Genomic DNA, 72,089 nt, shown 5'->3' with positions numbered 1-72,089 from the left:
GCCTAGTGTCATAACAATTTTGTCTCATTCTTTATGACTTCAGAGTTCTTGTCAATCACACTGAAACACACTACAATAGTGTCAGCTTTTATTTTTAGAACCTTCATTTTCTGAAGTACTGTATGCTCCAAATGTTGTATGCAATTCCCTAGCAATGCTTTTCTGAGAATCTAGAATACGGATGAATCTTGGATCCATCTGGAGGTGACATGGAGGTTTTGGCAGTGAAATGTGTTTCTACTTAAATCTGAGCATTTGCTTATCTGTCTGTTTGTTCTTTCACATAAGTAAATATGGAAAAATGCATTTTAGGAGGCATAGAAAGCATTTTTTAATATAGACTGAATTTGACTAAAATAGGTTTAGTTAAAATAAAAATATTAAAAAAATCAGTACACCTTTGCTAAAGGAAATGTTCCAGAAACGCTGAGACAGTGTGACACCCAACTGAAACTTTTGAATTTGAATTAGTATTTTCCTCATAGTAGAAATAATTAATTTAATAAGAGAAAAAGGGGAAAAGGGGAAAGTTTTTATGGCTTCCAGTATGAAACAAAAATTTCAGTTCAGCAGTGATATATTACATCAAGATAGTATGTGTAAACATACTTTGTAAAGATTTTTTTTTCTGTTTGTTTCTTCAAGCTCTTGGAAGTACACTTGGTTTGACCAGAACTATTTTCTGTGATTTGGCCATTACCCTAATAAATCCAATGTTTACTCAGCTTTACAACCAGTAGCTTTATGCACAATGAAAGAAAACTTTTTCTCAACAGGTATCATTAACAGACCACATTTGGAAACATTGTATTTATTGTTTCCTTTCTTAAAATTAGCCTATGGTTGAATCAAGTCATAGAAAAAAGGATTCCAGAAAAAGAGATTGACTTATTTTCTCTGTGCAAGAACATCCTTGATGCCATAAAAGTAGCAGTAACACCACTTTTCTTTCTTCCTCCTCCCCACACTGCAAACTATGGCTGTCATCCTTTCTTTGCTTCAAGAAGAGGACTGGCTTCCCTACAGAGCACAACAGAGTCACAGGCTATTGGTGGTACGGTTGTCAAGATTCCCTGTTAAAAGTTGTCACAGTTCCTGCATATCAACTCTTCTAGGAGCACTGAGAAAGAATGACCAAGAAATGTATTTGATGCTTGAAATTATCTGATGTTACCTACATACCTGTCTCTCTCCCTTTTTTTTAAAACCTTAAGAGACATCCCAAAGTTCTGGAAGTTTGAATTTTCAGGGAACTCTATTAGCAATTCCTGTTATATATTAGGAATAGCTAAAACTGCAGATCAACTTAGCTGAATGTTATGATATAAATTCTGAACAAAAGTAAGTTTTGAGTCAAAGCTATTAGCTTGCTATCTCATGGGTTTATATAGAAGGCTCTTGAAACTCATTGATTTTACACAGCTGATGCCAGATTGGGGAAGAAAGAAAAGCCAAAGAAATTTGGTACACTTTCCAAAGAAAGCCAAACCAAAGAAAAAAAAAAGAAAAAAAAAAGAAAAAAAAAAAGAAAAAAAAAAAGAAAAAAAAAGAACAAAACCAAACCCTGGAACATTTCTTTCTACATATTTTAGTATGGAGATCGCTGAGCTATTGTTTCTATTGTTTCTATTGTTTCTATCATTTTTTCATACTATTTTTCAAGTGAAATTTTAATTGAAACAAATATATTTAAGACCTATATTCAAGCTCAAACATCTTTGTGAAGTAAAGCACATGCTATGAGTAGTATTAAATGCCTTTAAAGTGAATGCAAAAGGACCTAGGAATTATCATTTTCATTGACTGGTATGATTCTATGACATTATTTTGTCAGAACTTGTAACTAAAACAGCATACTATGGAGGAAATCAAAACAGTGTCTCTGGATACTTTTGCAAATTCCTATTTTCAATGGCACCTTTCAAATATGAGTATTTATTTTGTTTATTTTTCTCTTATTCTTTTAGATGTTGACTAGTTTTATCTCTGATTCTTCTGTTTCATTTTGAAGTGTCGTGGTTTAACCCCAGCCAGCAACTAAGCACTACACAGCTGCTCACTCAGTCCACCCAGTGGGATGGGGGAGAGAAACGGAAGAGTAAAAGTAAGAAAACTCATGCGTTGAGATAAAGACAGTTTAGTAGGCAAAGCAAAAGCCCGCATGCAAGCAAAGCAAAGCAAGGAATTAATTCACTACTTCCGATCGGCAGGCAGGTGTTCAGCCATCTCCAGGAAAGCAGGGCTCCATCACGCCTAACGGTTACTTGGGAAGACAAAGGCCATCACTCCGAACGTCCCCCCCTTCCTTCTTCTTTCCCCAGCTTATATACTGAGCATGATGTCACATGGTGTGGAATAGCCCTGTGGCCAGTCTGGGTCAGCTGTCCTGGCTGTGTCCCCTCCCAGCTTCTTGTGCACCTGGCAGAGAATGGGAAGCTGAAAAATCCTTGACTAAAGTAAACACTACTCAGCAACAGCCAAAACGTCAGTGCGTTATCAACATTATTCTCATCCTAAATCCAAAATGCAGCACTATACCAGCTACTAGGAAGAAAATTAACTCTATCCCAGCTGAAACCAGGACATGATGGCTAGATATCTGAATGACATTTCTATCTAACTAGAGCCTTGTCATTTTTATTGTAAATATAATCTAATTAAATTCTTACTGTTGAAGTTTACATGGTGTTTTTTTCTCCCCCAAGCGAACAGTTGAAAGAACTCATTCTTATTTTTTAATATTTTCTGTGTATTTTTAATTTATCCTCAGTTGCTCATTCTCATGTCAGTTTTCTTCCTTTCTTCTTCCTCCTACATTGTGAACAAATTTAGTATAAAAGCTGAAATGGAACACTCTTATAAAATAATGTTACCATAGCAGCAAAAAGTAATTTCATTTTATCACCTACAGTAAAAATAAAAGGTGAGTTATGCAGGTTTCTTATCAACTACAGAGAAGGTAATCAGACAAAATCAATCTGCATCAGTAATGAAAGAAATACTCACACAAAGACAAATCTATAGTGGTGAAGAAACCATCCTATTATTTCCTGGGAAACTAGAAGCTGCCCGAAATAGTAATGAAGGTATTGTAGAGCTTACAGATGAAACATTCTTATTTGTAATATATGATATTTTGAAAAAAAAAGTTTGTTGATGCTTTCTTGTATTCATCATTTGTATAATAAACAAGAGCTTTCTTGATGTCACATCTTAAGAGGAGTACCATATTTGTTATATGGTAATTTGTGTGTCAAGATATTGAAAGGTTATTTTTTGTCGGTTCTTGCTAGTTAACATGTATAGCATCAGTGACTGAAGACATATTTAGAACAAAGCATCATATCAATTTTTGGTTTTAATATATTCTAAGAAATTTCTATTCTGCTCACAAAGTTAATTTCTAAAATTCAGGTATTAAATTCCAGCCTAGAGTTATCATCCAAACAAGGATAAGTAATGCACATTATTGGGCAAGTGGAGGTACATTTTGAGTGCCAGGTGAATTAATATAGGCTTATAAATGAACGACAAACTTTCTGTGAAAAATAACATGTATTTCATCCATCCCTTCTTGAAGTTTCTACTGGGATAGTGATATAGAAACTGTAATATGTATTTAGTGGTCAAGGAGACCCCATATAGAGGGGATACTTTAAATGGATGTTAATTTTGCAAGAAATCACTGGATTTTATCCATTTTTGCCAATTACAGAAATTTGAGGGTACATGAATTACTGTGTCAGATTCCCTGTGTATAGTTTTTCAGTCTTTGATGATCTGTGGTGAGTGAATCAGGCCCCAGTTTTGTCATTAGGAAGTTTTAAAACAGATGTGTGCTGATTGAATATATGTTACTCAGAGCTGCATACATATGTATTTTCTATATAAAGCAGAAACAAAACCATACATGGGGTTTTGTTCATAGTTCAGAAATGTTCAATCAAAGTAAGACTTAATTATTCAGTACCGAGTTCTTTGTAGAGGTCAAAGGTTGGGTAATTATCCTCTTTGGGACTGTTAGCAGAAAAATGACTATTTGAGTCATCATTAATTTGCTTTCCAAACACCACATATTTTCATTTGGAACTTTCAGCTGCTACTAAATTATTACTTTTCCCTGTGACTTGACACTGAGGAAAGTCTGCTGCTAAATAAGGATTGCCAGAATTTAAGGACAGCTCTTACAGGAAGATATAATGAAAATATTCAATTTCTATTACTTCCATTCTACTGGGTTGGGGTTTTTTTTGGTGTTTTGTCTTGTTTTTTTTTTTTTTCCCCAACTTCTCTTTGGTCATAATAGGTTATCTCAAATATAGGATCATAGCAAATAGTGGTTAAAAAAAAAACAACTCTGGGATCAAATAGTTTGGCTAATTTCCAATAACCTTATCATATAATCTTACCCACGTTTTCATCAACCTCCATCTTAGAATAAGATAAGCTCTTAGGCCCTGCTTCTTCTCCCTTCTGCCCTTCATATTTATTTTACAGTCTTGCTCTTTCCCTCAAAAAATGAGAAAAAAAGAAATCAGAGAAACAGATTTCTATCAGCAATGTTAATTTTGCTTTATAAGCAAAGTTAGTAGAGACATGTAATTTCAATTACATAAAAATAAATCCACAACAACATTATTACAGGAAGGAGAGTTGAGATATCTGTCTTAAAGATTCTTTCCTCATGGGAGCATGTTTCTGTGATTTTGTAAAAACGTACAAGTGAAAAAAAAATCAAATACAGAAATGTAACGTAATGAAAACAGCAAATTCTCTCTTCTTTTCAACTCTTCGGAATCCTTTAAATTAAAAAAAAATTACTCTTCTGACCTTGTTTCTTTTGAAGACTTATCTCAGATTGTTGGCTTGTTTGTTTTTCCTGGTGCAAGCATGCTCTCAATTTCTAAATATGAGTTTAAAACAAAAACAAACCCCAAAATACACTGCCCATCCATTACCTTCTCTGCCGTTTTTACATCCTTTCTCCCTTTCATCTTCGGATCCACTGACTAAATCTTTGCCCTGACTTTCTCCCTACTGAAACTCTCTTTCATGTCTTCTCTCACCTGACATCTACTCTCTTGGGCTATCATCCATCTCAGCCTGTCTGACATTTCTTTCTGGATGGTTCACTGTCAACTCAATGTGAATATGCTAGAGACAGAAATGCCCATTACTTTTCCCATCCTTTTTTATATTTATTTCATGCCTGGAAATTATAGAATCTTCTTCTATTCTAGATTCCCTGCATTAGTTAAAACCTAACAACTATTACTTAATTATTACATATAAGTATGAAAAAAAAAATCTCCTTAAGACAAAAATAAAACCAAAATATTTTTGTATATGCTGACATTTTCTAATACTCAGTATACTGCTCTAGACAGCCCTTCAGGCATTCCAAAATGAAGATGACTAAATTTTCCTTGGTATCTTACCCACATTTCCTGGAATCTCTGACTTGTCTCTCATATCTGTAGGTAGCTTCTCATTCTTACCTTTGAAGCCCTTCATAGTTTCATTGTGTTTTCATATTAGATTTGTCCTTTACCATTTTACCGTTTTCTATGCATACAAAACATATGTTCTAATTTTTTGGCCTGTTTTCCCAAACTGACCAAATGCGTTTCCAGAGTATTATCCTAGGCTTTCCCATTGTTATGTAATAGCTGAAAAGTGGATGTCTGGTCTTCCAACATACTTTCAAGAATTAGACTTTAAACTCGTTGATATTTACGATTTCAAATTAAACCTGGTTATCCGATATTATTTTAGTCCTTTTTTTCTACTTAAACTATCTTGGATTAAATATTACAACATGCTGTTAATCTACATTTCAAAAAAGTAAGAGCTTTGTTTTTATTAATCTTTTAGTATTTTATTACAATCACTAATTTATAACTACCACAGATCCCTGGTAGTGCATTGTAGTAATACATGACAAGACTTCTAAGAAGTTGCTGTTTCAGAAAAGTCCTTTACTTCAAAGGAAAATCCAAATAGTGTATTTGCTGGTTTTTTTTTATATTTAACTAACAGGAAAAATGCCGTAGCAGATGTACTTCATCAACGTAAGGTATTAAATGTTACAGCAAAGGAATTTATCTTTCACCATTTTTCCACCTGATTTCTTGCAAAACACTTTCTATTTCTGGAATCTTATAAACATCTTTTGTACTGAACTGATATCACAATAACATGATTCAACACTACTAAGGTATGACATAGTTATTGGAAGTTTTAAATTTTAACATCATACTACACATGTGCAGAGTTGTTTTTTTTCTTGTACCTCAGGTAACTTATCCATTCTGCTGGACTAAGGTAGGCTTCCAAATTATTTCAACATTTATTTGGGGGATTAAATTTGTGCATAGTTTCAATTTTTTTTTTTTTTTGTCAACAACTGAATATGCAGATGTATTTTTTTCAGAAATCATGGGATACCTGGTAATAAGAAGTAGTGGCTGATTATTGTTACCCAGATAATCTTTGCATGAAATGGAAATAGTCTCTTTAAAAATCTCATTATTTTAAAATATTTTTAACAGATATTTACATTATGATAGTACATCAAGTTTTCAAGTTTCATGTGCATCCTGATTACAGATACCCTGACCATTTATAGAATGCACAGACTGTTAGCTGAAATACCTCACTAGTAAGCTTTAAAGGACCCAATCTGAAAAAACTCCTCTCATCCCATGGAATATAAGCATATAATGAAATATAGACTCTTTCTGAAGTGTGGGACGCTTGTTTCTTCCCTGATGAGCGTAGCCAACAGTGGTGAAGTCTCAAAGGTGTTATGAGGTGATACTACCAGAATAAGTACATCCAGCCTACACTACAGTTAACCTTGAATTCTGCAACAAACTGCTGTAGCTCTGAAAGGTCATTTGAAAATCAAAGATGCATGCTGAAGTTTTAGTGCAAGGACAGCTAAGTTCTTCTACTTATCCTCAGAATTCATATGCTGTGTAAACATATGCAGTGCCTTCAAGACCCGAATCTATCCTTCTCTAAAGCACATTTACAATACTGTTTCTATTGACTTTTTTAGAACTACTAGTTCCCGATATTGTAAGAATATATTAATCTTTAAAATTTAAAAATTGCTTTGAGATCCTTGCATGACACCTATGGAAACCCTGTGCTTGCACAATTACTATTCTTCTGATAAAACATGGGGCAAATGAGCCCATCTCCCAAGTATTGTCATGTATACATGACAGTTTGAGTTTCAGGCTATTTTCATATCACTTTATACCTGAGAAACAAGATACAGAGAGACAGTGTAAGGGCAATTTTAATGCTGTTTTTTTTTGACTGGGAAACAGAAGCCAGGCTCTGAGAAAGTCTTTTAATGATAACTGATCCTTTTGAATGGTGCTATTTTTATTACATAGTTATAAAAGCAAATTAATGACAAGAAACTTTTCATATATTTACTGGGAATACACTTCCCATTCTGGAGCCACTGGTTCACTCATGCTTCTTACTTCACATTTGAATTCCCAGTAAAGGTTATACTCATCCTTTTTATTTAAAGTAGTAGCATGATCAATCATATGTAACATTGGATAGTAGGAATTACCTTATCCTGCCTGCTTTGGTCACTGATATCTCCATTATCACTTATATTCTCTACATCCTCATGTGTTTCCTTGGTAGAGAATGGAAATAAATCCTTTCTAAAATCTGACTCATCTGACCTACTTTCAGCTTTCAAATGATGAGAAGTATCTAGCCTGTAAAAAAAAAAATTGCCTTCATTATGACAGGTGTTTAATAGTTAAGTTTTGATGTGGATATCTATATTATATTTACTATAAATACTGGCTTCTTGACACTTCAGCTTATTTTTTTTATTGTTTTGTGAAATCTTGATTTCTGTCTTTGTAAACATGTCAAAATTTTGCAACTTTATGGCACTGATATTGGTTTTGCTAAATAATGACATAACATCTGGGTTATAGTTGTAGATTCCTTACTACTACTTGCATAAACATAACAATATCATTTAATTTGTGCCTGCTTCTTTTTCTATGCTTTATTTTCCAACAGTATTTAGACTTGAACAATACTGTAGGAAGGTTTACTTTCTGAGGTTAAAATACCTAATACACATATTTGCAACATACATTTAAACTAGTACTGAATATAAATAGCAGTGGTAACTAAAATAATCACTGCAGAGGTGCAGAAATGTTATTCACCTACAATTTAAACATTATGATAATCACTTAAAACCCTTTAGAAAAGCATGTAAAACAACACTAAAATTTGAAGTATTTTCTAACACAACATTGTAGCTAATTTCTCCATGCAATTAGCTTCATATCCAGAAGTCAGCAGAGACATATGTGAAATTATAGTTATGATTTTTGTATTTTACCATTAATATTTTTTCTATTACAATTACTATTGTTGCTACCATTATTATTGTTATTATTATTTCTTGATACTCAGGTATGGATAACCAGAATTTGACAAAACACCACAACTTTTCTTTTAATGAGTAAAAAGAGAATGTTATACTTAGAAACAATTTCAACTTAAATACTTAGAGGTTTTACCGTTGACAAGAATGACCATGAAATTCAGAATTTAGATCCTTAAGTGAACTCTTCTTCTGATTGCAAATCTTAGTGTCAAAGAGAAAAGATATAGAATTATAAAATCAGTCACAGAATGGTTTGGACTGGAAGGGACCTACAGAGATGATCTAGTCCAACCCCTCATTATGGGCAGAGACATCTGTTACTAGATCAGGTTGCTCGAAGACCTGTCCAGTCTGACTTTGAACACTTCCAGGGATGGGGCATCCACAACTTCTTGGGGCAACTTGTTCAAGTGTCTCACTGCCCTCATCATAAACAATTTTTTCCTTATGTCCAATCTAAACCTACTCCCTTTCAGTTTAAAATATTGCCCTTTGTCCTGTCTCTACAGGCCTTGGTAAAAAGTCTCTCTCTGTATTTCTTATAAACCTTAAGTATTGAGTGGCCGCAACAAGGTCTTCCTGGAGCCTTCTGTTCTCTAGACTGAACGCCACCACCAGGAGTGGCTGGAGATCAGCCATGCAGGAAGGGATCAGGCGGTGCTGGTCAACACAGCAGGCTCAATACAAGTCAGCAGTGCGCCCTGGCAGCCAAGAGGGCAAACTGCATCCTGGGGTGCATCAAACACAGCATAACCAGCTGGTCAAAAGAGGGCGATTTATCCCACTGTATTCAGCATTGGTATGGTCTCACTTTGAGTGGTGTGTGCAGTTCTGGGCCCCACAATTTAAGAAGGATGTGAAGGTCCTTGAACATGTTCAGAGGAAGACAACAGAGCTGGTGAAAGGGCTGGAAGGCATGTCTTATCAGAAGCGGCTGAGGACTCTGGGTTTGTCTGGTTTGGAGAAAAGGAGGCTGAGGGGTGACCTCATGGCGTGCTACGGCTTCCTGAGGAGGGGAAGTGGAGAGAGAGGTGCTGATCTTTTCTCCCTGGTATCCAGTGACAGGATGCGTGGCAATGGTTCACAGCTGCGCCAGGGGAGGTTTAGACTGGACATTAGGAAGCATTTCTTTACTGAGAGGGTGGCCAAACACTGGAACAGGCTTCCTAGAGAGGCAGTTGATGCCCCAAGCCTGTCAATGTTTAAGAGGCATTTGGACAATGCCCTTAATAACATGCTTTAACTTTTGGTCAACCTGAAGTGGTCAGGCTATTAGACTAGATGACCATTGTAGTTCCCTTCCAAGTGAACTATTCTGTTCCGTTCCATTCCATTCCATTCCGTTCCGTTCCGTTCCGTTCCGTTCCGTTCCGTTCTATTCTATTCTATTCTATTCTATTCTATTCTATTCTATTCTATTCTATTCTATTCTATTCAACTCTCTCAGACTTTCTTCAGAGGAGAGGTGTTTTGGGCTTCTGATAATTTTCATGGCCCCCCTCTAACAGGTCCATGTCTTTCTTGTACTGGGGACCCCAGAGCTGGATGCAATACTTCAGGTGAGGTCTCAAGACAGCAGAGCAGAGGGGGAGAATCACCTCCCTCAAGCTGCTGGCCATGCTTTTTTTGATGCAGCCTAGGATACAATTGGCCTTCTGGGCTGCGAGAGCACATTGCTGTCTCATGTCCAATTTTTCATCCACCAGTATCTCCAACTACTTTTCTGCAGGGCTGCTCTGTACAAGGTACTACAGACAACTCTGATGTACAGAGCCTGTGAAAGCTTATATGACCTGTTTTCCTAATTCTCAAGAAGTAATCTTTTGAATATATTTTGGAAATAGGTCTATCCTTGGTTTCTCAATTTTCTCACATAAAATAAAACAAAACATAGTGGTTGTATAGTCAGGCTGTTTCCCAAGAATCTGCTCAGTCACTCATTCTCACTCTCTACCCCATATATATATGTGTATATATACACATGCATATATAGATATTAAGGTACATATATTTGAAAAAGTGATGCATGAAAAGCCAGAAACAAGAGATCTGCAAATCATATTAACAGACATAGAAAGAATTGTACTGAGATTTTTATTCCAATATTTATACATCTAAAATCTTGTATAACAAAAGATATCTGGATAAATGCTGTGATATTAGAAAAAGGATATCTCCTTTATCCAAATTCTAACTGAACAACTCTTACCTTTTCCTGCACTGCCAGGCATTTATGCTTGACCCTTGTTATCCCTTTTACCAGGAAAGGACTTTTTTCAGCATCTAAACATGTTCTGGGTTGACAAAAATCAGATATAACGTATAAAAATGTTAGCTGCTGAGCAAAATGAGTGATTGTTTTTTACACTTTTTTTTAGTATTTCATGTAAACTTTTTTTGTGTGTGTTCCTCTGAACAATATATACTTTTGACTATTTTAAATATGTCAATTTAATGTGACCATTACTACATTTACAAGCCTGCAGTACTTTTAGTCTATAAAAGAAAATTTGAAAGCAATTTTAATAAATCATTAATTTTTATTAAGAAATTGTTAGTCCTTGTGAGTAGCTTCTCACATATTTGGCTGATTTATCATGTTTGGATAATGTGTCATTACAACAAAAATGTTGATAATTATAAGTAAATAATTTGCTCAAATTGATATCCTTGATTATCCAAGATGAAGTTCCATGCTGAAATTGATTTGAACTAATATCTTTATACAAGTCTTTATTGCTGTAAGTAGATGTAATTGCAATCCTTACCTTTGCTACCTTTTAAGGTACAGTGATTTTTTTGGATATATTAGATTCTCACTGTTGACCACTACTGAAAATAAAATCAGTTTTATTTAATGGCAGAAACTTAGGAATCTAATCTTCATTAGTACCTGGTTGACCCTTTGTGCAGCAAAGTATTTTCAGTTCTCCTATACGTTTACAACTACTTCTTCTTGACCTTCAACCACACAATCAGATTCCAGGAGTCTGAAGATTGCAGCTGACCAGAACTACTGCAAATTTAGGAAATCAGTGAAACACATAGGTAATTCTGTTGGACATTCAGAGTTGTTTGCTTGCCTAAATATAGTTATATTTGCACACACACATTCACATATGTGCATATATATATATATGTAAGTGTTGGTAAATTATGTTCTTGATACTATGCTATTTTAGCAAATGACTGGCCAGTCAAAAACACAACCTAATTTACCAAAAAGTGGCCTTCTCTGAATAAAAGCACCATCCCCTCTGCCATTATTCCACACATCTCTACTCCTAAATAAAGCTGAATAAAATTTATTTCGTTATTGACTTGACAAAGATAAGGAAATGCACTTTTAGATGGACCAAATGGATGTGAGTCAAATTTTAAAAATAACCTTGTTCAAAAGTTCAGAAAAGTTAAAATAGTTTTACAGAAAAAAATTAGATTATACTTTATATAAAGTTACATTTTCCAGACAAGAATGATAGAAAAGATGAAGAATTAGCAATAGGCACAATAATTCCAACCTTCTTTGGGAAAACACATTTTCACTGAAACTGTTGGTGTAGCTGCTGTCTAATCCAAGTCTTCAGAAGCTAACTAATCTAATTTCTTAAATTACTGCCTCAATTTATAAACTGTAGATTATTCTTAATTTGCCCCCCACTCCCTGTGGTCTCCAGTGGATCTATTCTTCTTAATATTGCACTTTTTATAAGAAATTGAAAGAGGTATGACCTTTCCTAGCTGAGTCTCTGACCCATCAAAATATGGACTCATTTTCTGTTTGATTGACTGAATGCTATAAATGTGGGTAAAATACCATAAATTTAAACAGAAGTCTTTTACTTGTGTCAAGCAGACAGTTTCATTTAATTAAAAACTTTTTCTTCTCAGCAAAACAGCAAATACAGTAATTTACAAAGCTTTATATATGCTTTACTTTCCCGTAGATCCCTCCACATTAAAAAAAAAAAAATAAAAGTTTTTGGTTATTAATCTTTTTGTATGTGTGAAGGGTCAATCAAGGATTTATTTATGCAACATTTTGGAACAGATCACGTGCTGTCTGTGCTGTACCTGGAGACATTGATATGTTTTTAGGAAAAACAAAACTGCCTCTCTTTTGTTTCTGCTTTCTACTTCAGGGAAAGAAAGTTCATATGTGGCATCCATTTTGAGAAGGACCTCAAAAAGCTAATGTCTTAAAAATTGATCCAAATATGAAGGTAAATGAGGGATATACAGGATCAATTTTAAGCATCAGGCCAATTTTATTAACAATTATCAAGAATGGCATGTTCTCATTCATTCTGTCATTCTGGACATTTAATTAGTTTCAGTGTACAGGAATGCACTTCCACCACATAATCAATACATTATGGCACATCTTCTTTGGTTTCATTTCCTTAGGGGTCAATTAATTTTTTAATATTACGTTTTCCACCCTGGAGAGTCCAAAAATTCAGTTCTTCTCCCTCCTTCTGTTTTCATGTGCTTCTGAAATGGGACTATTTAACCCTTTTCTGTTCCAGTAATTGAGCAAAATGAATTAATATTTTTCATTCATTCACCATCCTTTGTTTTTAAAACAAAAATGTGATTCCACAGTACTTCAATGAATGATGGTGGGGTTGGACTTGTGGGTGGTGAATGTCATGAATGGGTGAGGGGTGATTTATAATGATTAAGGAATCACTGACAGAGGTATTAGCAAAAGTGGTTTTAATATGATATTGTGAAAGTGCGACTTAAACAAACTTCGATGGCAAGGTTCACTCTGTTAATTACTGCATGGAAAAATTATACAAAGGGAAATTGAATTACACTCAAGTTAGAATGATTTAGAGTGATTGAAGATGTAGAGAGTAAGGATGACCCTCTCGTTGAGTCATGAGGTTCAGAAAGGACCCCCTTGCTTTCTAAACTCCTTCCTCAGAGAGGAGTCTAGGTGCGGCTGGATCCAATCCTAGTCTCAGACTTGGTCAACGGTTTATGTCTAAGGCAAGAAATACAGGCAGCAAGGAATATCTTCCCGTTGAGTCACGAGATTCAGAAAGGACCCCCTTGTTTTCTAAACTCCTTCCTCAGAGAGGAGTCTAGGTGCAACTGGATCCAATCCTAGTCTCAGACTTGGTCAATGGTTTATATTGAAATGATTATATATGCAAAGCTTATAAATTTCATTATCATCAATTCAGCATGCAATCAAAGTTACCAAGAAAAGAAGTTATGCGTGGTATCGGTCACTTACCAAAGATCTGTCATTGGAAAAAAGCCTCTTTGCCTTGACAAACAGCCTTCAGAGGCGTGCTGGGGCAGAAAAGATCACCACCATGCTGCCTCACTGCCTAGCAGGCAGAGCTCCAAAAAAATGCTCACTTAGGCTGTCATATATGTAGGGTAAAGTGGTTGACTTGTAGTCAAAATACAAGAGAGAGAAAAGGTATGCAGGAGATTCCTTGTACCCACAACTTCCTTTGTTTCCTTGATAAAGGAGTCATTCCGTTCCTTTGTGGGTTTGCAGAAAACAGGTTAAAAATAGAGGAATTTAAGGCCCATCTACAGCTCAGGTCTTTATTTCTTCTGAAACCTGCACCAACCCACTGCCAGTCTGTTGAAGGGGTCGAGCACACCCGTCACAGTGAACTCAATGCCAACTTCTAGATCAACATTTGCTTGAAAAAATGAAGAAAAAAATCTTTCAGAATGTCAGAATAAGAGGTCTGCCAGACCACTGAATCCTGAGAAAATCCAGGCTTAATTTGTCTGTACTATGGAGATGATAAAGTAGCAAAGTAGCATACAATCATCAGTCAAGGTAGAAGGTTTTATGTCTCCCATGGTTAAATAAATATAAATGCAAAAATATATAATTGCTTTGTGCTGTGCTTCTAAGGAATGAAATGATATCTCCAGTAATTATGATTACCAGCAGTATAAAGTATCTGATCTCTTCATAATAATGTAGATAAGTTTTGCTAACTCCTTTTACAGAAGATGTAAAGAAACTAAAGGTAATCTTTTGTCACATGTATCAGAGATTCTTTATATGTTCATGAATTAGTAGAATAAAACCTGAGACAATAAAACATATTGCAGCAAATCTACATTAGTCAACATTTTCTGTTTTTTTTGGTTGGGTTTTGTTGGCAGTTTTTTGAATATAAACCTGCAGTTCAGCTATTTCTAGTGTGTAACTATATGGACATATGTACGTTTGTCTCTGTACGTAGGTATTTTTTAGTGATTTTCTAGAAAGTTAATTCTTCAGAGATTTTCACTGTTTATAAGTTTATACTCATTCTGGTTTTGCTGTTTCACCTTCCTGTGGTTGTTTACATTATTATAAAATGCTTAGTGCTGAAAATTAGACTTCTCCAATCTGTCTGAATTTCTGCAAACAAATTCAGGAGAAAAAAAATCATATTTCAAAATATAGGCAAGTAGTAACAAGCAATTACAATTCAATCATATTATTTGTATGTTTTCTTGCTATCTGCTTTATTTGAAATTAGATGACTTCTTTCCTCAATTTCAGTTCCACCTAAGCAATTAGTCTAGCTTTTAAAATGCAATTATCTTCAATGATAAACCAGCTTATTATTGTGTTTCAATTCTATTTATTGATAATAGTTATAATACAAATTGTATGCAATACTTGGATGATGCAAAGAAACATGAACTAAATGTTGCAGAACCAAGCAAGTATTTTCTTATTTTCAGGCAAATAGAAATTGGTTTCAAATTTTACCTGGGTGTATTGGCAACACAAAGGTAAACAGAAGTTTTCTGACAGATTCATATTACTGAAACACTGAGCAACTACTGGACAGCAGAACAGTTTCTGCTGTGAGGAAAATAATACAGATTTTCTATTTTTCTTGTCTTCTTTCCTTCTTGTTAAAAAAAAAGAAAAAAAGAAAAGAAAAAGCGTAGAGGCAGATGAATGGATAATAGATGGTTAGAGATCTGCTTCTCTTCAGATAAATGGACTTCTGGTGAAGATTGTGAAAATGTTGCTATCAGAATTAAATATACAATAACCTACATCACAGCTGCTGAAACAACCCATACAATAGTTTTTAGTTAACTATGTGCAGCGGTTTAATTCTAGCATATTGCACCAGTTTGGAGCTCTGAAAGATCTTTGAAGGTTGTACATCTACGTGAAGAGAATAATTTACAGGCATACTTTTGGCAGCCTTTGGAAGTTAAAGAAGTTAGCAACATGGCTGCAAGTACTTGGCCTGGACATTGTGAACAAAGTAGATAAAGGTAATTATATATAATTATGTCCCCAAGAATAAAAAGCAGAATAACTATAGCAATCCAACCAACTCCTGATAGATTTCTGTTTTAAGATCTAATTTGTGGGCACCAGACACCTGAATGAAGAACACATTAAGTCTCATACAATATCACTGTATGCCTTGTTCTGTCAAACTGATGTTTCACATTGAAACTGAATTCATTGAAAATTATCCTCTTTCTTCAATGAGTTCTTGCTTCATATGTTACTGATATATTTTGCTGTTTGAAAGTATATTAAATAATATAATCAAGGAACCATAAAATAATTTAGCTATGACAAGAAAAATTGTGGTAAGTGGATTGAAATAAGCCATATATTTATATCATGCTGTTCTCGTCTTACTTGCCATCAACTCAGCCACATGAAAATAAAACATGCACAGTATTGACAAATTTGGCATATTTTCAGTGTTACTCTAAAAAGTTAGTAGTTACAGTTATATATTACCTGTGTGGCAGTTATACATTTTTGAAAATTACTTCTTGACAAGTTAAGCACCAGTTTCATTTTACAGTGAGTTACATTACTTTGTGTGACAACTTAAAAGCTTTCAAGTGCTAAGGCATGATATAACAGTTTTACATGTTGCTAACTTTGCTTTTGTAAGTAATGTCTTTTTATCTTACTCTTCAACATCGAAGGAAATAAAGAATTCCAAGTTCCCCCTAAAGAAGAGTAAGGATTTCCAATGTTAGTTACACTTCCCAAAAAGCAACATCTTCCCAGCTACAGCTTTTAGCAAAACATAACCACATTATAAAAACTACTTACACATAATTAATTCTCAGGAGTTAATTTTAAAACTTGAAATAATTCTGAAGAAGATATTGTTATGTTATTAATGGGGCTGGTGGTTTTTTTGTAATAAGCCTAATCTGATAGGCTTCTAGAGATTCAGTGCCCAAGCATATTTTACGAAACGATATTAAAAAAACACAAGCCGGAAGAAAACTAATTTCTCGCAATGAAAAAAAAAAAAAGCCTAGGTTTTGTAAGAGGAACATCTACAACTATAGTATTCCAGTGCTGAAACTTTCTTTGAAGCCTTGTTTGCACATCTTTCTGTATGCTTCTTATGAAACCAGGGACTCTTTCCATAATCCACCGCACAACATAAAGCATAGTCAGAGAACAAGGAAAAGTTCAATATGCTTTTTGTTGTGGTGGTTTAACTTCAATATGTAATGTCATACATTTTTTTCTCAATGTGTAGAATCTGAAATGAGATCTATATTATTATTATTATTATTATTATTATTATTATTATTATTATTATTATTATTCAATGTTTATTAATGAATTGATATTTCTTAATATTAGTAATTATACATAATTGAAAGTTATTAATATTATTAAATCATCATCATCATTATCATCTTTTACTTTAAGATTGAAACTTAACAAAAGCTATACCATCTTTTTTTTTTTCTTAGAAAAACCGAATGCATCAAGGGCCTGTAAGCTTTTAAGTACATGCTTCTGTGCCCTAAAAAATTTATGTTCCCACCCTCCAAACTACTGAAAATATATAAATAAATATATAAACAAAATAAATATATAAATAAAACAACAGTACTCCTACCCTTATTCTCATAGTTAATTGAATAAATTTAGCTAAAAGGGTCTTCTTGCTCTAACTGATGATAAAAATTCATCCTGAAGAGTTCAAGATTGACAAAGCAGTTGTTCTGGAACTTTAACTATAGGACTGTGATGTATTGTGTATTATGCTGCTACAGCTGTAATAAAATAGCACATATCTAGGAGGAGAAAACAGAAGCAAAAAGCAGAATGTATATCTTTGGACCTTGCTGAAACAATAATATTAACCTCTATAACTATATACAATAAATGAATAAATATAACAGGTATCCTTGCTGTGCAATCCTTTTAGCCATCTACTTGTTGTGGCCCTTGGGATCTCTCTTGTTGATGTCTGCAGTCTGGAAAGCAATCCTTGTGCTTTGCAGAACCTGGTCACATCATTAAACACACTGCAGCAGCTTTTCTGTTTTGTAGTCTACAAAACAATAATAATCTACCATAATTTGTACCTTAAAACATTTCCCTAAAAAAAGAAAAAAAGTCATATTTCACAAATGGGTTGTAAAAAGCATTAGTCCTACAAAAAGACTGAATAAAAGTGGAGATAGCAGGAGAAAGCACATTTGAGGACTAACCTCTACCAGTCTGGGAATGCACAGATGCAATTTTCAGCATCTGCCAGGAGTCACAGCACAGTGGCAAAGTCTAATTGCTTTTGAATCTTCCATACCCTTCACTAATGCTGAAGAAAATTGATCCAGAAATTTTGTTTGCTTATCAGGCTGGTCACTCTTAGACTGCAATAGTGACATGTGAGAGAGTGAAAACAGACTGGAAACCATTTGTCTCCAATGCAAATAAAGATGTGCTACTGACTTCTGAATTTTGAATGCTCTGTTATGACTGGTAGAGGTTCAAGGGCAAACCAGTTAGATTAAAACCCCACACTTCATACTCAGACAGTGTGAAGGGCGCACTTGACCAACTTTGTGCAAATCTGTTAAACACCCAGTAAGTCATTTCCTCCATGTTTTCAGTCTATGACATACTATCTTTGAGAGTATCCAAATAGAAACAGGGCCTGAATTAGCATATAAGTGATACTGTGACAAAAACATTGACAGTGATTTTTTTTGACAGATAATTTTTACTTGTTTTCCCTGCACAAACTCTTTGGCAGAACCAAATATCATAGAATTGTAGAATTATAGAAAAGCCCAGGTTGGAAAGGACCTCAAAAGATCAGCTGGTCCAAACTTTTGTGGGAAAGGGAGCTTAGATGAGATTATCTAACACCCTGTCTAGTCACTTCTTGAAAATCTCCAGTGATGAAGACTCTACCACATCCCTGGGGAGGTTGTTCCAGTGATTAATTATTCTTACTCTAAAAAATTTCTTTCCTATATCAAGATGAAACTTCTCCTGGTGCAACTTGTTCCAGTTGCTCCCAATTTTTTTTTTTTTTCCCTCAGAGGTAGTGTAGTCATTTACTTTAATGGAAGAGCAGAAATTTTTTCACTACATCTGAGTTTAAGTTTAGATTTGCCTCTTTCATTTGAGATCATATTTTTAAACAAAATTGTGACCAAAGTAGATCTGAATATTTATGTAGGCTTCTACCAGACAGGCCTTGTTTACACTTCTAACTGATCCACTACTTAGTTAAAGTCACAATAAAGTTAAAAGTAAAGTATATTTTCCTTAAATATACTTGAAAGAAAGAATAGCTAAACACTTAATTATTCAAAGGGCATTCAAATATCAGGGCAGTTATTTAAACCCAGTGCTAATGACTACTGGAAAGGGAAATTTGTTTGCTATTTTTCCATTAGTATTCCATTATTTCCATTATTGTATTTACAGTAATTTAATTGTGGAATGTATTCCATTATAGTTTTGAGTGGTAAGCACTGAATTTCCTACAGTGTCCACTAAATCTATCTGCAGTAGTATGAAGACACCTATTATCATTGGATTTATAGATCACAACTTGAAACTGTGTCAATTTGAAGCAATTATATGATTGTAATTTTTAAGGATCTTGACACTTGGATCCTGATTTTCTGTTAACATTTCAAGTGACAGTTTGTGCGTAGAACTTGTTTGAAAGTAATTTAATAGTTCTTTAGCACTACAGATGAGATTTAATGCATGCTTCAATATGCAGTATAAATTTGTCTGTCTCATCAAATAAACAAATTTCTTATATGTAAAAATGATGTTTGAGCTATCACCAAATGTGGCATATATTCTACTGGGAACAAAAGACACCAGTGAACTGGCTTACTATAAAAATGCAATATTTAGTAACATTTTAATAATTTTTTGTCAAAGATTAGTAGTACTGACATTTTATAAAACTTTAACAATCATGTACCATTTCTTTGAGTAGGCAATGCATATATTGAGTTTACATTGGTGTAATACTTAGAGGGGTATGTCACAGCACTAAACACCAGGAAATATCACCAATTTCGTCAAAGCCTTTCTGCATGATTTTATACAGATCACTTATGTAGCTTCTCATTCTGCAGAACTTTCACTTCTGGTTGTTTTGAATTCCTGAGATGATGCTATAGAAAAGTAAAATACACATCCAGATATCAGACAGTCTTAAGCTATCTGCAGCATGGATTCTTTCAGCAGCATTGCATTCCTCCTTTAAAATCCTAGCTGATTTTCTTTTAGGTTAAATTAGCTTTATATATTTACTATAACCAAGTATTTTTTGAATGAACTGAGAACAAATACAGCTTCTAATCTAATTGGGCTTCACTGAAGGTAGGTTTCAACTTTCTCTCTAGCACCTAGGTAAATATTGTCCATATTCCTTTGTTTTGCCTACCCTACAACCAATAATTCCTTCAGACTGAGTCTGACCTTGCCAGCCGTGGTGGGCTGCTGTCTGCCAACAGGAGTCATTCAACATGAGTGGTGTCATTCCCTAACTATAATGTCTCTTTGCGATCTGTATAATGTATAATTCTAGATTAAAAGCAGACCTGTCACTCTAAGCCATTGAATCTGGTTCCTCAACAAGGATCCTCTCCTAGAGGTGTGAGGAGAAAGGACATTTCTCTTCCACTCTTCCAGCGTGAGCTCTTGGTCATTCATCCTCACTTCCATTTTCCTCATGCTAAGTGCATAAATACACCATCCTGACAATCTGTCTAAGGTTCTTCAATTCACACTGGCAGCCACCATTTAGTTCTGCTTGCAATATGCCTCATCTTACATTGTATCCAATATGGCACTCTGTTTTCTGCATAGGCTTAGAAAAACCTTCCTTCCTTCGGACCTCTGCTCTTGCGACAAAACTGAGGGCACAAGGTACCAATTGATGAACAGATTCTGAAACTTGTCATTTATGTCCATTAAATTAAAACATTACAGATTAACATTAACATTACATATTAATGGCTTGGAGAGGGCGCTTCCAGTGGCACTTCAGAGGTTTTCTGAATGGTCATGTATACATCATCAGCTATGCTAAGAAACCTGGGAAAGCTGAGACAATGGAGTGTACGCAGTCTTGTTTTGAGAGTCTGGTTACACAGGAAAGCTAACAAAGAGCTAACTATAGGAAAATTAATCATAGGAAACCTAATTATGTGAAAGCTAAAGAAGAGATCAATATATTTTCCTAGGACACTTATGAACTTCTTCTGTAACGCAGAATTCACCAACTGAGCAATAACAATTGATAGTCCAGTCATAAGCTAAAAAGAAAGTCTAATCAGAACAGTTGGAAAGTCTGTCTGATTAGAGGTTCTGATGATGTACAGTGCATTTATTCACTTTACAACTTTCAAAATAGTTCTTGTGTCATTGTTACCTTATTAAGGCCTGAATTTATTTAGCTTCAGCTTCCTGACAATAAGTCTCATTACATTTTCTCTGCCTGATTAAATAACATTTTCCTATTAACATTCTTTAAGTGCTTGAAGGCTGTGATCAAACCACTTGCAAACAAGTAAAATAGATCAGAATCTCCAATTTTAAATCTCAGGAAAAAAAAAAATCACTCTGTCAATAATTCCTATGACTGTTCCGTCTCATCTTTAATTTTTCACAGATCTTTAGAACTGGAGATGTCAGAATCAAATCTAGTGATCCCATTTTGGTCATATACAGAAGTAATGAATTTTTCCCCCTGTGAGGTTTCACTCTTATTCATAAATTCAAGAAATGGACCAAGTCCTTGGATAATAATGTCACACTTGTGACATTAAGCTTGTGTTTCACTGATTTTCCTAATGACCACAAGTCCTCTGCAAACTACTGTTTTCAGAGATTAGACTACTGTACAGAAAATACAGCTGGTAATGAATTAATTTTACATGCAGCTGTATTAGGACAAACCTTGTCCCCCTGCAAACAGCTTACTAAACTCCGAGCACTGTGTTATTAATTTTTCCCCATTACTGAACACACGCATCATCTCCAGGTAAAGTCATTTAGTCATTTTTAATCCAGGCAGGCAGTGTCATTTTAAATTCCATTTTATTTTTTGCCGAGATGTGGTGGGTACCAGATCAAGTACCTTGTGATAATGAAAGTGAATCACATCAAACCTATTATTATTACCAAAAAAATGTATAATTTTGTCAAAAATTTTACCAAAATAGTTCTAAAGGATGTTTTTTCATAAATTATGTTGACTGAAATAATTTTCATTGACGTCCTTTAATTCTTTATTCATCTTTTCATTTGTAAGGTGTTCCTTGTTTTGTCCAAGATCAATATTCTGGTGAGCCAATAATTAACTAAGCTGTGTCTGTAAGCATTTTCAAATACTGCAACATTAGCTGTCTTCCAACTCTGTAGAGCTTTTCTACTGTCCTATGACTTATTGAAAACCAATAGCAAGGATTCAACTGATTCTTTTGAAGCTCTGTAATGTGAATTACCTTACCAGTAAGAATGTAGTGAGACAAAATGTCACATGGTATCATGGTAGGTCATAGAGGAAGATCTAGGGGGGTGTTTATTGTTGGGATTTTGTTGGTTGGTTGGTTTTGGTTTTTTTTTTTTTCTACAGAGGAAATGAGTGGGTTCAGTTCTTTTCCAGGAACTGAAAAGAATGCAATCTAAGAGAAATTGTGCCTCAAAAAAAAAAAACAAACAACACACATGTAACAAAACACAGCAGTTGATGCAGACTTCCAGAGTGAATTACTTGCCTTATAATCAGTAGGTGTTCTGCTATAGACTTCCATCAAGGTAGAAGCCTGCTCCTCATCTTTATACAGTAAGATTTTGATGTGTGAGATATAGTTTATTTCTCTATAAATATATAGGGGGGTTTCTAGCACTTTCATGTATTCTTTGTTCTCCAGCTTCTAAATCAATTTATGTTGGGAGCTGTAGAAGGCCTAGGAAGAAGCTATATGTATTTCGTACTTGAACTGTGAATCCTACTTACTGGAGATGTTTTTCTATTTGCATTGGTTTGGTTGGGTTTTGTTTGTTTGTTTTCAAGAATATTGCTATACATAAGACGTGTGCTGCAGAGATGTTCATTCCTTCTGATATATTTACTTTGCAAAATAATTATAATAATTCAGTCAGTTATACATTTCTTCAAGTGGTATAGATTGTTATAATACTGTAAAATTATCAATGAACTTACTCTTACACGATTACAACTCAATGAAAATTTGAGTCTTGATCCCTTAATTTTCAGGTTGATTTCAAACTAATGAATGATGAGAAGAGAGAATTTAAGTTATAGTGATAAGTTCTATGGACAAAATTTAATAACTGGTTCATAAGACCACTAATAGTAGTTATACACAACCAGCTATCTGTAGCTGGCACTCCGTTTGGTCATTATTTGTCCAATCTAATATACCTACTTTAACAAAAATCAGTAACTAACTATTGTTAAGAACAGTTTCATTTAATATACAAAAATATTTGTTTAATAAGCTTCATAGAGAAAGGATTATTTTCTGAGATTGTTACTAAAGACACATACAGAGAAACAAGGTATCTTATCTTAAAATAAACAGCTATCTAGCCACAACTCCTAAAAAAAAAAAAAGAAGAAAAAAGAAAAAAAAAGAAAGATGTTCTTCTAACACCTGTCATTTTCTTGAAAACAGAAAAGTGTAGAAAACTACAAAAGATCACAGTATTTTTGCATTTAGTGTCTATTTGCTGGAAGGATCATGGAAAAAAAACTATTTTTAGAGATTGAGATGAGTGGAAACTTTTTAATAGAATTGACGGTCACTAGATATCATTTAGTAGTTTTATTGCCAGTGGGAAGAGATCTCAGTGTAATGTCAAAATGAAACAGCAGTACAAGTGAAAACAAAAGAAATTATATCATAAATGATTTAGGATCATGTTCCTGTGCTACATTTCAATTCAGTTAAGTTAATCAGCCCTTGGATAGTATTCATTCCAAACCTAAAACTCCCTAAGGCTAGTCTGACAAGCCTAGAAAGAAATCAATTCGTAAGTAAATGATAGTTTAAACAAAAAATTCAAAATTGGATAAAAAGTGTATAATTGTGTCATATTAATTCAAAGCTACATTCGTCACAAGACAAAGTCTTCACATTCAACTAAACTATAATCTTGTTAAGTTCCAGATAAATGTATATAATTAATTTCTTGCTTTGAAATAATGCTTTAGTTACAAAATCCAAGTATGACCAATTTGGAAGGTTTTGTTTTAAGCAGCTTTAATTCCTGTTGGTTTCTAAGTAATTTCCTTAAAATAGTCATCCAAAACTAATTTAGAAAAAATGAAGACTCAGTCTCGCCCTTGAACAGATTATAAATATCTCAGGATATTTAGAGATAAATAGAGCCAGGTTCCAAAACTTATCAAACATATATATGTATATGGCTTCTACAGGTACATTAACCAGAAAAGAAAGATTAAGGAAAGCCTGCCCACTCTGATGAGCAATAGTGGCGACCTGGTGACAACAGATGAGGGGAAGGCTGAGGTACTCAACAACTTTTTTGCCTCAGTCTTCTCTGGCAACCTCTCTCCTCACACCTTCCGAGTCAATGGGCCATTTGACGGGGATCAAGGGGGCAGAGGTCCTCCCACTGCAAAAGAAGATCAGGTTCGTGACCACCTGAGGACCCTGAATGTATATAAGTCTATGGGTCCTGAAGAGATGCATCCCAGAGTCCTGAGGGAATTGGCTGATGTAGTTGCTAAGCCACTCACCATGATGTTTGAAAAGTCACGGCAGTCAGGCGGAGTCCCTGGGGACTGGAAAAAGGGAAATATTGCACCCATTTTTAAAAAGGGTAGAAAGGAGGACCTTGGGAACTACCTACCTGTCAGCCTCTGTGCCTGGGAAGATCATGGAACAGATCCTCCTGGAATCTATGCTAAGGCACATGGAGGACAGGGAGGTGATTCCAGACAGTCAGCATGGCTTCACCAAGGACAAGTCCTGCCTGACTAACCTACTGGCCTTCTGTGACGGAGTGACTACATCAGTGGACAAGGGAAGAGCTATGGATGTCATCTACCTGGACTTCTGCAAGGCCTTTGACACAGTCCCCCACATTATCCTCCTCTCTAAATTGGAAGGATACGGATTTGATGGGTGGACTGTTCCATGGATAAGGAATTGGCTGGACGGTCACATCCAGAGGGTAATGGTCAATGGCTCGATGTCCAGATGGAGATCATTGACAAGTGGTGTCCCTCAGGGGTCCATTCTGGGGCCAGTGCTGTTCAATATCTTCATTAATGACAGAGACAGCACGATCAAGTGCACCCTCAGCAAGTTTGCAGATGACACCAAGCTGAGTGCTGCAGTTGAGACACCTGAGGGATGGGGTGCCATCCAGAGGGATCTGGACAAGCTGGAGAGGTGGGCCTGTGTGAACGTCATGAGGTTCAACAAGGACAAGTGCAAGGTCCTGCACATGGGTTGGGGCAATCCCCGGTATCAGTCCAGGCTGGGGGATGAAGGGATTGTGGGCATCCCTGCAGAGAAGGACTTGGGGGTACTGATAGATGAAAAGCTGGACATGAGCCAGCAATGTGCTAGCGCAGCCCAGAAGGCCAACCGTATCCTGGGCTGCATCAAAAGCAGTGTGACCAGCAGGTCGAGGGAGGTGATTCTGCCCCTCTACTCTACTCTACTCTGGTGAGACCCCGCCTGGAGTACTGCATCCAGCTCTGGAGTCCTCAGCCCAAGAAAGACATGGACCTGTTGGAGCGGGTCCAGAGGAGGGCCACAAAAATGATCAGAGGGCTGGAACATCTCTGCTATGAGGAAAGGCTGAGAGAGTTGGGGTTGTTCAACCTGGAGCAGAGAAGGCTGCAAGGAAACCTTATTGCAGCCTTTCAGTACTTAAAGGGGGCTTATAATAAAGATGAGGACAGATTTTTTAGCAGGGCCTGTTGCGATAGGACAAGGGGTGATGGTTTTAAACTAAAAGAGGGTAGATTCAGATAGGATATAAGGAAGAAATTTTTCATTATGAGGGTGCTGAAACACTGGAACAGGTTGCCCAGAAAGGCGGTAGAGGCCCCATCGCTGGAAACATTCAAGGCCAGGCTGGATGGGGCTCTGAGCAACCTGATCTAGTTGTAGATGTCCCTGCCAATTGCAGGGGGGATGGACTAGATGACCTTTAAAGGTCCCATCCATCCCAAAGCATTCTATGATTCTATGATGATATATTTTCAGAACTAATTGTTAAGCAACAACCTAACTATAGTCACACATAAATTCCATAAAGGTAAATGAGATTAAAACACATACTTAATATCTATGTTGTATATAATAGATTTTACTATTCATACTAAAGACAGTCTATATACTTAAATTCTTCCAAGTGAAACTTTAACTTCCTAATATAATCATAATCTCTAAGCAAAATTATGTTGTTTCTCTTGAAAAACTTTTCCTGATTGTATCTCATCTAGTTTAGGAGTTGTGATTCATTATAATAATTCTGAAATGGTGTGACTCCCTTGATTTTACTATGGAATAGAACTGGCCCAGAGTGGTCTCAGTTGTTCCTAGGGTACGAGTAGATTAAAATGACTAGTCTTTTGAACAAGATCTTTGAAGGTAAAGGAGATATTTGTTGGGGAGCAGAAAACAACAGAACCAATAGTATTTCCAAGGTGACAGCCCCATGACAGACACAGGGCAGGGAAGAGCCACAAGTTTTTCATGTCCTAGCCTGGCAAAGTATTTCTCTATTCACCCTGTTTCCCCAGTGCAGTGTTGCATTTTAGCCGCAGATCTACTTGGAGTGTGGGCTCTGAGCACAGGAAAAGGAGGGTGCATCAATGACGGGACTGGCCTAGGCAGTCTTTCAAGTTCATGGCAACACACGCAACACCTGAGGGAATGAAAAAAGGTGCAGACAGCTTCCATTAGCAGTTGGTCCAGGGATCTTACTCTGTTTTGATAGAAAAATTTTCAACCTGTCATGTATTCCTGGATTAATAAAGGAATCAAATCTGAAGCTTGGAATTTGCTTTTTTCTTACCTCCTGTGTTATATTCCCATGACATTCAGGGTTTGAGAGATTTTATAACTTTGTCTTCAACAATGTTTTTTTAAATACTTATTTCTGGATCTTAGTTGTGGCATTACATCTTTGTCTTTAGTATAGTAATGTATTTAATTTTAGAAGAAAACAGGAAGATCACAAAAAATACAGGAAAATGAAACTGTGAAGAATAATAAAACATATTTGATTAGATAATCGGTTGGGAAGAACATATCATAAACAGTCTTAAAATAAGAAATGACAAGAAAAACTCACACAGATTTCAAACAAATTTTGGCCTAACACCATATAATATCTTGTACTTTTATGCCTATGCATATCTTGGTCTCTGCTTAATTCTTTTGATATAACACTGAAGTATCTTAAAATCTTTAAAGTGCTGGTTTATGTATTCACACACACAAAATAAAAAAAAATAAAAAAAAAAAAACAAGGAGAGGAGAGGCAAGGCAAGGTAAGGTAAGGTGAGGATTAAAAACTTGATCTAATCATGGCCAAGAAGAAATACAGTAAGTTGTAAAATAATTTTGGCTAGAAAAGATATCTGGAGGTCATCTGTTTCTATTCCTGCTAAAAACAGGGCCAGCTTAGATCGGGTTGCTCTAGGTTTTGCCCAGTTGAGCTTTAAATATTTCTACTGATGTACAATTCACCTCTCTGAAATATACAAATGTTCCAGTACTTGGTCACTCTCATTGTGTTTTGTTTTTTTTTTTTTTTCTCTTATTACATGGTTGGAATTTCCCTTGTTCCAACTTGTTTCTATTGTTTCTTGTTCCACTATGTGCACTTCCAGGAAGGGATACACTCTATCTCCTCTATACCTTCACATTAGACAGCTGTCAGCATCAGTAAGGTCACCCATTAGCCTTCATTTTTAAGGCTGAACAGAACCAGCTTTCTCCATCTGTCCCCTTAAGTCATGTTCTCCTGTTGCTTTGCTGGATTTACTGCTGGAAAACCAGGACAGAAATGTGTTTAGGGAGCCCAAAATGGAACACAAAACATTTAAGGGACTTTAAGAGTATGTAATAGATGTGGAAGTTTAGCTATTGTACTTACATATTCTGTGATAATTCTTCCCCAATGGTATTATTACACAGACAGAATTAAAAAATAATTAATTAACCCACATGGCCAAAAAAAAGGGACAGAGAAAGGAACTGGATATAAAACTGACAAGTTACTGAAGCATTTTAGCAAAATATAGGAACAGAGGAATGGAAGCCAAGTTGATACAAGAAGAAAAATCAATAGACTGCTATGTTCCAGATAAAGACAATCATTTGGCAAATCTCAGCAAGGAGAAAATTGAAAGTGTTCTATGAAAACGTTCTTTCCAGTGTTTCAGTCTTCCTGGTGTCAAAACTTTGTTTTATTAGCCTGTGTTCAGGCAAGAAATACAAATGAGGTTAAGACATAGACATCTGCATAGGAATTATGACAGACTAATCTAAACTTAATTTTGATATTTCCTTCACAGAAAGGAAGAAAACACTAGACTTCTCATACAAGTATTTAAAAGAGGAAAGATGCATTATGCTCTACAGGTGTTCTCCCCATTCCTTTCTCTTTGCATTGACTGTTGAGGAACCCTATAAAACCAGCTTCATCTAGATCACTAGCATTTAATGACAACTAAAACTAGGTGAACATTAACCTTAATGCATGGCAGCAAAGGAAGAAAAAGTACTACTTGAACATTCTAGGTTTCTTCTTCCATCAAAAGACTTATTTTTCATGGACTGATAAATAAACATTATTTACTTTCATTTCTAAAATTTAGCAATTTTATACAAAATGCTTTTGAGCAGCAAGGCAGGACAAGGAATTAGGAAGAAGTAGTGATGCACTACCATTTCTTATTCCTCTTTTTTTTGGTATCTTGAATCTCCAGAGGTCCTTCTCTGGCAAACCTTCTCCAGCTCCCTCTTTTTCTTCTTTTCTTTTTTTTAAGAATCACATATTGCCTCAGTCAATAAATGTCTGCTGCAAGCTATTATATGGTCATGTGGGACTTTCCAGAGAGCAAAAGAACTTGCAGAATTAATAAAACACTGATTCTAAGATGAAAGATTATTTCAGGTAGTTTAGTGTGTATCAATACCATGGAAGAAGTTTCAGCAGGGATGTTGATTTGGCCTGTGAAGCTGGTGTGATCCCCTTACATCAAATCCTGCAACAAACAAACAAACAAAAAGAAAGTACACTCCCTGGACTAAGTGGTTTATGGCAATTGAATGCTTCTGGCATTTTTTAAACATGAAATTTATGTCATAAGTGTAGAGAACTGCTAGTGTAAAACAACAAGATGTCTCAGCCAGCCTGGGTGCTAAAACCACAATGCAGAGCAACGGTCGCTAGGACTCAGGACTGGACAGTATCCTGGAGTGAGGGTGAGGGAGGGAGCCCTGTGGAGACAGGGCAGCCTTGCCTCGGCCCCTTTCCCCATGGTCTGTGAAGCATCTTATTCCCCCCCACACCTACTGCCTGGGGGACAGTCCCGGTATCACTCCTCTTGGTTTGACTGGTCACTGATCTAATTTTCCAATTAGCAAAACTACTAACCACTTGTGCCTTGGGAAAGGAATTTGGAAGGGAGCAAAAAGATAACAAAACTGTGGAAAACTAATGGCTCTAACCTTGAAGAAGAGCTAACAAGCTGATAAAAGTGAACATCTTGGCACCAAAGACTGGACAGTGGCCAGAGAAGATAAAACTGCAGAAAGTAGGTGAAAGGTAAATGTGGCGAGGGGAGTTCACAACCACTGACTCAATTCAGGACCGAAAAGACTTGCCCCCCCACACCTGAAAGGAGCATGCATGCTAATTTACATAGCAAGCGAGGCTAATTTAAATACAGTAAACCAATAGTGTATGAAATGTTAATCACTAACCAATAAGTGTAAATTTAGGCGGGTTTATACTAATCATGTAGCCTGATAAATGTTCTGTAGTTTGTATGATGGTGTGCATGCTTGGTTTGTGGAATTATCACTGAGCACCCTCAGCAGAATCGATAGCTCTATAAGAACCTTCACTTCTCCTCACTCTTCTCCTTTTTCCTCACTGAATACCCCTATTGGGAGGACCAACGCTGGATGCAGGACTGGTGATTCTCTTTTCCTTCTCTCTCTCTCTCTCTTTCACTTTTCCTAAGGTGATTAAGTTGTTAAAGTTGTTAAATTGTAGTCAAGTACTGCACAGCTTACCTTGACTTTCCATAAAGCCGCATAGCTGGGGTGGATATAACTGTGACATGGTTGGCGGGTATTGAATATTTGTACTCAATATTTGTCTCTATAGAAGCTTTCTATTAAAGCTGGTGTTTGTGTATGGACCTTGAGTGTTGGCCCACCTTAATCCACACCGAGAGGATTTGCAAATCTTTGTCACTCCTCCCCCCTCCTCCCCAGGTGGGACGTGACAATAAATAATAAATTAAACAGTGTCATGGAACATTCTTGGCACTGGCTTTTGATTATCTATATATTTAAACTGCAGCTCTTAATACACTTTTATTCCATTAATATTACTCTCCCAAATAATCCTTGTGCACAGTTTGGGACATAGGCCAGGAGCTACTCTTAACGGGCAGTTTACATGAAGCCACACTTTTCTGGGGTCTGAAAGCTCAGTGGCATGGCTGTGGGCCAATCTGTGACAAAAGGCTGCAGTGCCAATTAATGGTCCCAGTAACTTTTTAGTTAGTAGTGCAATGGCCTAGTCTTAATGGTCCAAAAAGATAATTAATGAGGAACTTCACAGAAGCAGGTGTCAAAGATTTAAAAAAACAACCAACCAAACACAACAAAAAAAAAACCCCTCAACACTAAGGGAAGATAAAGAAAAAGCATCTTACACATCGAAAAAAAATTATCGTAAAAGACCAAGTTTAGAGACAAATTGTTACAGAATAAAGAAATGAGATAATTGGTCCCATTACCTACTGTTTTCCATCAAGTCCAGCAAACCCTTCAGATGGGTATTTGTTTTGTGTAGGGAATCAAAATGTAGATCAACTTTTTGGGTTTTATATCATTTGATGTGTGTGTGTATGTGTGTGTATATATATATATATATGCTGTATATATATATGCATGCATATAGTTACGTATGACAAGATCTTGTTTTTCTAACATTTATCAAGGGTAGTTAAAAAATAAGTCTTAACAAGAAAAGAAACTCTGAGAAAAAGGGGAGAAAGATAGCTGGAGAGAAACAAAGGAAAGAAAGATCAACTTTAGGAGAAGTTCCATGAATTTCTTCTATTTTGGATAGGACTGTTTATTAAAATCATATAAATAAGATGGGGAAGTAGTTAAGAATGGAAAGTGTAAAGATACAGCAGATTAAAAAACAAATCCAAGATGTGTTGTAAAATCAAATGCTTCTCTTCTAAATATCTTCAAAGTGAGTACAAAATTATTAGAAGATACAATGATATGCCTGCATTAGGAAGGTGGGGAGCATGTAGATGAACAGTGAGGGAATCCATGCCTGAAGATGACTATTGAAGAAGAGGGTTTTGAGAAAGCATTCAATAACTCATTAAAATGTTCAGGCTGTTAAAAGGCCAGCAGTAAAACGAACATCATTTTTTCCAGGGTCTCAGCATTCTGTGAAGGAGATGGGAAGGGCAAGATCCCTAAATATTACTGAATTGACAAATGGGAGTTTCTGTCCTAACTGCTGTCATCCTCAGATACAAGTGTTGATGAGGAGGGGAAGGAGGAATGTACTTGTCCTTTTTTCCTCCCTCATAACACAAAACGAAAGAGACTTTTCCATAACCACATTATTGTCATTGTTGGATGAACTTCCTTATGGTCATTCTCCACTGGAAGCACTGAAAAGCAATTTTTGCTGGAAATGGTAGACTATAAAGGAATAGCACATTTTCTGCCAGGCCTGAAAATGGGTTAAGATTACAAAAAAATCTGTAGAGTGATGGAGTAAAAAGGGATTTGATGGTAGAGAAACTATATGAGAAGGTACCTATATTTTCATTAAGAAAGTTATAGTCAGGACAGAGAAGACCTATTTAAAAAAGTGGAAGATTCTGCTTAGAGTTTAGCCTGTTTTGAGGTAGAACTGACCATCCCTCTATTCATCAAAAGGCACTGAAGACTTTTATCTCTAAAACATATGTATGTGAAACTGCTTAAGTAAAAAAGGCTGTCCTTGTACATTTTTATCCTAATACATGTATCTTTACAGATTTGATGATTTCTGTTCTAGCTGTTCCCTTTACTTTATTAATCTTCAAAATTTTCCCTAGAACTAACTTTACATCAGCTGTTTGCATTTTTTCTTTTTTTGAGACTGCTTGCTGCAGACAACAATCTTTTGCCAACCACCATAGTTATGTCTGTTCTGCTACTCTCAGAAAAAAGGGTACTTTCTTTCCTCAATTACCCAGAGATTTACCTGCTAGGCAACAAGGATAAGGAAATATAGATATCTTTCTTTTTTTATTTTATCTATTTAAGGCATAGCACCTACACAGTGTAGAATAAAACAAAGAAACCAAAAAAGGTAGATCCACCATGGATGCTTGTAGTCCTAGGCAGACAATGACTATTTCTCTTTTGCATATACAAGAAATCTGTGAGTTTTCTGTTTATCTTCAAACCAGTTCAGCCAACAATGTAACATTTTAAGATTGAATAAAAGTAATGGGAACCATATTAACTATCTTCTGGGCAGTATTAAAGTCTTTTATTTTTTTTTTCTTAAAAATCTAAATTTACAATCTTTACTGCAACATATCTGCCTATTAATTCCTCATGTCCATGTTTGTCATCATGGATGATGCTCACTCTCTTGCTTCTTTTATATGTCCTGTTTTGTAATGTTGAACTGTGAATAGTTAGATTAAATAACTACATGATTTGTACATTAACTTACATGGTACACTGAAAACAAACAAGTAGCTGATTAGATGATATTTCATTCAGATTAAGAGACAAATACGTGGGTAATTTTTGAAGAATGGGATTCTTGGTCGTCCATACATCAAAGGTGAATTCTGCTGATTAATGAAATGAAATAGGGATCCAGTTGCTTTTGCAAGTGCTAATTAACTTGCCATGTTCTGTTAGTGGAATCTCAGGTAGAGTTATTCTGTTCACTGCTATACTTATCTACTCCCTCACACTTACACCTAAACTTTGTGTTATACTCAAACAGAACTTTTGTGACCTAAATCTATTTTAGAAAGAAAAATAAAACCTGCATTCCTTTTGAGAGTTAAACATACACAGGAAGCCTTTTATATACATAAAGAGAAATAACTTACTTACAAAGAAATTGTCAACAGATGCAGTCATTTGAAAGCAGAACTGAAAAAAGGTTTGAATGGTTTTCAAGAACAAGCAGTAGAGAAAATTCCTGCCTAAAATCTCTGACACAATCAAGCAATAAAGCTTGCAACACTGCATGAGCACCTGAAGTTGGGCATTAAAACTGAAGTATTAAATTGGTGAAACCCCAAGAAGCCTGTGTCATCTTGTTAAGTGCTAGATTTGTAACTATTTTGAAAGATAAATACACTATAATCTGTGTGGAATCATTTGGAATAGGTTTCCCATCAAAATGAAAGGTTACAAGGTCGCCCAGACATGCAACTTAAAACAGTATATTAGTTAACTGATGATTGGAATAGCTGTGAAACCCCAGAGTGTGTAAGATTCAAGCTGAGAAGGGCTAGCTGAGCAAAAGCTGGAAACTGGAAAGAATAAACCAGTTCTTGACAGATGATTTTTTTTAAACAATGAATCATAAAGAAGGCCTGGTAGATGATGTGGTGGTCAGAGGCTGTCTTGGGCTCAGCAACCATGAAATGATAGTTTTCAATTCTTGGAGAAGTAAGTAAGGGGGTCAGCAAAACCGCTACCCTGAACTTCAGAAGGGCAGACTTTGGATTGTTTAGGAGTCAGGTTAACAAAGTCCCTTGGGAGGCAGTCCTGAAGGGCAAAGGAGTCCAGGAAGGCTGGATGCTATTCAAGAAGGAAGTCTCAAAGGCACAGGAGCAGGCCATCCCCATGTGCCGTAAGTCGAGCAGGCTGGGGAGAAGACCAGCCTGGCTGAACAGAGAGCTTTGGCTGGAACTCAGGAAAAAAAGGAGAGCTTACCACCTTTGGAATAAGGGGCAGGTGACTCAGGAGGACTACAAGGATGGTGTGAGGCTATGCAGGGAGGAGATTAGAAAGGCAAAGGCCCGGCAGGCAAAGGCCCAGCTAGAACTTAAACTGGCCACTGCCGTTAAAGATAACAAAAAATGATTTTACAAATATATCAGCGACAAAAGGAGGGCCAAGGACAATCTCCCTCCTTTGTTGGATGCAGAGGGAAACATTGCCACGAAGCACGAGGAGAAGGCTGAGGTACTTAATGCCTTCTTTGCCTCAGTCTTTAATAGTCAGACTGGTCATCCTCAGGGTTTTCAGGCCTGTGAGCTGGGAGATGGAGATAGGATGCAGAATGAAGCCCCAGTTGTCGAAGAGGTGGCAGTCACCGACCTGCTCCTCCACCTGAATGCTCACAAGTCTATGGGGCCAGATGGGATCCACCCAAGGATACGGAGGGAGCTGGCAGAGGAGCTTGCCAAGCCACTGTCCATGGTTTATCAGCAGTCCTGAGGTCCCAGCTGACTGGAAGTTAGCAAATGTGACGCCCCTCTACAAGAAGGCTTGGAAGGAGGATCTGGGGAACTACAGGCCTGTCAGCCTGACTTCGGTGCCGGGAAAGGTCATGGAGCAGAACATCTTGAGTGCCATTACGCAGCACGTGTGGGACAACCAGGGGATCAGGCTCAGCCAGCATGGGTTTGTGAAAGGCAGATTGTGCATGACCAACCTGATCTCCTTCTATGACAAGGTGACCTGCTTAGTGGATGACGGGAAGGCTGTGGATGTTGTCTACCTGGACTTTAGTAAGGCCTTCAACACTGTCTGCCACAGCATTCTCCTGGAGAAGCTGGCTGCTCACGGCTTGAATAAGTGCACTCTGCGCTGGACAGCCGAGCCCAGAGACTGGTGGTGAATGGGGTCAAATCCAGCTGGCAGCGGTCACGAGTGGTGTTCTCTAGGGCTCAGTGTTGGGGCTGGTCCTGTTTAGTATCTTCATTGATGATCTGGATGAGGGGATCGAGTGCACCCTCAGTGAGTTTGCAGATGACACCAAGTTGGGTGGAAGTGTCGATCTGCTGGAGGGTAGGAAGGCCCTAGAGAGGCACCTGGACAGGCTGGATTGATGGGCCGGGGCCAACTGTATGAGATTCAACAAGGCTAAGTGCCGAGTCCTGCACTTGTGTCACAACAACCCCATGCAACGCTACAGGCTTGGGGAGGAGTGGCTGGAGAGCTGCCTGGCGGAAAAGGAGCTGGGGTGTTGGTTGACAGCTGGCTGAACATGAGCCAGCAGTGTATTCAGGTGGCCAAGAAGGCCAATGGCATCCTGGCTTGTATCAGAAAAAGTGTGGCCAGCAGGAGCAGGGAGGTGATAGTGCCCCTGTATTCAGCACTAGTGAGGCCGCACCTCGAGTGCTGTGTTCAGTTTTGGGCCCCTCACTACAAGAAGGGCATCGAGGTGCTGCAGCGTGTCCAAAGAAGGGCAAGGAAGTTGGTCTAGGGTCTTACAAGGAGCAGCTGAGGGAACTGGGGTTGATTAGTTTGGAGAAGAGAAAGCTCACGGGAGACCTTATTGTTCTCTATGACTACCCGAAAGGAGGTTGTGGCAAGGTGGGGGTCAGTCTCTTCTCCCTGGTAACAAGTGATAGGACAAAAGGAAACAGCCTCAAGCTGCACCAGGGGAAGTTTAGGTTGGCTATTAGGAAAAGCTTCTTCACCGAAAGGGTAGTCAGGCATTGGAACAGGCCGCCCAGGGCAGTGGTTGAGTCTCCGTCCCTGGAAGTATTTAAAAGATGGGTAGATGTGGTGCTTGAGGACATGGTTTAGTGGTGGACTTGGCAATGCTAGGTTAATGGTTGGACTTGATGATCTTAAGGATGTTTCGCAACCTTAATGATTCTATGATTAACAAACAGCAGAACCTTGAAGAAACGATTGAAAAAAAAAAAAATGACAATATCTATCCGAATCATGTGTAGTCTTTTGGTAATGAAAGTGTTAAAAAAGTATAAACAAAGTAAAAAAAAAAAAAAAAAGGAAAAAAAGAAGAATGCTTAAGGGATAGAATTACCTTTACTGCATATTAAATATTTTTTATTCTGGCACGATATAAATTGGTGCAATTTTGAAACAATTTCAATAGCAACCAAAATGGAATCAGAAAGTAAACTAACAAAACAGCACCTGCTGCTGTATTGGCACTAACAGTTGTGTTCTCATTTCAGTTGACACCATCAGATAGTACAGCAATCTTGAGGGCTCAAATGCTACATTTTGTGTTCTTATCTACTGTACAGGGAAGATAAAGCATGATATTTACTGTGAAATACAGTATTACACATTTTTAAATGCTGATCAGAGTTAAGTTTTGAAGAAAGGGCAGGGAAAGGAAATTGTTACATTTCAGATCTAACATTCATGGTAATGGCAGAGTGAAACAAAACTGGATTTGATCCAGAATGAAGATTTGCACATCAGAATTCACACATTGTCTTTTCAATGTCAGGTTCATGTGGCATTTTTCAGGACCAATTAAAGTATTTGTTTATAAAGGACATTTTTTGTGTCTGTATGGCTAAGTAGAGAATAAAATTTAAATTAAAATTGATCTTTGACCTGTTGCAGTTCTCATCTTAGTTGTACTTAAAAGCAGTGAAGGTAAACAGAGGTCACATTTTTCATTTTTTTACTATATTATTTGTGCCATTTTTCATTCATGCCATTCCTTATCACATATTATCATTTCTTCACAAAACTCAGTTTCAAATGACAACTCATTTATTCTAACTCTTTCCCATACATATTGAGAATATCACAAGGAATCTTTGGGCAAAACAAGACCTGAACAACAATGTCTGATAGACACCTTGCATTTGTCTTGCAAAACACCATAACTATGTGAAATTTGTTCAAAGCCCTGTGTAATTTCAAAACTTATTCTAAACCTGTTTCCTATTCTTGGAAAATATCAACAGTTATATTGTAGTAAATTGTCCAGTTTTCTCTGTGTATTCAGATTGTGTCAATCAATAAAACAAACATCACAGAAGAAACGTATTAAATAATTTTAAGTAGACTATATAGTCCCTATAAACTCCAGATACGTACCTGAAATCCATGAATGGCTTCTGTTTTAGCTTCCATTAAATAAGTACATCATCTAAAAACTGTTCAGTATAGCAACATTTAGAGTGGTCCAGAACATCTTCCTTTATGAGAAATTAAAATGAAATCATGGAATCATAGAATCCTGGAATCATGGAATGGTTTGTGTTGGAAGGGACCTTTAAAGATCGTCTAGTCCAACTCCCCTGCCAGGGGTAGGGACATTTTTCACCAGAACAGATTACTCAAAGCCCCATCCAACCTGATGAACACTTCCAATTATGGGGCTTCCATGACTTCTCTGGGCAACCTGTTCCTGTGTCTCACAGTGCTCAATAGAATCATAGATATAAAAAGCCCTATCATTTTCAATACAGCTCTACACGTCAGAGAATGGCTAAGCAATCAATTCAAGCTAGTATACGTGACTGTTTATTTCTCTCTCAGACTGCAGATTTAACGTCTGTAACAAACTCAGTGAGATCTAGGCAATGTCACTCTTCAGAATGACAGGATGATTCCAGGCGTTACATCACTCATGTCTTCCTTCCATGGGATTGGAGTTCAGAACTCAGTGGGACCCAGGACCTGGAGCTTCTTTTACGATTCAGAAATGTTTCTAAACTCTGCGAAGTGCTGTATTTAAAACTGGAGCCATCGCTTGCTCTATCCCACCTTCAGCTTGCCCTGTGTCTTGGATACAAAGTGAAACTGTTTGAAGGCAGAACAGTTATTTGGGAATTTTCCCCTTCCATAGACTGTGGTGCAAAATCAACAGGAAAAAAAAATAAGTGAAAGAAAAAAAAGAAGTGAAGAGAACAAGCCAAAAATCTGTCCCTCAGTTCCATCTGCTTCTGACAGCAAGATGGTGAGTGCACGACAAAACCCCATGCACTGTAAACAAGATGCTTGCCTCTGTAATTCCCTCTGAAACAAGAGAACAATATACACCTAGAGCAAACTGCAGTATACTCAACAAAGCGGAAAGACTTCCCATGTTGGCAGTGGACACATAGCCTCATAAACTGACTATCCACATTTTGAATGAAACACCTCTGTTTCTGAAAGACAGCGAATTGCGCCTTGGAACTTCATGATAGCTCTGTGTACAGTTTAGAAAGCAGTCAGGGAAAACCCAAATGTCTTTTTCCTATTTTATTTTTAATCTAAGAAGGAAACCAATTCCTTTAAATATGATTTTACTAATCCATTCTTATGCAGATCACCTACACTGCATATGCAAAAGATTCATTTGTTCTAATGTTGTTAAGGTTTTTTCCATTTTTCCCCATTAGGAATGATTTTAATTCATGTCTGCATATTTCTGGAAGCCACTAGTGTCATCCACAGAAGGGAATTCATTTTAATTAAACCTGCTTTGGTATTCACTTTGGTGTACTTTTGTAAAAACATGTTCGTTTTGTTTCATTTTTTCCTACTTTCATCTGCAGGCCTCTTAAATGGGGGAAAAGGGAGGAAAAAAGTAGAATTTCTTGGAAACAGCAATGAAAAACGTGTTTTTTCTAACTTGGACAGCTTGATTAAATAAACCATCTTTATGTCCTCAAGGAGCAGAAGACTAACAATCTTCTGCTATTTAATTTCTTTTTTTTTCACAAGAAAAATGTACAAAGTTTTAACAGTGCTTACATTTCAGCTTTGTTGTTGATGTCATTGATGCTTACCCTGCAAGTATATGATAGTTTTTAATTTAGGATATTCTTATATATAAGGCTTGTTAAATGACAATTGACTCTCATGACCAACATCTGACATTAGAAATCTGAGTTCTATTGATGACAATTTTCTGGCAGCGAAATTAAAGGTGAATCACCATGGACTTTCAGACCACCTAATGCACACTTGAAGTAAGACCTTTTTGTTGTCTTTTGGTGCCTTAGAGCTCCTCAGTCCAGAAAAAAGAAATCACTTTGAGGGCTTAGCATTACTCAGAAACAGCTTCTAAGATAACAGAAGATAATAAGAATCATCCTGTTGTGAAACTTGATAAAAACTGTTAAGATAGATATTTTAAGAAGAAACAAATTTCACATGAAGCTATCATGACACTCAAAGCTGCGTAATAAAGTTCATTTATGTAGGAAATATAAAACAAAGCTAAGGCTAAGACAGGAGACATTTTAAATTTTTCGTACAACTTATATAGCACTCTGAAAATAGAGGATTTTTGGTTTGGTTTTACTCACTAGTTTGCTTCTAAATCTTCAGTTGATTCAGTCTCAGAAACTGAGGGACTATGATTTATTTAGAGTTAATAACAGTATGCTTTCTGAAGCTACAAAACTACTTATTTTTAGACTATACAACTAAAAATGTTTGAAGAGAAGTAGTCTTTGGTTTTGTTATATTGGCAACTCAATATTCAAGAAGTCCAAAGTTAAGTTATTAGCCTATTCCTGTAAACTTATTTAAATAACATACACATAATACTCCTGATGGTTGTATCTCATATTCATTTTAAACAAAGCTCAGAGTCTGTGAACATTTACATACATAAATAATTTTTAAAATATCACTCAAAAGTCCTTACTTTTTATGGAAAGGTCTCCAAAATAATAGCAGTACTGGGACTGAGTTATTTAATGGAAACTACATCTTATTTACTGCATTTGTATTTATATGTTTTTCATAAGATAGCATCATAAATACTAATAAAATAAGGACAATGACTTGAAATAAATTTCATGAACTTAAGGAAGAGAGTAGGAAAAAAAAAACTGGAAAGAATTTACTTGCCTTATATATTGAAAAATTTCTGAAAATAGGAAGTACAATTTTTTTTTATAACTTAGTACTCACTGAGAATGATACAAACCCTGATCTACACAGTAAATCTGTTGTGGTCACTGGAAATAAAACACTATGAGATCAGAAAATGTCATCCCAGAGACTTATATCGTCTGTTATTAACCTGTATGCTTAAAGAGTGTAATGACACATTTGCATTACAACTTAGAATTGTAGAATTGTTTAGGTTGGAAAAGACTTCTAAGATCAATTCCAACCACAAACCTAGCACTGCCAAGTCCACCACTAAATCCTGTCCCTAGGCACCACACCTACACATCTTTTAAATACCTCCAGGAATGGGGACTCAACCACTTCCCTGGGCAGCCTGTTCCAGTGCCTGACTACCCTTTCGGTGAAGAAGCTTTTCCTAATAGCCAACCTAAACTTCCCCTAGTGCAACTTGAAGCCATTTCCTCTTGTCATGTCACTTGTTACTTGGGAGAAGAGACCGACACCCAGCTCACCACAACCTCCTTGCAGGTAGTTGTAGAGAGCGATAAGGTCTCCCCTCAGCCTCCTCTTCTCCAGACTAAACAAACCCAGTTCCCTCAGCCACACCTCATGGGACTTGTGCTCCAGACCCTTCACCAACTTTGTTGCCCTCCTCTGGACACACTCCAACACCTCAATGTCATTCTTGTAGTGAGGGGCTCAAAACTGAACACAGTACTCGAGCTGCGGCCTCACCAGTGCTAAGTAGAGGGGAATGATCACTTCCCTAGGCCTGCTGACCACACTATTTCTGATACAAGCCAGGATGCCATTGACCACCTGGGCACGCTGCTGGCTCATATTCAGCCAGCTGTTGACCAACATCCCCAGGCCCCAGGTCCTTTTCCACCAGGCAGCTTTCCAGCCACTCCTCCCAAAGCCTGTAACATTGCATGGGGTTGTTGTGACCCAAGTGTAAGACCCGGCACTTAGCCTTGTTGAACCTTATACAATTGGCCTTGGCCCATCAACCCACCCTGTCCAGATCCCTCTGTAGGGCCTTCCTACCCTCTAGTAGATTGACACTTCCACCCAACTTGGTGTCATCTGCAAACTTACTGAGGGTGCACTCGATCCCCTCGTCCAGGTCATTGATGAAGATATTAAACAGAACTGGCCCCAATACTGAGCCTTGGGAAACACCACTTGTGACCAGCTGCCAACTGGATTTAACTCAATTCATCACAATTCTTTGGGTCCAGCCATCTAGCTTCAATAGCCTGAGTTACTTTACATTTTAATCTAATTTTTCATTGTCTTCTATTGCCAGCCTGCAGATTCAACCTCTACAACAACCTCTGAGTAAACGCTGTCAAAAAAAATCTATGTGTATTCTCATGACTATTAGAAGTGTATCTTAGATTTTTCCTCTGTTTCTACTAGAAAGAAACCAAATACCAAATGTAATTTTTTTTTTCTCTCATGGCTGATAGAACATTTTATGGAACTGTAATAAAAGTTGCCTGAAGAATGTCTTAGACAAACATAATATAACAACAGAGCTGTATTTTAGCTTGGTGGTTTTATATGCTTTATTTCAAAGCAAATACAATGTCACTATCAAGACTGAAAGGAAATATGTGTTTTCTCATTACTAGAATTGAATTTTAAATATACAGTGTCAAATTCTTCACTAGGAAAAAAAATATCTGCAATATACCTTTCATATGTTGTTGATACGTCCTGAGATCATGAGAAAAACATGAATGGTAAAAGTTAGTGAACTTATCCAGAGATTCTTGAACCTCAAGAAACCATTCCAAACAGAAGCAGTAATAAGGAAAAATATATTCTTACTTTATTTTTTCAAAACTAATTTGGTTACCCTAAACAATTTCCTCATCACCTTATTTGACACAAGAATGAAGTTTGTTACTTATTCTATTTACTTCAAAACTCTTCATTACCACTTGGATTACAATAGGAATAGAAAAGGAAAAACAAATCTAACTAATGCAATTTCCCTGGTTTTCTTTTTTTTTTTTTTCCCCTGAGGAAAGACAATCAATCAGGATGTAAATTGCGTAATGTAATTGACATCAAGATGTTCTTAGTTGAAAGAGAAGTTCTGCAACCAAAGTTGGTATTCATGAAGTTGTTTTGTAGCAAAAACAAATCCTTCATCAGCTTGCCATCACATGTGCACCTCTCAGGGAAAACAAAAAGCACAGGGAACACGCATAGGATTAAAATAACCAACAGTGCTTTCACACCCAGAATGCTCATCAGTGTAACAACCAACACTTGCCTCTTGTGGTTTAATCCCAGACAGCAACTAAGCACCACACAGCTGCTTGCTCCCCCTCCTGGTGGGATTGGGGAGAGAATCAGAAGGATAAAAGTGAGAAAACTTGTGGCTTGAGATAAGAGCAGTTTAATAATTGAAATAAAATATGATAATAATAATAATAACAACAACAACAAAAAGAATGAAACCCAGGAAAAACAAGTGATGCAACCACTCACCACCTGCCAACCAATACCCAGCCAGTCCCCCGGCAGCAATCCTTGTGCCCTGGCCAGCTCCCCCCAGTTTATAGACTGAGCATGATGTTAAATGGTATGGAATAGCCTTTTGGCCAGTTTGGATCAGCTGTTTTGGCTGTGCCCCCTCCCAGTTTCTTGTGCACCTGGCAGAGCACTGGGAGCTGAAAAAGTCCTTGACTAATGTAAGCACTACTTAGCAAAACTAAAACATCAGTGTGTTATCAACATTCTTATAATAAACCCAAAGCACAGCACTATACCAGCTACTAGGAAGAAAATTAACGCTATCTCAGCTGAAACCTGGACATTGCCAAACATCTCCACCTGCTTTCAGTGACTCTTTAACTGTAAATAAGCAAATGGAAAAATCACTTACAGGTAGCTAATGACAAACTTGTCTATTTTCTCTGTGTTTAAATGCCTTGAGAATAAAGCTGGATTAACTGATCATATGTCTGCATAGCTGTTTACATTATTATTGTTATTATTTTCATAGTAGATGATGATGGTAAAAGGGCATAAATGGAGATAAGGATATCACATCTTTTAAATAAATAAATAGTTAATTGTAGTTTTACCCAAGGTCTTGAGAAAGAAACTTCATAAGTGTTCTTAAACTATTTTTATCAGTAAGAGTTGACTATACCCTCTGAACTATATTTTGCTTTATGGCAGAACCTCTACCCATATGTTGTTTACTATATCTCTAAAACAGTTTGGCCTGTAAGCAACTTGAGGTGCAGGATGGTCTGTGTGTTTCCCAAACGCTATGATGTATGATATGGGGCATCAGTATGTTATCATAAAACAATAAAATATTTTTCTCAACTTTAAACTGAGCCTGAAATTGCTTAGTGACCTTGTTGGCCATAAAAATTTGCTCATACTCACCATGTATTTACTTTATATTTACTTAAAACTGAAACATTGTGAGGTATTATAGTTGCCAGTGAAAGAATGCTTATGAAGTAACATTTACTTGCAGGACAATAACTTTTTTTATATTGATCAATCTTGTCACTTGCTCGTGGGATATGACATTCCACAGCATTAAAGATACAGTACTAAGAGCTAATAGGTAGAAATTTCATATAAACACAGTTAAACAGCATGATTAGACTTAATTACATGGTGCAACTGGGAAGATATACATAGGGTCCTGTGACTCAGACTTGTTAGTGTAGCAGTGTTTAATGACACTTGAATATGTTCCCATAGAGTTGTACTTTAAACAGAAGCAGGACTCCTCTAGGTGATGGCATCACAGGATTTTCCCAAACGTCACTAGGGAATATAGTTGCACCTGTAAAATGTAAAGGTTAAATATTTGCTGAGAACAAGGAAGAACCTTAACATAGAAAAACATTTTCACTTAATTGCAAATAACTATTTCTCTGAACAAAACTTATTCTGAAAACTGTCTAAGATAGAAGATAAAGTAAGTGGTATTTTTTCCTTTAAGTGCTACAACAAGTCCTCAGTATTGTTAAAAAATGTATTAGGCTGTGGAATTAATTCATTAAGCCTTGGTTACTCTACAGGGACTTCCTGAAAATGTAGCTAATTGCACAATTAGATTTGAACATTTGCCTCAAATTGATGCAAATTTTTTTGTCCCTAAGAGCTAATTTCTTAAAGAATTTTTCATCAACATTAAATAATTGTTTCATGACCAGGTGGTGTAACTGTGATATCAATCTCGACTGCCACATTTGTATGTCATTTAATATAAAAGATCAACCTGATTATAAATTAGTATCTACCAGTACCCACTCATTCTGTACCAGAAAATCCCTGGAAGACATCCTCTAATGAACAGTTTTGTAGATCAGCCATAGACTTCCAGCATATGTGCAGTACAAAAATTAAGCAACTTGGTTAGGTAACACCTTAGTGCCTTCTAGCATAAGCAATCCAGTTTCATTAAAATAAGACCATAAAAGCATTCCTCTTTTTCCCAAAAAGGAGGATGTATTAAAACAGAATATTGAGGAGATGAAAAAATATGTTTTATGACATGTTTTTTGTAGGCAGAGACTTCATAACCTTTTTACTTCATCAGCACTGTTATTGGCAAAGTCTGGGCTATTATGCCAACTTTGGCACTGGTATAAAATTTACAAAACAGTCAGTTAAGCTGTTGTTGATTACGGTTTGAGTCCAATGAGGTTACTGCAGTATTTTTAGTAATATACGAGAAGGCTTTGTAATTTTGCAAGAGTTTCCTTTGGCCTGTGTATTTATTTTAAAATACAGATAAGAAAACAGTTTGAAACTAATTTGTCAAAAACCCTGAGCCTTAATACCTATTTTCTTGTGACCTTATTTATGAAATTTTCTGTACAGAAGAATTCAACTGAGTACTTACTTATTTAACTGGTCTCTGTCTAAATTTACTTTAAATTTCTTGAATAATTCTTGAAGTTTTTACAGAGACAAATATAATTTTTAATCTTTGAGTAAAATGAAAATAATTACATTTGTTGAGGTCTATAATTGTGTTCATGTTCCACTTACTCTATAGAAGATACAGTTGATTTCCCAGCAACAACAAAAAAGAATTACTTATAAAATTCTATTGTGAATTCAAAATTTAAAAACAGCTTTTTTTCCTTTTTCTAAAAATTTATTTTCTTAAAAAGCAAAACAAAATCCCTGCACATCAAGTTTGACTTAAGTATGTAAAGGTGAAAGAACAGTATAACATCATTCTCTTAGCAGAAGTTTATTTGTTTAATTGATTTTGAATGAAATAGTATTTGTGAAGTATGTAATTTATGACAGTTTTTGAAATGTTTCTGATAAAATTGTGCAACACATTATGATTAAGATAGAAGTTATAGAATATGATTTCATTTTAATCATAATGTAATAATTTAATTTTATTTCTCTGTTATTTCAGTTTCCAAAGGTGCTTCCTAACCTGGTGATCTTAAAAATAGGCATGATTTCTTGTGATATATTCAGACAGATACTCATAAAATATAATTTCTATCTATCTTCTGTATTATAACATTTGCACATTTAGCATAAGTTATTGTATTAGCATTTCCATATGCCATTCTTTTACATATTAGTTTGGTCATTGCCTAGTTTGTCTATAACCAGTTTCCTTTCTTTCCTTCACGGAATTAAGCACTGAATCTAAGACCGCTGTTTTTATTCAGTTATTCAAAAGCCTTCCTATCACCAGCTTCAGGTTACACCTGTCCCCAGAGAGGCAGCCGGTCCTGTCTGCTGCATCTTACCAGATTCATTAAGCTAAAGGCCACACTGAAACTAAAGACAGTAGGTTCAATACAGTTTGCTGATTGGAACTGGGCATAGACTAGGAATTTATTTCACAAGCAAAAAAGGAAAAGAATTGTCCACTTAACTTGTTGACATTAGAACTAATGTTCCTGTTTCTTTTCTCTACTTAGATGTCCCAGAGAAAGAGTATAGGAAAAAAAAGTCATAATGAAAATAGCTGTTTTTTTCACTTCCAACTCTGCTCTGTGAAGAACAGAGAAAAGATTAGATTTTTTTTTTAATGACATTGTTTAAATATCTGGTTCAGCAATATCGACTTAAATTTTGAAACGGAACAACTCTCTATTTAAATCTCAGCTCTTGCTAAATCAAAGTCTAAATTGCCCACATGATATAGTGGTGTGTTGTGGGAAGAGAAAGGTCTTAATGTTTGTGTGTATATGTGTTTATAAATACAAGCAGACTTGATGCATATGAATTTTTTGTCATATTTTAGAATCAGCTGGTATCTTTGGACAATCAGTTCACACTCAGTCCTATTAGAATTATAAATTAAACCCTGACATGTACAGCATACATTGAGGATATGGGATTAGACTGCAGAATAACTTTTATTTGTGTCAAAAGGCAATACCGTCTGCTGGATTGGTCACTTGGGGCAGGAGTCCATCTCACCTTGTCTTTACCAACCACAAGTCAAGTGTCTAAAGAAATCTGTTCATAAGGATTCCTTTTTGGGTCTGTGGAGAGAGAAGACCTTTGCCAAAAAGTAAGTCATACCATTCTGAGATGGATACCTAAAGCAGCCAGTATGAGTAGGTGGTGTAAATCATGTTTTTTAGGAGTTTTTCACCTTTTTACTATATCACAAGACTAGACAATTGGATCAAACTAAACACATGACATTTAGACAAGAGTTAGAAGTGAACCTGTTTCTTATCAAACATTGTTGTAGCACACTACCACTACCTCCATAAGATGGAATATAGCCAGAATTAAAACCAATGGGTTTGGAGGTTGCGTTTTGGTTTGGAGATGGAGGAGGAAGACACTAAAAAGATGGGAATCCTTGCTTCAAGGTAAACATAAGCTTTTATTCAATTTTAATTTAGAATATGCTGCAAAGAAAAAATGATCATGTAAAGTGCATTCATCAGAGAGAAAATGAGCAGATATGTTTCAATTTTCATATGTTAATGAATAAATTACATTATCATTTGTTACAGATCAAAAAATAGATAATTAATCGTTTTAATTCCACTTGCCAAATTTCTGCAGTTACAGAAAAATGTCACTCTAATATATAAATCAAATATTCTCTGTGCCAGCTTCCTATGAATGTTGAGATCTTGTAATTATCACTCGCTATTTAAGGTGTTTAGTATATGTGGTTATCAATGCAATATTTTGGTACTATATTGTTAGAATAATTGCATCCAAATGCATTTTCAGCTTCTTCCACTTCTCTTTCTTAGTGATTATATTACTTGAACTAATTCTTTGTCTGAGAACTACATTCTACTTATTTACTATAAGCTATTTTTTTCTATGTAGACTAGCTCTTTCAAAAAACATGGATTTGCTTTACAGGTGCGGGTTTAAGAAACAGCTTTTGCAAAGTTTTGAAGTTGGTAAAGTTCAAGGTCAGCAATACTTGTGCGTGCAATAAGGAAAATCCTTGGCCTGTGAGAAAAAAAATTGGCAAATCGTGGGGAAGAAGTGTCTCATTGTGGAGACAGGGAGGAGATCTTCATGTGTATGTGGAAGTATTTGCATATGTGTGAATGTAGGAATGCAGAGAAGTCCAAATTACAGATCAGGACAACAGGTATTTTCTGCTTCTCCCTTTCCATCCTATTTGTCTTTGTGCAATGTGCAGTGACTTTCAGTGTGCTAACAGTCAAAGACAATGAACAGAAGAAGCACCAGCCCACGTTTCCCCAACATGTGGTCATGCCCAGTGGAATCCTGAAACCAGAGGACCAAATCTTGTGACAGAAATAAACTGTAGTCTGGCTGCTCTGCAGGGGATTTCCTCTTTCATTTCTGCATGGTCATGTGCTTTGTTGGTAAAGACAACCTAATTTTTCTGTGAAGTCCCACAAGTAGGTCAACATTTCCACTTAATTAACTGTTTATACTTCTAGTAATTTTAGCATAGACTTGTATTCTGTATCTATATTTAAGACAATATTTTGATGACAATATTGGTAGATAATTTCCACACCTTGTGATATTCAGAAAAATAAATATGAAGCATAAAATAAAGAAACAATGGCCATGGGCAGCTGGAACTTTGTTTGCTACTAGCACCTTTACTGAGCAACCACTAGGACCACTAGTGGTCTGTGGGTTGTAAACCTATACTTACCTCAAACAAGTTTAGCCTTGTTCTGCAGAGTGGAAGAGATTATGATCAAAGGATTGTAAGAAACGCTGACTTTATTTAACTGCATAGGTGTAATTTGCATTTGAGCTAATGATCAAATGCAAATGAAATTCCTTTCTTCTCAATGTGGAAAACTAGTCACTTGTGGGGCATGATATAAATAACCTGATTAGATGTCTACAGTAGACCAAGGAGAACTAAAACAGGAAAATTCCTGCTTCTCTACATTCACTACAGTAGGAGCCTGAAGTCACTCACATTAACAATGAAGACGTCTACAGTCAAACCAAACAAAGCTCACCTTCAATGTCTGTAGTCCCAGATTAGTCTCACATTGGATTAAACTAATTTTTAAAGGTCAACTAGAATTATATATGATGCATTCTAATATATATCACTTTTACATATGTGTGTGTTTATATATAAAAAAATATGTATCTTTCATTTAGGACAGTTAAATATGGCAGCAAAACAGGAGTTTTCATTACTTATTACATTGTTCACTTCAGATATTAAACAGTATGTTCATTTCTGTGCTTATGGTGCTAATGGTTTCAGAAGTAATTAAAACTAATATTTTAAACCACAAGGCACTGATATACAATGTCAAATTTGATAAGAATTTGGATTACTTTCAGGGCTCTGTTTCCTGCTATAATATCTGAGCACTTCAAATCAGTTTAATCTAAAACATTAAATGTTCTTGCCCATCAGCCTAAGAGGGAGGGAAGTGTGGCTAGGAATTAAGGAAAGGACGTATTGCAGAATACCACATTGTTTACCTAAACCAGTCTAACTGTGATGGTACAGGACTAGCTAACTATGGATAGCCAGGGTCTATCTGTGCCCTAGAATCTTCCTACTATCAGTGTTTTTCTTCTTTTATTTTTTTTAAAGATGTTGTAACCTCTGTAGTTAGCTTCAAAATTAGTGCCATTTATATAATCCTTGCTATATGACAACAGTAATATGTGCCTAATCTTTTTTGATAGAATCAGAGAAGACAAGCCTCTATACAAAATTCCTCACATTATATAACTCTTATCCATCAGATATGCTGTAGACTTGTGGAATTTTCTAGCAAGATTTTCTTAAAAACTATACTAGTCATCAGCTGGTTTAAACACTCAGCAAGAAATAGCTGACTACTAAATTTATGACCAAGTTTCAGAAATATTTCCAGTTTTACATGGCCTTCACTCATGCAGTTCATTTCATCTGTACAAATAATAGTTATCCACTGAAAATATAATTTTAATTAGTTGAACTAAGATAGTTGGCTATTGATGTTGCTTCCTGTCTCAGAGCAATGCATTATTTCACTTGTAAGCTGATGAAGAAGGAAACGTGAGCCTTACAGACCTGGAGGCAAAGGCTGAGAACTTCTTTTAGAGCTCAAGAGGGATGAAAAAAGGAATATATTTTTTCATCTCAAGGTCTCAAGCTTGGAAGGGGGAGCAGGATAGACAAAATATTTGCACATAACCTTTTTTCATGTTAACTAGAAGCAAACGCCAGATAAACTTGTATCTGGTACATTATAATTCAAGCAATATTTTATACATCCAACCGTAAGAGAAGAGTAACAGCATGGGCTAAAAGTTCTTAATTGTTTCTTAATTTTCTACAGGGTTTTTTTTTTTTTCCTTCTCTGCCTTCTAAAGGTCTTTTCGGAGGGTACAGAAACTGGAACAATCTGACACTGTTATGAATTTCAATATCATTACAGAAATAGGTTAGGGAGAAATTAACTATGCACGTCTTTTCTATAGTACATTCAGGCTAAAATAAAATCCAAAGTATTCCTTAAAATGATGCAGAAGGCAAGGCCTTTCATGATAGATAATGAAAGGGGGAAAGAAAGGCAACAGTATATTGTCTTTCCAGAACAGTACTGTAGAGACCACCTTTAGTGTTACAGCAAAATTGCACGTACGTCTTATGTTCCCAGTCATGTAAGACTATAATACAGTGGTTTCTTTTTAAACAACACCATAAAATAAATAGCAGAAATTTTTGGATTGCTTTCAAGACTTTGTGCATATTTTGTCCAAGGCTGCTATTATAAACCAATTACAGCTACTGAAATGAATATGGGGATGTTCAAAGATCTCTCTGCAGGCAGAATAAAAAGATTTGGTGCACCTGTGGTTTAAACTCAAATAATCACTCAGGGGTTAGTCTTCACTGTGATTGTTTTCTCAAGAGAATTGAGGGGATAAATTAATCTGAATGAAAACAGTTCTCAGTATCAAACATAATTTTCTACACTCTTGTGATTAGATATCTTTGGAGGTACTTCATTAATGCAGATGGACTCACAGAGAGACAAAGTGAAGGGTTATATTTCACTGCAAATGACTCAGGAACGAAAATGTCTAACACTGATATTAATAAAGAACATATGAGGAGAAGCAGCATATTTACTGTGACTGTAAAGGAGTTTGAGTTGGTTTTTTGTTGTTCTTTTTAAAGAAATTTGCATTTTAAGAGACAGAAGACAAAGATATGACTTTCTCAAACACGTTTTGAATGGGGAATTAAAGCAACATGAAACTGTTCTTAAATTTTGAATGGTGATTCTCTGTTACATCCCTGGAAATTGTATATAGAAACAATTGGACCTGTGTGTTACTGATGATACTGTAATGGTCAGAATACAACTGTGCTGTAACAGGACATTGTCAGTTGTCATGAAAAACTCCTGTCTTTTCTGATTTCTACTGCTGTCACTTTAAAGTGAAGTTTGACAACAAATTCTCCTTAGCTTACCTGAGCAAAGAGCTGATTCAAGGTCTTTTGCACTCCTAGTCTCTAATTTAATTGTTTACAACAGGCTTTAAATAAATTTTGCATTGTGCATAATATTTGCATAGGACATTCATTATAGGGCTCTGTGAGTATGGTCTACTGCAGCATATACTCTGTATCAGAGTACTGAGAAGAAGTGACACTGGTATTCACCTCTCAGATCTCGAAACTAAATATCCAGCCATCTATTCAAACACAGTTAACACTTTTTTGTCCCAGCAAAGGTGATCGTCTGGTTTCTAAGATTTTTACTTGTTTATTATTGATCACAGGCATAGTAAATCTGACCTTCTTAAATAATTATACATTCATGTCCTCGTTTTGTTGACTGAAGTTCCAGGTTACAGGTAAAGTGCATAAAACGTATAACTGCAGCAAAGAAAAAGTTCCTCACATCTCTCTATTTTATATCAATCTGTCATAACAAGTGAACTGTTAATTCTGTAAAATAGAGCTGGCAATAAAAAGTCTATGTAAAGCAGCATATTTTAGTGATCTAGGTAGCAACCATTAACTAGTTCATCTGCAAGAAATTTCAAAACATGAGTCATGAAGCCAAATAAGTATTTCAAAAATATAGGATATACAGTATCTTTACATTTCTAAACTAACTTAGTTTTCATTTATGCTTACTCATTTTGCGAGAGCTTTTGCTTTTCAGTAAGTAGAAGCATAAATGTAAAATACACAGAAACAGGGAAAACAGCGGGAGCAACAGACAGGACTGCTGAACAAACGTCATGGGGTTGTGTGATGGGAAAGGTTCACAAAATCAACAAAAAGGATCCTGTGAAGGGTCACCTACAGCACTTGCACATTGGTAGGGAGATGCCTACATGGCACCATTGTAAAGAAATACCCCAAATTCTCTTCAGGAACTCAGGATGCTGGGGTGCCTGTATATTAATGCACAGAGTATGGGGAATAAACAGAAACAGATCTGTGTGCAGTTGCAGGGCTGCGATCTTGATGACATCACGAAGATGTGGTGGGATGGCTCTCATGACTGGAGTGTTGTGTTGGAGGTATACAGGCTCTTTAGGAAAGAGAGGATGGGAAGATGAGGGGGAGTTGCCCTTTATGTAAGAGCGTAGCTGGAGTGCATGGATCTCTGCGTGAGGATGGATGAGGAGCCAACAAAGAGCTTATGGGTCAGGATTAAAGAGAGGACAGGCAAAGGGGATATTATAGTTGTTGTCTGCTATAGGCCACTCAACTAAAACCAAGTGGATGATGCCCTCTACAGACAGATAGGAAAAGCCTCATGTTCACAGGCCGTGGTCCTGATGGGGGACTTCAGCTGCCCCTTTATCTGCTGGAAGGACAACTCAGCAGGGCATAAGCAATCCAGGAGGTTTCTGGTGTGTATTGATGATAACTTCCTCCTCCAAGTGATTGATGAGCCAATGAGGAGAGCTTCTCTGTTGGACCTTATACTCATCAAGAAGGATGGGCTCATTGAGGATGTGAAGGTCAAAGGCAGCCTTGGCCACAGAGATCATGAAATAGTGGAGTTCAGGATCCTGAGGGCAGGGAAAAGGGTGAAAACAAGCTCACAATCCTGGACTTCAGGAGAGCAGACTTTGGCCTCATCAAAGATCTGCTTGGAAGAGTCCCATGGGATAAGGCTCTGGAATGAAGAGTGGCCCAAGAAAGCTGATTAATATTCAGTGATCACCTCCTGCAGGCTCAAGAGCAGTCCATGCCCAACAAAGTCAGGCAAAAAGGCCAGGAGGACTGCATGGATAAACAAGAAGCTCCTGGTAAAACCCAAAAACCACAGGGGGTGGAAGCAAGGATGGGTTACCTGGGAATACAGAAACATTGTTCAGTCATCCAGGGACAAAGTTTGGAAAGCTAAAGCCCAGATGGAATTGAATCTGGTCAGGGATGTCAAAGACAAGAGGGCTGCTATTCAGTTGTCGAACTAGTTTAGGTCCTGGCATCTACGTTGAAAAGGAACCTGTTTTTTCTGTGCTTTCAATGTCTTTCTCTTACAACTTCGTTCCATCTTCTTGACACACACTCACCACTTTCCCTTCTTCTCCCAGGCAATAGAGTGAAAGAAGCCATCACCAGAATAAAAGGCAGATAGAAGAGGGGCTACACTTGGAATACACTTGGAGACAGCGGCCTCCATAGCGGCTGAGAACAGTGGCTGCTCTCAGACCATGGTGGAAAGGGCTCCCAAGTCCAGTTCTGAGCTCCCCAGTACAAGGGAGACATGGTCATATTAGAGAGAGCCCATCCAACAAAGGGCCACAGAGATGATTAAGGGACTGGAGCATCTCTCCTATGAGGAAAGGCTGAGAGAGCTCGGACTGTTTAGCCTGGAAAATAAAAGGCTCAGAGACATCTTCTTAATGCATATAAATACCTGAAGGGAGAGTGCAAATAAGACAGAGCCAGGCTCTTTTCAGTGGTGTCCAGTGAGAGGACAACAGGCCATAGGCACAAACTGAAACCCAGGAGGTTCTCTCTGAACATTAGGAAACACTTTTTCACTGTGAGCGTGACTGAGCACTGGCACAGGTTTCCCAGAGAGGTTGTGGGTTCTCCATCCTTGGAGATATTCAAAAGCCTTGTGGACATGGTCCTGGGCAACTGGCTGTGTCCCTCCTTGAGCAGAGACATTGGACAAGATGACCTCCAGAGTCCCTTCCAACCTCAACCATTTTGTGATTCTGTGATTCTGTGAAATCAAATGTATTTGCCACTTGACACATAATTTCATTATGTAATATCCTGATTAACTCAGGTACTTTTAAGATGCCTTCCTCCTATTACTGGAATAACTTAACAGTGTTCAGGCTATTAAATATTTACCTTCACACACTTATGTCAGAGAGGAACTGAAGTACAGTGGATTACAATCTCACAACAGAGGATACCAGTTTCTCTCCAGTGATAATACAGGAAGTCTAGGACAGTTACAGGTCCCATGTTGTTTTGCTGGTATATATCTTTAAACATCTTTCAAATTCATCTTATTTGGCTAGGATGAATCTAGGCTTATGTGAGTTACTCATTGTTACACACCAGGCTTATGATGGAATGGAGATATGCATTCAGATATTTCACAACCCATTTTATCTCTCTTATTATCAGTTCATTCTTTCTTTTACTTCATAAATCAACATACCTCATCTGACACCAGCTAAGGATCTACAAGAGAAAGTACAAAGAGGAATACAACAGGATATATCTGATTCGTTTGCAAAATTATTTTCATAAGGGTCCCATACAGTGACACTGTTAAGGAATACCCAGTTTTGAGATAGAGATTTTGAGATTCTTACAGAAGTTGAGAATTGACAAAGCTCGTCAAGTTTACTAAAACTGAAAGTTTCCTAAAAGTGGTTTACACACTGTAAAATGACAGAATTACATAGATTATAAATTAATGGATAATTTATATCACTGTATACTTAGAGGTATTTTAAAATCTTGATGATCTCTGGCTGTGTCTGCTGGAGGTATAATCAACAGGTGCATACATTCTGGGTCCCGCCACCTGAGTTACTGGTCAGGAAGGAGACTGTTGTTTTTAACTGCAGGACAATTGCTCTGACCAGTCAGAGGTGTAGTGCACCATGAAGTGCTTTCTTCACACAATACTCAGTCTCCCTTCCCACACACCCCTCCCTCAAGTCATTCCGCAAAGAAGCATGCATTACTAAATACAAACATGATATATTACCATAATCTTTCCTTGAGGAAATTCCCAGTTCTCTGGTTTTGCCTCTTCATTCTGTGCATAGCTGTACAACTGAAGGTCTGGTATTTCACAACTTCCATGTGACTAAGCAGCATTTGATTATTTGCAATCAAATATTGCACATTTAACTTCTTGGGTTTTTATTCTACTCTACTTTAGCTAAGAACTAAAATAATATATTGTTGATTTTTTGGGGTTTGGTTTGGGTTGGGTTTTTTTTCATTTCGTCTTTCCTCTGAAGTACATGCAACAAAAGCTCTAGGAAATTCATGCTGTGAAATAACAGAGCAAAATACATTTCTTTCATTGCAGAGGAGAATAGGCTAGAATAATGCAGACAGTGAGGCAATTCAAAAAGTGATAAAATCAGGAAACAAGCAGTCCAACTTTTTCCTCAGACTGAGACAGGGTGTCCTTGCCTTTCAATTTGCTGAGACTCACTCAATGCTGCCAGCTCTACCTATTTCAGAGATAGAGTAGGGGGCTTAGTAATACTCCATCTTACTTTTTTTGAGTGAAGACCAACTGACCTGCTGGCTATACGGAATTCTTGGAGAAAAACCATCGTTCATGCAGAGTCTTCTTGTGTGATATACTGAGCATGTAATGGGAAGATTAATTTAAGCAAGCCAAATAAATCAAGACTCAGAATGCATAATACCATTGTATAATACTATTTCTGGTTGTGTCAATATTGACAGCTCTGCTATTCTTTATCAGTGGGACCCAGAAATTCTGGATTGCTAAATAAAATGAGTAAGGGTAGTTTCTGCCATATGGTAATCTGGGTCTCAAATTTGCATCCGAACTCAGAATCATTTGTAAACAACCATTTTAGCATGACAGGAGCAGTTGTAACAACTTCTGTAGATAGTGACCATGGCTGTTAATCTCCTTGATCAATGTAGAACCTAAACTAAGGCCTGTGCTATGTTTTAGCAAGCATGCTGATACAGCATCTAGTTGAAAGCCAAATTCAGTGGTATGAATGAAGCCGCAATGTATCAGGTATTACTGTCTTTGACTTCTAAGTTTGGGATGTTTGGGGGTTTTTTTCTGTATAGTGTTGGTGGGAGAGGGTGGTGTTGTTTGTTTGTTTATTTAAATTATATTAGGAATTATTGACGAAAAAATTAGTTCTTCTGTGTATGCAGTAGCTGTTTGCATAGGGAGATCAGCTGTTTTTAAAGAATCTGTTTCATTCTGTTACTTTGTTTATTGACTTACAAGCGTTCACTGAGCTTGTTAAAGTATTATTTGGATATGGGCATTTCTTACTTATGCTACATTATAAATCCTTCACTTCGGGTGAACCTTTCACATTCAGAGAGTACTGATGTGCCTTGACTTCCAGACAGGCAAGGGCGCAGTGGAGTGCTGCCTTGCCAGACTGCACAGCTGCACTGGTAGTGATTGCCAGCTCCTCAGCAACTTCACTGTAAATAAAGCAGTCTCTAAGCAGTTTGAATTTGTTGCTCAACGTGATAGTAGCACAGTACTGGAGATGCATTTGAGCAGTTGTCAGCCCTGGAAGGCACACCTGTTTTTTCAATGTTTGAGACTTTTTTGGTTCTCTATTATTTTTAGAGGCATGCGGTTCACAGCTTCTTGGATTCATGTTGCTCTCATGGATCATTTATCATATGCTAGCTTTTTGCTTTCTGTAAAACTTATCCTTTCATATAAAGCAGGATATACATGATTTTGAAAATTCCGTAATTCCTGTTTAGTTTTAGGTTCTGTGATGGGTTGACCCTGGCTTAACACCAAGTGTCCACCAAAGCCACTCTGTCACTCTGCCTCCTCAGCTGGACAGGGGAGAGAAAATATAACGGAAAGCTCGTGCGTCAAGATAAGGGCAGGGAGAGATTACTCACCAATTACCGTCACGGGCAAAACAGACTCGACTTGGGGAAATTAATTTATTACCAATCAAATCAGAATAGGGTAATGAGAAATAAAAACCTAAAACACCTTCCCCCCACCCCTCCCTTCTTCCTGGGCTCACGTTTAGTCCCGATTTCTCTACCTCCTCCCCCACAGGGACGCAGGGGGACAAGGAATGGGGGTTGTGGTCAGTTCATCACATATTGTTTCTGCCACTCCTTCCTGTTCAGGGGGACGACTCCTCACACACTTCCCCTGCTCCAGCGTGGGGTCCCTCCCACAGGAGACAGTCCTCCGTGAACTTCTCCATCGTGACTCCTTCCCACAGGCTGCAGTTCTTCACAAACTGCTCCAGCGTGGGTCCCTTCCATGGGATGCACTCCTTCAGGAACAGACTGCTCCAGTGTGAGTCCCCCACGGGGTCACAAGTCCTACCAGCAAACCCGCTCTAGTGTGGACTCCTCTCTTCATGAGTCCACAGGTTCTGCCAGGAGCCTGCTCGAGCGTGGACTTCCCATGGGATGACAGCCTCCTTCGGGCATCCACCTGCTCCAGCGTGGGGTCCTTCATGGGCTGCAGGTGGATATCTGCTCCACCGTGGACCTCCATGGGCTGCAGGGGGACAGCCTGCCTCACCATGGTCTTCACCGTGAGCTGCAGGGGAATCTCTGCTCCGGTGCCTGGAGCACCTCCTCCCCCTCCTTCTTCACTGACCTTGGTGTCTGCATAGATGTTCTTCTCATTTATTCTCACTCCTCTCTCCAGCTGCAGTTGCACAGGTGTTTTTTCCCCCCCTTCTTAAATATGTTATCACAGAGGTGCTACCACCATCACTGATTGGCTCAGCCTTGGCCAATGGCGGGTCCATCTTGGAGTCAGCAGGCACTGTCTCTATTGGACATGGGGGAAGCTTCTATCATCTTCTCACAGAAGCCACCCCTGCAGCCCCCCTGCTACCAAAACCTTGCCACGCAAACCCAATACAGGTTCACATCAGGATTGGATTCTGAGTGGCAGCTCTAAAACTAGGTCTGCTGCCTTCTTTCTATTTCTGTTATTTATTCATTGTTTTTAATATTATTATTTATTTTTAACCAAGTAAAAGTTCTATTAGTGAATTTACAACATATTTCATTGCAAATGAAATCAAAATTAGTATTAAACTAAAATATCTTGTTCTTCTTCATTTGTAACTTTTCCACACAATTGTAAAGAAATTAGAGCATCTCTGTTACCACTGAACTATTTGTTCTTTATTACTAAAGCTGGCTTTGCAATGTAATGAAACTGTGACATGAGAACCTTGAATTCACACACACCTCTTTATTTAAAGCAGAAATCTGTGTACTATCTATCATAAAATCTGTGAGATTAAAAAAAACTCAAACAAAAATATGTGAATGTCTTGCTTTTATGTCATACCATTCAAATGTCAGAGGAAAAATAACCAATTGACTTCATTTCTCATGGAAAATATTAAAGAAAATTAACAACTCAATGAAGTTAATACAAGGTAAGTTTGCTACATGTGAAAATGTAGAAAATATAAAGCCACAGGAATGACAGTTTAATCTGCAATAGATACAGGAGGGGAAAAACAAGGTAGTATATCATAGGAAGCTAACAATACTGTAGAAATCTATGACAGAGCATGAGTTGGTACAGATAAAGCTGGAAGTATAGAATGGCTCTAAAGAATTGAGTCTAATGGGAAAAAAGGATACAGTGAGCCTAAGGAATATGAAAAATTTGCATAATTTTTTACATATGAATTTTTTACATATGAAACCTAAGGAATATGAAAAATTTACATAAGAAAGAATGTTATAAAATTATAATCTATGAAAGTAAAGGAAAAACATAACATGTCAGAAAAGGTACTCTCTAGACATGCTTGCTAGATTGCACCCCAAGAGTACAAGGCTTATGTGATGATTAGTGGCAGCTTTGATGTTTGTAGCTATTGGGGAGTCTCAATAGAAAGGTTTCTGGGTGGTTTGTGTTCTTGCGGGGGGGGGGGTGGGAAGGGGCGGTGGGCGATGTCCATGTAAGGCAATGGAGATTTCAAAGAATACTACACAAAACAAAATAATATAGGTTATTCATTATCAAGATAATGATGGCAAGACTTGGGGATTTTGCTAGCTATCTCGAAAACTCATGGACTAACATATGACTACTTAGGCTGAGCTTGAAAAGAGGTATGTTGGAGAAAGGTCCTTTGCAAGATAAAGTAATTTCCTCCACACCCCTGCTCTGTTTTCCAAGTCATATTTACTAAATATTCTTTCCTTATTAGTACTCTCTAAGCTATGAATAAACCATACTGTTCTTTATTTGTATCATATTTTTCTTTTAAACATCAATGGTGTAATGCTGCTGTTGTGTTACTATGTTTTACTAATAAGATAATGACAGAAAAAAAAAAAAGGTTTTAGTAAGTTTTTTGAAGGTCTGGCAGGGATGGGCTCTGTTATCCTCAAGATAATATCCACACTATGTAATGAGACATCACATACAAAAACATCATAAAAAGAGCAGAAAAGTAGTAAGCAATGAAGACGATCAAAAAGAATTACGAAGGTGGAATTACATTATCTATTTAAGATTTTAGGACATGGATACATGTCCTGAATCTTCGGGAGCAAAGAAAGCAACACAATATAAAACAGTCACTAAGCTATTTAAAATTGTAGGTGGTTTTGCGGTTCCCCTTTCTACTAGTTGAAATCTAAGGAATTCCTGTTTTTTGTATGAAGGCATAAGACATTTCTTCTCACTTAGAATGATATTCCAAACAAGAAAAGGCGAATTTAATTTCATTATTTTCCTGTGTAAACTAAGCTTTTAATTGAAATAGAATATGCCCCATTTTTTGTAAAATTCTTTTAATGTGGTTTTTTACACTATAATCCCATCTAAACTCTGTCTGACTTCAGCACAAAATTTCCCTTTTCCTTCTCCTCACTGCTGATGTAGTCAAAGAATAACTTTTGAAAGGAAGAGTTAGCACGCATCATCTAATGCTAATGGAAGACATTTGGGGAACAGAGCTCTACCTCCCCACAGCAGTTTGTGTATTGAGTCTGACAGGCTCTCTATTTTAACTACTGTTTTATGTTTTTCTTTTTGTTTTTTAAATCTCTTCATATAGAAGACATTCCACAAATAGCAGCATCTTACTCCTATACCAGGAAGCAATGGTGCTGTTTCCTTGGTTGTCTTTTTTTTTTTTTTCTGCTATCCATTCTTGGCATTACATTGATTTCTCCAAAAACATTATATCCAAATGAGCAATTCAAATGTGTGATGTGCTCTGGGCAGTTTTTGAGCCTTTGGAAGATAGTATATATATGTGACTTGGTGAAGCCACACCTGGAGTACTGTGTCCAGTTCTGAGCTCCCCAGTACAAGGGAGACATGGACATGCTGGAGAGAGTCCAGTGAAGGGCCACAGAGATGATTAAGGGACTGGAGCATCTCTCCTATGAGGAAAGGCTGAGAGAGTTGGGACTGTTTAGCCTGGAGAATAAAAGGCTCAGAGAGGATCTTCTTAATGCATATAAATACCTGAAGGGAGAGTGCAAATAAGACAGAGCCAGGCTCTGGTGGTGTCCAGTGACAGCACAACAGGCCATAGGCACAAACGGAAATCCAGGAGGTTCCCGCTGAACATCAGGAACTGTGAGCATGACTGAGCACTGGCACAGGTTTCCCAGAGAGGTTGTGGGTTCTCCATCCTTGGAGATATTCAAAAGCCTTGTGGACATGGTCCTGGGGAACTGGTTCTAGGTGGCCCTGTTTGAGCAAGGAGAGTGGACAAGGAGATCTCCAGAGGTCCCTTCCAACCTCAGCCATCCTGCGAGTCTGTGAATGATTTGATAACCTAAACCGATGCCCTTAATAAAAAATGTATGGTGCTAAAATCCACTTTCCTGATAATGCAGGTACTATATCACTGTCTAGACTCCCTTTAGGTGAACACACAGTGAACAGATGTTCCACACATACTCAGGATATTCATCATGTTCAGGTTATTTATCTGTTACACAAACCAACTGTAGAAGTGCTGCAAGAATGCTCTACAGTTCATGTACCTTTGGTCAAATACTTAGCAGAAGAAGCAGGCTCATTGCATGTTGGCTTTATAGTTGATATAAGCTTGTATAATTCCTGTTTTGGAGATTCTTGGGCTGTCATCTGTATGGAATGCTGTATGCCAAGCAATACCAGCCAAGTGTACAAAATCCTTAAATTCTTCTCAGAGGAAAGCTTAAGATAGTTGTACATATCTGGAGAGATCCATGTAGTAGTGGTTCTGCTGAAGAATATCTCTTAGACTACGCAATAGAATGGAACTATTGAATTCTAGAGGGAGCTGGTAGAGATGAAAAACAGCAGCTTATAGGCAAAGTTTCTCACCTCGTTTCTTAGAAGTCATTTGGAAAACCAGAAACCTATGAACATCAGAAACTTGGATATTAATGGACAACAAAACAATTATTGTAATTTTTGAGAGATCTACAAAGTCAGGGGCAGACGATAAATATAAGCATTAAAAAAATCATGAGAGGGATACACACTTTATTATTAATGAGACTGGTCTCTCAACTATACTGAAAATAATCAAGTCTATAGATTAATTTCTTGGTCTTAGCAAATATAATTGAATAAGTGTGCAGCATTTCCACTAGTAAGTCCTATTGACAATAAATAAAATAGTCTTCTGAAATCCTTTATTGATTTTAGCCATTGACATAATGGAAACTATTTCGATAGACCATGTTAATGGTGTGTTACTATAGAAACAACAGTACCAATTCAGGAGTCTGTAGCCAACTGTCTTTAAATCAGCTTAAATATAGTAGTTCAGATGTCTTCATTTTATTGTAGTATTGTCAGAGCTGAAAAAAGGATTTTCCAAATTATCCCAGCTGCATCCTGTGAAGACAATTTTTACTCTGCAGTTTCCATTTCTTGAAGGATACAAACAAAGGTTTAACATGTGACTAGAAGCTCAAATAAAACAAAAATCAGAAGAAAATACTGGCCATATCTTGATACATTAGCAAAGTAAGTTAAGTAAATCAGTATTTTTTTTACCAATCTGGTCAGATCAACGATTTTATAAAGAGATAATATACCTTGACTAGTTTGGTATTATAATAATTCCTAAATTAATGAGCTTGCTGTTCCATAAGATTTTAATGTATTCAAGATTTAAATATAGGGCCTTCAACATCAGTATTGATTACCAATAACTAAAAAATGGAATCCCAAATGAGCTCTCAGTTTTGCTGTTGGAATTTAATGTGACTGAGATGGTAGATACCAGGTAAATTCCTTCTTTGATGCTTGCTGAGAGTTAAACACTAAGAAAGGATGGAAATGCTAACTTCTCAGCAATTATAAATATGCTCCTAAATATCTGGAAGCCTGAGGCAGAAATTCATAGTTTGAACGACAAATATATTAATCTCAGTCTTCACTTGGAGTTCAAACAATAGCCTCTTATTTGAAATATGATGAAAAGAGACATTTGAGTTTACAGTCTTCTCATTAGAATATTAGTCCAAGAAATGAGAGACCTTGTAAAGCTGCCATTCTGTAAGTAGGAGGTGGCATCCATTTGCTTCAAGCTTATCTCTACTCTGACACTCAGACCATCTTTGGAGATGGCTTGTATCAACTGGAAAATGTCTTAGACTAAGAAAGGCACATCACTTATCTCTCTTGAGGCTGGCATGAGTACACCAATCATGCAGATACACACTTGTGTAGTTATCACGACAGCATCATTACCACAGGTACTGTATCTATGCTGAGTTCATCCTTGTAGTGTATGTGACTGATTTAAATCAACACTCCACAGTGGGGTGTACAGATGTTTCTTTTGTGCAGGTCTGAGTATCAACACAGGAAGAACTTAGGTTCCCAAAATAACTAACATCTAATAAAATTAATTGTGTTATAAAAGAAATATGTTTCTAAAGCTTAAATATTTAAGGAAGATTTTGAAGATTGTTTCTTAGAAATGGGTAGGTAAATTCCATTTGAATGACACTATATACTTCAGTTTTCCTTCAATATCTTTTAATTTCAGCTGTATTGATGATATCCGTGTATATCAATCAGTAAAGACAAACCTGCAGTTGTCATCAAAGTAAAGTATTGGCATGAACTAGCTTTTCAGTTTGTGAATGCTACTGATGATAATTGTTTCCATCTCCATCCCTTCTTAGTCTTTTATTCATTTTTTATCCCTCATCATGTAATATAAATGTAGTAACTTTTAGAATTAATTGAGTGAATAGTACTTGCAAGAGGTGAATGGCACATATGTGTGTGGCTGCCTAATTCCTATTCATTTTTAACAGGGGTTAGAAATTGACCAGTTTCGGTCAGTTTTGACCCTTGAAATTCCTTTCTCTCAGCAGTGCTAAGCTCCTGTTTGTGACTGGAAGCATTAGATAGTAAATATAAAAAAAGAACAGTAATACACCAGCACCTATAATATATTTTTTACACTATTCTATCCCAGGAACAGTAGCCCAGAAAGCCAGTGTTGCAAAGAGGAAGAGTTACCCTTTGACACACATTAATTTACTCTTTTTGAAGGAGTACAAGGCTCTGTGAGGAATTTGGGAATTCAGTTTCTCTTGTTTACAGTATATCCAGAGTTAAAATTTCTTTTTTAAATCCTAATAGAATCTATATATTCTGTATGGAATATGAATTGAAAGATATTCATTCAGCTCTCAATCAGAAGACATGAAATAATTTTAATTCAAAGTATGTATGTATGTTACTTTATACTGATGTATTTTGCTCTGTTTGTGTGTGTGTATTAGCAAGCTTTATTTATATTTCTTGTGCAGTAGCTAATGACAAAGAAAGGATAAATCTAATTTAAAGAAAGAAGAGAGAAAGTTAACAATTTTTCATGGTTTAAAAGCGATTTTATAGTGTTTGATATCAGTGATACTGCTGTTTAGAAATTATAAAATGGTCTAAGTACTATTGATTTTGTTCTGCTAGTTTTATTGTGCTTCTCATATATGACTGTTTATCTAAAATTGAACTTACTGGAAACCTAGAACCTGACAATGACAGTAATGCCACTTGATTTGTAAAATATAATTACTATTTTACTTTTTTCTGACTTTCTATTTTGATCAGATATATTTATGATCATTTAAAATATAACAGTAGCTGATGTGACGATGGTTTTATAAGTTGTTTTTTTGATTGCTTCATTATTTACATAGTAAGCCATTTTTAAGCTAGATTATACTAAACAAAAACTAATAAAATTTCTGCATCACATCATCTTTCATCTTGTATATTCCACATTTTGTACAGGAAAAGGAAGATTCAATCTGTGAAGCTGTTTACCCCGTGGAAAGTCTGTGTGAAAGACTCAGTGGGACAAAAATGTGGAAAGCTATACAGAAGTAAACTTAAGGAAGAAACATACTAGATTTCCTAAACACTAATATGTCACAGATTTAAAGACTAGTGTCTTGGGATATTCAGCTCATATGCAAAATAAATCCATCTATTAAAAAGAGAGAGATCTATACAGCCTGGAGCTGATTACTTATAAGTGTCAAATTGTAAACTTTCAGGCTGACATTTTTGTATTAGCTTTGTATCTTACATCAGCATTTTATTTCTGTCTTTATTTTCAAAAGGTGTATTAAAAACCAGAATTTTGGAAGATACATGTTTTGCCTATAAAAAAAAAATAGCTCACCAACTAAATAAATAAATGTGATATATGATTCTTATCTTTGTAAGTTTTAGTGTATATCAACTTCTGAATAGAGTTGATATACAGTTGATATACATATCCTGATGTTAGGAATATATTGGTTTTTTTCCATATTTATCTATGATGTAAACATTTGAAGAAAAACAGTTCACAAGTAGGTATGTCCAATGTTTAGACTTTGTTCTATACTATGCACTTTCAAGCCTAAATTGCAGAGTTTGGACAGAATTTCACGGTAATATTTTCTTCATGGCAGGAAAAATGGGTATAGGAAGAGAGAATAAAAGTATTCCTGTTAATGATTGTAAGAAGTTTACAACTTATTGTAACAGGCTAGTACTTAGGTTTCTGGAATAAAGGCTCCACCAGTCTTATTTATTACCAAAAAGATCATTCTTCATTGGTAAAAAAAGCATAATTTTATGTAAAGATGTGTGAAAACAGCATAAATATAAAAGAACAGTTTAAAACATCTGAAATGAAGGGAAGATGATAATAAACCCTCTCTTCTTTAACATCTATAACTTTCTATAAATGTAAAAGCCACTAATTTATTTTCATTCATCAGTATTATCTTATATGAGCTAAATCTAAAATGTAGTTTGTATAAATCATATTTGGATAACTTTATATAAAGGCATCATTTCCAGCTTTCCATCACCTTTATCTGAACTCTGCAGGAATTTGTGGCTGGTTACATGAAAGAGCTATTCGGTGTGTTACACTGTTCTTGATACAACACAAGTGACTGTAGTGATTTACTCACCGGCATATTGAATAGATAGATAGAGAAAAAAGTAATAAGGATACCCTTATAGTAAACATATGAAAGATCCACTTCCTTGCACTAAACGGATTCTGGAAGTGGGGGAATGGAGGAAGTATCCTGCTGTGTATGAAGCAGGAAGGAAGAAGCAAAGGGTCCTGGGAGAATCAGGAGCAGGCGGCATTTAGGGTGTAGCATGTGAGTGGTTTGAACTAGAGGGTGAAGACAGGAAAGCACGGAGTGCAGTACAAGCTGACAATAAACAGAGAGTTGAATGAAGCTGCAAGCTAAGACAGCATGTAAGAGATTGAAAGGAAGCAGAGCAGAAAGTTAGCAGGAGGCAGGGAATGGTTGTAGGCATTTGACAAGAGCAAAGATTAAAGTGGGCATATGAGGTACACAGCAATGCAGGGCTTTGCAGTCACTAGACTGCACACTTCCCTCAAAAATTGGGACACCACTTTTGTTTCCTTTGTGCAGACTCTTAATAACAAAGGCGGGATCTATGCAGAAGCCAACCCCAGCCTGAGCAGAGAACACTTCAGCCCCGCAGCAATAAGTTCTCTCATCACTATATGAACGTGAAATAACTATGCCTGCACTCCTTATATTCCTTCTCTCTTCCTGCATGCATAACTCTCTATCAGCATAATTTGAAATAACAATGTGCAAATAATATAGGATAAGGCCCTCAAAGTATTATTATACATGAATTCTTACTGCTCCTGATACTGCTGCAGCATGTTGTATTTTCTTTCTATAATTCACAGCTAATTGACAGTAACCTGTAACAAAAAGGTTTCTCAATGTGCTATAGACATTGAAACCAGCAATATTTTCTATTCTATGTGGCTCACTTTCAGTACATAATAAGAACCACTTTATCAAAACATAATAAACCCCCTATTTTTTAAAGTTGTGATTTTTAAAATTTATAATAATAAAAAGGATTAAAAATTAATAATTAATAGTTCAGAAAAAAGTTATATCCATGTAATATAATTCAGAAAAGTTTTTTCTAAATTCTTTATTTAATAGATTTTAAATAATGAAGTGATTTTAAAACCTCTTCTACCCCTCATATTGTAGCAAATTATATCATAGTAAGAATTTCCATTTGGTCTTAAAGGATTTGAAGTAAGAAGTGTTCACCTTATGAGTAGATATTTTATTTCTTAGGATCTAGAATAAAGACTGAAACTAAAAGTATTTTCTAATCTTCGTAAATTAAAATCTTTAGAAAATACTTTTTATTAAGAAACTTACTTTTATTGAAAATGTATAATGATGTTTCTATTAAAAAACGTAAATTACACTTACTTTACTTGGGAAAAAAAATCATTTGATGTCTCTTCCATTTGGCTAAACTTTTTTTGTTGTTTTTAAAACCTTACTTGCTGCAACTTACTATCAATTTTAATTTATTTTCATTGGGCTCATTCTCCCATGTTTTGCATAAAAATGACTGGTTTGGCTTTGGCAGCTACATTAATTTTTTTCTGGAACGCAGAATGAGCACAAGACATTGGTGCATAGTTTTGCACGTCTCATATTCTAGTCTCAGGCTTGCTGAAGAGTTTGCATGTAATCACGGGCAAGGCTCTGCACCTTGCTTTTGCTTCAATAGAATATAGTAAAAATGCTTTTGGTCTCTTGATGTGCTTCCAATAACACGTACTGTGCGAAAGATGTAAAGTACTGCATAATAGCAAATATAAGTATGCTTGCTAGACATTGCTGAAATTAATATTCAGAATGATCTGATTACTGGGATTTCTTTGATGATCTACTGGACAGAAAAAAAAGGAGGTCTATTATTTATCTTTGTTCTGTAAAATCTTTACGATTTTCTGCTTCCTATGGCATAAATGCCAATACATGCTGAGATAGGGACAGGAAACACAGACACTTGTTGGGAGAGCATCTTTTTCCCCAAAGATGGATGATTTGTTTTCCTTTTGACTAAATTTTGAAATTTTTCTTTGGTCACTGTTAGCATATAAAAGAAATCAATTGCTAACATTTTTTTGAAGGTTTCTAAGTGTTTGAATTCACATTCTCAGTTTAATTTAACAAATCCCAAAACTCTAAAAAAATCACTTACTAGAATCTAATTCATCAGAGGCATGTTTCCTGAAAAAAATATTAAAATAAAAGACACCATTTCTTGTACACAGTGTTTCTTTTCTTAAATAGCTCTTCTTTCTACTTCACACTAAAAATCAAGTCAGAAGCAAAAACCGGAATATGGGGTTTGCTGGGGAGAAGTCCTTAAGAAAAATAGACTCCAAAGTCCAATTCCTCAAGATTTTGCAGGGAATCACTATTTAGCTGATTGTTTAAGACTGACCATTTCACAGGATCACTACCTCTGCAAGGCTAATTGTTTGCAGCAGAAAGTGTCTCAATTCAATACTTCTTTTGGCTTTGCATTGCTACTTTAACAGTGTGATACATTTCACAGAGAATGTGTATATGCTATGCAGCTGACAACAAGTAACTGCTTAATAACTTTCCCTTGATATATTTTTAACTGAGATGTAGTTTCAGTGACTTAGAAACATTCTCATTAGGAAAACAAAAATTAATACATGAATTTGCAGTCACTAAAGATGATGAGTCTCTTTTACAGTTCATAAAATATCTCGATCTAGTCTTTAGTACTAGTTATTTAGTTATTAATTATTCATCTTCTGTGTTTATCATTAATTATAACTCTTATTATAAATGAGAGTGACAGTGCAGGAAATGAGGGGTGAGTAGGTGAGTGGAAAAGAGCTTAACTGTGGTTCTTAACACTATCATCTAATCACAAGATATGAAATATTTCAAGAAACACAAGGAAATTATTCCCACTCTTCTTTCTTATATTCCAGAAGTTCTCTCTCGTAAAGGAAATTCCATTCAAATATTAAAAAAAAAAAGAACAAAACAAAACCAAAGGTAAACTGAAGCAAGACAAAACTCCTGTCTTCTTCCTCCCACCAAAAGCAAAACAAAACAAAAACCTCAAACATAACAAACCCACACACACAAAAAAAATCAATCTTTCCAAAATTTAAGGACTAAGACATTACAATCATATGTTATGGGTTACGAGGAACTATGTGCTGTCAGTGAGTTTGTAATGTCTCTTTCATACTGCGGGTTTTTAGTCTGACTCAGAGACATCCCTGATTGTTGAAAACTGACAACAATCTTTGCTGCCACTTAGGCCTTCAATATAGGAGGCGTAATGTAGAAGGCCTTTACTGAAGACATCAGAATTATGTCAAACATAAATTATTTAAACAAATTCATTTTCCCAAAATGAATGGATAATAGACTAAGTGTTGCTTATCCCCTGTTGGTCTTCAACCACATCACTTAACCTAAGAAGTTTAGACTTAGAAGTGAAAATTCTGCATTAGGTAGTACAGTTCGTGAGACACTGTATATCACATCTAACCTAGAAGCCAATCCCTTTCTATACCAAGCATGGCATGTGGTTTCTATTGAAGAGCCAATAATTTCATAAGCCATGTTGAAGGTGAATTCTGCTACAATGTATTAAATATTTCATTAAAATACATTGAGAAAGAGAAGAATTATGTAAATAAAAGACCATTTGCATATTGTTGCTTTTACATAAAAGGAAATGTTTGTTTCTCCTGATGAGAAGAAACTCTCCAGTGCTGTCTCATGAGAGTCATCCAAGAAGATCACTGAACAGGCCAAAGTCTGCTCTTCTGATCTTGTTTTTCACTTTTTTTTGCTTCCCATCATGATCCTGAACACCACCATTTCATGGTCACCGCAGACAAGGCTGCACCCAGCCTTCACATCCCCAGGCAGTTCTTCCTTGTGTGTAAGTATCAGGTCCAGCAGAGTGATTCCCCTCCTCAGCTCTTCAGTCACTTGTGCCAATAAGTTGACATCAATAAATTCCAGAAATTTCCTGGCTTGCTTGTGCCATGCTGTGCTGTTCTTCCAGCAGATATGGGAAAGTTAAAATCCCCCATGAAGACCAGACATGAGATTTCTTACAGTTGTTGAAGAAGTCCTTATCTACTTCTTCCTCCTGACTGGTAGGTCTGTAGCAGACACTCAACGCCATGTTGCCCATGTTGGTCTGCCCACTAATCCTGATTCACAAGCTCTTAGCTGGCTCATTACCCATCCCAAGGCAGAGCTCCACATGTTCCCAGTGGTCGGTCTCTCACAAAAAGCGCAAATCCCCTTCCTTGCCATCCCAGCCCATCCTTCCCAAAGAGACCATATCCATTCATGACAGCATGCCAGTTATGTGACCTATCCCACCACAGCTGCATGATCATAATGAGGTTGTAGCCCCGTAACTTCACACAGAGCTGCAATTCTTTCTATTTCCGAAAGTCATTCTGTAAGTCTGAGAAGGAAAGGTCCTGTTCCCAAATCACATTTTTTTTAAAGTCCTTTCATCCTCACTTTCTTCCTTGTAAGCATGTAGAAGATTCAGTCTCAAGTTCCCACTCTTTGTAATTTGAAACAAGAGAAGAAAATATTATTTTAATTTTTTTGCAAGACTGCATTTTAAGTCTCCAACTTACTTATTATACACATACTAGCAAACAAGCTTTCCAGGCAGTACAGAATCTGTAAAAGACAATTCACTTACCATTTTAAGATATTTAACACTATCTTTGCTAAGCAAAGGCTGTCACCTGTGTGAACTGCCCCATGTAGAGCTCCAGCCCAGAAGCCAGGTCCCACGTTCTAAATTGTATGATACAACATCCTTTGCTACGTACAGATACGGGAAATCTTAGAGTTTTACATTCAGAATACTCCTACTTTTTACCTTGCAGCTAGCTATCACCATGGAAGGACATGTCATTCGTGTCATTCACAAGAACAAGAAGTTATCACAAGAACGTGACTTGGATCTCTTGGGACATATGAGAAATTTTTCTTTAGACTATTGCTTAGAAATTGTTCCTTTAGACTAGAGACTCTGGAAAGTGAGGTTGGGAGGTAACCACAGAACTCAAACCATCTAAGAATAGGGTCCTCAGTTCTTACACTACAGCCACAGTCCTGCCAACTCCTCCCAAATCTAGTCCCTGAGCTATTTAACACAGCTGCATCTGACAGACTAAACACACATGAAAGATGGTTCTTAGTGCTGCTGTCGGCTCCAGCAGGTCAGCCTCAAGGTTATGTTATTTGGCAGCTTCCTCTGTAAACTCCTGTTTTTGAAATGGGTATCTGGATTCTCATAACTCCAAGTTAAGGCAAAACATCAAACCCAGGTACTTGATGTTTTGCCTGTATTTACCTTCAGGAAGATATAATCATCTGAAATCAACTTAACTCTAAAAGCATTTCACAAATTATAAATTTTTTTGGGAGTTACCAAAATAGCAGTCAAAAAATACATGTGTTTGTAAGGAATACAGCCAAAGATACAGATAAGACTTCAACATTATCACTCTACTCTTTATTATGCAACAGATTAAAAAAAGTAATATCATCTTTCATTAGGTTTTCCAGAACTCTAGCTTCAGGTCTCTAAGACAGACATCCAGGTGCCAGAGCAGCTCACGTAAGAATAGCTGAGCAAGCATCTAGTATGACTGTTTTTCATAGAGATGTAAAGCTGGTCATAGCTGTTCAATAGTTGAGAAAGATCGTAAAGATCTTAGTCAAAAATATGAAACCAAAGAGAGGTTAGAAAGACGGTTGAATAATGTTCTTCAGAGATTTTGACATTTGTTTTTCATTATTATTATTATTACAGACTCCAATGGAAATATGAACTTGCAATTTCTTTTTTTTTCTTTTTTTTTTTCTTTTTCTTTTTTTTTACAAAATAGACCTTTCTTAAAAAGCCTGCTTTCAGACTGAAAAGGGTAGTGTTTTTCTGTGTGTCTGTGTGTGTCTCCTTTCTCTTTCTCTGCAAGTGACAGAAACTCTATCCTATATCTGAAATAAGCCCTATTGAAAAGGTCAACAAAATCAATATACCTTTGTAATGTTTCAGGTTTTGGTGAAATATATATTTTGATGAAAATGTTCCATCCATTTCTAGTATGAATATCCTTGTTTTGCTGCTACTAGATTCTCAGAAAGCTTCCACTGCCACTGGCAGGTTGTTAGTGGTGCTCAAAGAGTTACTTTACTCAAAATCTAGGTTAGTACTTATTTGTGTGACTCCTCTTGCATTGCTCTTTATGGCTTAAAGATGGAGAGAACCTAAAACTTTTATTTATTTTTAATAAATAATTGCCACAAAAATCTTGCAATACCAACAACCTCTAAATAGACTAAATAAATATTCTTTTCCTCATAGTCTATGTGGGACAGGCAGCATTACCTGTCATTAGCTCTCAGCCTTATGTTTTATGTACTAATAGAATTTTTGCTCTAACTCACAACATGGGACTGTGCCCTATTCCAGTCAGAGACTCAGAGATCTCTGATTTTATAGCCATTTTTCTTTATTTCTGGAGGAGTCAGAGCGTTTTCAGAACGTCCAAATCTGTAGCACTCACTTCCAGTCAAGGTACCCAAAATATTTCTTCAGTTTTTCAAATCTAGTGAAAGTTTCTCTCTTGGGAGAAGCTTAAAGAAGAAATATCAGATGACAAGTGCTAGTTGCATCACCTAAAGTGACATGCATAGGTATTATGAGGACACAAGGCAGAGGATCCTGCATAGATGAGATGCAGGTTCCTGAACAGACCAAAATAAAAGCTTAAAAATTGCATTACATTGGCTTATGTTTCCAAAGATTATTATTTTCTCACTAAGAAAACAACTAGAAGATATTTTTAGAATTAAAATTAATATCAGCCCTGACATTTCTAGGTCTTCTATAGCATGAGCCTGAAGGCTGTCTCTAGTGTGGTTAATTCACACAAGCAGCTTTGTTCATTGCTATGGTGCTCTGAGAGCATCTTCAATGGACTCTGACAACTTCCTATACCCCTGTATTCTTTTGTCCTTCCCATAGCTTCCTCTGTATCCTTCTTCCACTATCTGAAAGTTCACACATACAAAAAAAATCAATTTTTCTTTCTTGCTTGCAAGTGTAGGGGTTAAAAAAATGGTGTTAATACCTTTTATAAGGTCTTCAGCTGTGAGTGCCTAGCCATCCAAATGGAAAACCACATATTTCCTTGGCCCACT

The sequence above is a fragment of the Nipponia nippon genome, unplaced genomic scaffold (genome assembly GCF_047370975.1).
Source record: "Nipponia nippon isolate SJK-2023a ecotype South Korea unplaced genomic scaffold, ASM4737097v1 scaffold_2, whole genome shotgun sequence".
Classification (NCBI taxonomy): Eukaryota; Metazoa; Chordata; class Aves; order Pelecaniformes; family Threskiornithidae; genus Nipponia; species Nipponia nippon.
This window is presented reverse-complemented; position numbering follows the sequence as displayed.